Source organism: Rhodamnia argentea, chromosome 1 (assembly GCF_020921035.1).
Source record: "Rhodamnia argentea isolate NSW1041297 chromosome 1, ASM2092103v1, whole genome shotgun sequence".
Classification (NCBI taxonomy): Eukaryota; Viridiplantae; Streptophyta; class Magnoliopsida; order Myrtales; family Myrtaceae; genus Rhodamnia; species Rhodamnia argentea.
The window spans coordinates 8,131,610-8,189,149 of NC_063150.1; the positions used below are offsets into that span (position 1 = coordinate 8,131,610).

General features: G+C 42.2%; 7 protein-coding genes across 15 annotated transcripts in view; 3 read left to right on the plus strand and 4 right to left on the minus strand.

The window, feature by feature from the left end:
• Positions 1-1,337, minus strand: part of LOC115756945 (protein FANTASTIC FOUR 1-like) — a 1,373-nt gene extending 36 nt beyond the window's left edge. The window contains exons 1-2 of one of the 2 annotated variants that reach the window (XM_030696938.1): positions 409-1,337; positions 1-363 (exon numbers count right to left, since the gene is read on the minus strand). The exon at positions 1-363 is cut by the window's left edge and continues 36 nt beyond it. In XM_030696938.1, coding sequence (XP_030552798.1) covers positions 220-363; positions 409-1,116 — 852 coding nt within the window. In that variant the 5' untranslated portion in view covers positions 1,117-1,337 and the 3' untranslated portion in view covers positions 1-219. The other variant, XM_048281654.1, reaches the window with a different exon arrangement.
• A 7,121-nt stretch (positions 1,338-8,458) lies between these two features.
• Positions 8,459-16,969, minus strand: LOC115756943 (probable transmembrane GTPase FZO-like, chloroplastic). Of its 4 annotated transcripts, none has more exons than XM_030696934.2 (11): positions 16,383-16,969; positions 15,362-15,918; positions 15,147-15,215; positions 13,521-13,718; positions 12,377-12,508; positions 11,624-11,710; positions 11,059-11,499; positions 10,811-10,978; positions 10,294-10,524; positions 9,536-9,651; positions 8,459-8,799 (listed from the first exon to the last, which is right to left on the minus strand). In XM_030696934.2, exons 1-11 carry the CDS (start codon positions 16,897-16,899, stop codon positions 8,517-8,519), a joined length of 2,799 nt encoding a protein of 932 aa, XP_030552794.1. In that variant the 5' UTR covers positions 16,900-16,969; the 3' UTR covers positions 8,459-8,516. The 4 variants fall into 4 exon arrangements, with proteins under 4 accessions (XP_030552794.1, XP_030552796.1, XP_030552795.1 ...); XM_030696936.2 differs by having other exon boundaries at positions 15,362-15,896; positions 16,383-16,521; XM_030696935.2 differs by lacking the exon at positions 9,536-9,651 and having other exon boundaries at positions 8,615-8,799.
• Positions 16,970-21,921: 4,952 nt separating this feature from the next.
• Positions 21,922-25,163, plus strand: LOC115756934. The gene is made up of 5 exons (XM_030696916.2): positions 21,922-22,074; positions 23,107-23,571; positions 23,680-23,763; positions 23,865-23,936; positions 24,736-25,163. The coding sequence occupies exons 1-5, from the start codon at positions 22,027-22,029 to the stop codon at positions 24,994-24,996; spliced, it is 930 nt and encodes a 309-aa protein (XP_030552776.1). The 5' UTR covers positions 21,922-22,026; the 3' UTR covers positions 24,997-25,163.
• Positions 25,164-25,296: 133 nt separating this feature from the next.
• LOC115756933 lies at positions 25,297-27,427 on the minus strand. The gene is made up of 5 exons (XM_030696915.1): positions 27,298-27,427; positions 26,932-27,192; positions 26,519-26,761; positions 26,242-26,406; positions 25,297-25,805 (listed from the first exon to the last, which is right to left on the minus strand). The coding sequence occupies exons 1-5, from the start codon at positions 27,337-27,339 to the stop codon at positions 25,500-25,502; spliced, it is 1,017 nt and encodes a 338-aa protein (XP_030552775.1). The 5' UTR covers positions 27,340-27,427; the 3' UTR covers positions 25,297-25,499.
• Positions 27,428-29,842: 2,415 nt separating this feature from the next.
• Positions 29,843-32,652, plus strand: LOC115756932 (chloroplast stem-loop binding protein of 41 kDa a, chloroplastic). 2 transcript variants are annotated; one of them, XM_048281953.1, is made up of 7 exons: positions 29,843-30,247; positions 30,463-30,584; positions 31,003-31,105; positions 31,193-31,331; positions 31,791-32,068; positions 32,290-32,490; positions 32,533-32,652. In XM_048281953.1, exons 1-6 carry the CDS (start codon positions 29,858-29,860, stop codon positions 32,470-32,472), a joined length of 1,215 nt encoding a protein of 404 aa, XP_048137910.1. In that variant the 5' UTR covers positions 29,843-29,857; the 3' UTR covers positions 32,473-32,490; positions 32,533-32,652. The 2 variants fall into 2 exon arrangements, with proteins under 2 accessions (XP_048137910.1, XP_030552773.1); XM_030696913.2 differs by having other exon boundaries at positions 32,290-32,652.
• Positions 32,653-33,022: 370 nt separating this feature from the next.
• Positions 33,023-36,390, minus strand: LOC115756931 (RAN GTPase-activating protein 1). The gene is made up of 2 exons (XM_030696912.2): positions 36,093-36,390; positions 33,023-34,870 (listed from the first exon to the last, which is right to left on the minus strand). The coding sequence occupies exon 2, from the start codon at positions 34,857-34,859 to the stop codon at positions 33,234-33,236; it is 1,626 nt and encodes a 541-aa protein (XP_030552772.1). The 5' UTR covers positions 34,860-34,870; positions 36,093-36,390; the 3' UTR covers positions 33,023-33,233.
• A 5,202-nt stretch (positions 36,391-41,592) lies between these two features.
• Positions 41,593-44,967, plus strand: LOC115756935 (cyclin-P3-1). 4 transcript variants are annotated; one of them, XM_048284513.1, is made up of 4 exons: positions 41,832-41,961; positions 42,976-43,084; positions 43,973-44,375; positions 44,535-44,967. In XM_048284513.1, the coding sequence occupies exons 2-4, from the start codon at positions 43,066-43,068 to the stop codon at positions 44,785-44,787; spliced, it is 675 nt and encodes a 224-aa protein (XP_048140470.1). In that variant the 5' UTR covers positions 41,832-41,961; positions 42,976-43,065; the 3' UTR covers positions 44,788-44,967. The 4 variants fall into 4 exon arrangements, with proteins under 4 accessions (XP_030552779.1, XP_030552780.1, XP_030552777.1 ...); XM_030696919.2 differs by lacking the exon at positions 42,976-43,084 and having other exon boundaries at positions 41,593-41,961; XM_030696920.2 differs by lacking the exon at positions 42,976-43,084 and having other exon boundaries at positions 41,823-41,961; positions 43,951-44,375.
• The last annotated feature ends 12,573 nt before the right edge of the window (positions 44,968-57,540 follow it).

Consider the following 57,540-nt stretch of genomic DNA (forward strand, 5'->3'; position numbering starts at 1 on the left):
ATATCGCCCCGCCGAGCCGGTTCACGAGTACATCCCTAATCATGAATAAATCGTCGTAGCCAATAACAACCCCGGCCGGATCTCACATTAAATTAACAAGAGTATGTCAACTCCCATGCTGCTTCCTTCACCCAACATCAATGATCAGTTCAGAGAGAAGAGAGAGAGAGAGAGAGAGAGAGAGAGTATATGAGTTTAGTTAAGATAGTGATTGGTGTTTTAAGTAGCCACCCAACATGGCTTGGGCTTCCAATTTATGGCTACACCTTCATTGCACCACACCATGCTTGGCCTCGAGCACTGTCCGTTTCCGATTTCGCCCCCCACAAACCCTCTATTTCCCTCCATGCCCTCTCCTTCTTCCTCGTCAAACTCTTCATGATCAATGTCTTCTCCTTCCATCCTCACATTCTCCTCCTCCTCCTCGTCTTCTTCTTCTTCTTCTTCTTCTAGCTCCTTGCTCTCTGCCTCCACCTCCTTGTCTTCCTCCTCTTCCTCTTCCCCTTCAGCTTTGCTCCCCTCCGAGAAGCGAACCCTGAGACGGCCGTGGCTCCGCTCCACATGGAAGACGCTGCAGCCGGACGACACCGCCACCGCCTCCACCACCAGCCTCCCCCCCTCCCGGCGGGACCGCACCTGGAACCCCGTGGAGCCGCCCACCGACGTCAGCGGCGGCGGGAACGAGCCGCTCCGGCTCAGCTTCTTCCTCTCTGGCCGAATCGCCGGGCGGCGGTCGGCGCCTCCGCCTCTGCCTCCTCCGGGTGAGAGGAGCGGGGCCTCACTGTCGCCCACGTCGCTGCCAGTCTCGCTTCCTAGTGACTCGGTGCACATCTCGAGGCTCCGGTCGCTGAGGAACGAGGCGGAGCACTTCAGGAGCGGGTGGACGTAGACGGCGCCATGCTCGCCCTCGCTCTTCTCCTCCCTGGGGGCGAAAGCCTGGAGGAAGCTCCAGTCCGCAGGGTCGGCGCCCAGCTGGGCCGCCACGGTCTTCATCTTGGCCACTCCGTCGGAATCAACAAAGGGTCTGCGCAGGGAGAGCTTGAGCCTGAGAACGCGTGGCTCGACGCGCCTCGGCTCGAGGCACGACTGCAGCCCCTGGCACACGCTTGAAGACATTTGTTCTATTTCCTTTTTTTCCCCTTTGTTTACTCCTTATCCACAAAATTAGGCAGTTTGGTTAGCCGATGGAAATTTTAGAACGTGGGAGAAACAGGGGAGAGGCAGAGCAAGCCTTGTGGTTCGGAATTGGGTTTAAAAAAAACAAAAGGGATTGTTTGGACTTATGTGATGGAAATTGAAGTAAGATCGGAGAGCATTCCTCTAGAGAGAGAGAGAGAGAGAAGCAAGAGGAGGGTTGGGGGAAAGAGGGGAAGGAGTGAACATGAGAGAGTAGTGAGAGCGGGTCGAGGCTGAATTTATAGGTGAAAGACAGGGGAGGCGGAAGTGGTGCACTCCTTATTTTGGCCTGTAAGCCTTTCTAAGGCTCTCTTTGCCATGGTGAATGGTGGCGGAGAAAAAATAAAAATAAATCTTCGTAATTTATTTTTCCCTTTGTTTTTTTTTTCTTCCCTTCCTTCTTCCTCCAACCAGACATCGAGATCCAGCAATCGACTAGATGCAAGGCCGACGAGGTTGACCTCACCAGTCTCTAGCAAAGCTCGCCCCCTTTGGCCACCAGTGAGAGTGAGGCTCACCCATAGATGCCCAGCAACATCGAAGCTCAACCTCACCAGATTTGGGCGAGGCTCGACCTCATCGTCACTGGGTGAGGCCGAACTCGCCCTTGCTAGTGGCCAGTGGAGGTAACCTTCGCCAGAGGCCAATGAGGTTGAGCTTAGCGACTGGCTAGAGGAAGAAGGAAGAAAAAAATAAAGAAAAATAAAATACAAAATATACATGAAAATATTGTTAAAAACTATCCTCGTCAAGACTGGTCACGTCACATCAGCAATTTCCAGGCAAAATTGACCGGATAGACCGAATTGGCATAAATGTAAAAGGTTTAAGACTCAATTGGAAAAAAAAAAGAAAGATATAGGATTAAATCGACACGGTTGCAAAATATTTATGATTTTTATGGTAATTTTCTCCTGGTCAACAGGATCGCCTCTTATGAAACAATTTCAAGGATTCTATATCTATTTATCAATCAAACCCAAATAGTTACCATGAGAAAATTTCAACGGTGGCGAAAATGTCTATTTTTTATTATTCTGAAGATGGCAGAAAAACACACGGATTATTTATTGTTATGGATCAAAATCACGAAGATAAATGTCTTTTACTCGGATGGAAGATGATCGGTTGAAACCATAAATGTTGTTATATTGCTGAGAATTCGTTTCAAAGGACTCTTTGGATTCCCACGGCTCGATCACATATTTCATAATGCCTCAAGAAAAATGTTTTATGCATCAGATTACTTTGTGGTAAATCGAATGAACCAGAAGAAGAGCATGATCTGAATTTATATTTTGCGAGTTCTGCTTTGATTTACCTTTTCTGTCACTGTTAACGAGGGCTCTCGAAGGCATTCGCGAAGCACACATTACAAAGGGAAAACACTTCCAAACCCTAATTGGTATACGCATCACTGAACACTCGTTTGAAATAATTGTCAATCCTTACACGATCTCGCAAAGATCTATTGAGAGATCTGGGGCCATGTTGCATGTTTACTCCTCTGTCACTGCATGATGAAATCCAAAAACCATGCATTTTCACTGACCCAAAGGCAGAAACTCTTCCCCCCATTCTATCAATGATGTACCAAACTCTTGCCCATGAAGCCCTAACTCTCTCTCTCTCTCTCTCTCTCTCTCTCTCTCTCTCTTGCATAAAATGAGAACCTCAACTCAAAATCTATGTCCCACTTTCACTGTCTGGTGCATTGAGAGCTAATGCACTGTTGACTGACTGGCTTATCTTTTTGCCCCACAGAACCTCAACTCAAGTAGCAAAAAGCTGCTCCCGGACAGATTTCTGAGCGTAGGAAAGTGACTGATCGAATCGAGTCGGTGAGCTCTTTAATTTCCTTCTTCAGATGTCTCCGAAAACAGGTCAGGTTACTACCACCACCGCTGGATTACGTATCGAATCGAGTCGAATCTCGGGTGCTGATCGCTAGCGCGTGAAATTTAAAAACCGTGATCCGACGGTGATAAATTGTAAAAAAAAACACAATGTCATCAGGCTATGATTGACCGATCGCCAATTGAAAACACCCACCATAAAACTTCAAAAGCACCGACCACAGGCAAAGCGAGCCATTGATGCACTCCAATGCCGACGAATATCTCTTGCTTTATGAAATGAGCCAGTGCATGAAATTTTGCCACTTTCTTTAAATAATCATGGGTCTCGCGAGGGCATAATGTAACTTAATTTCCAAAAAGATTGCACAGCATTCTATTAAGAGCAAAAGTTTCTTCTTTAGCTTTATTGATCTCTTTCTCAAAAAGAGAATTCTGTTGGCTGACGCAGAATGGCTAACTAAATGCCAAAAGTGTACGGAACGGCTCATTGGCTTGAAATCTAATTTATGGACGTCAATGGTTATTAAAGAAGACATCGTCTTCCCACTAACGAGGGCAGCTTTTTCCCAGTGTCGGGCACATGGATAGTGCCATTTGTCCCCACTTTCAACCTGCTCTGCAGCTTCGTAGATATGCCCAATTTTTTCAAAACACAAAAAGGATCAAGAAATGCTCGGACAATTCACGTGCCGGCGTCGTAAAATAGCCCCGATCTTGTTTGGTCGTGAACATGATTTGGGCCATGGTACACCCGGCACTATTTCGCCGTCTAAATTATCGAGATATATGTAATCTATAGTTGGGATTGCCCAAATGATAAAAGTGTTCTCACACTTTTGACTGACTAATCGATGACCGTCGATTCAATTCCGGCCTTATGGAACTCAAATTAAAATAGAGAGTAATGATGATAGATTGTTGTATTAGTTAATTATTATACTGCCAACTGATTAAAATTACACCTCATTTATATAATAAAAAAAGTACACATACATTTGTTTTTTCATAACTGTTGGATCATGCGAACCTTCTGTTGTAGCCATGTGATAAGACTATTAGGGCGAACAGAATGCGTATGCAACCGATTCATCTAAGACGAGGACTGTCGGAGAATTGTAGAATTACTAGAATACCCCATTGCCGAAACAAAGAAGAAGGAGGAGGAGGAGGAGGAGGAGGAGGTCAACTGAGTTTTGTTTTCTCTCACACTTGCTCTCGGTGATCAACTACCACGAAAGAGTGTGTCTGCCAAATCTTTTGGCGATGAGACTTTGCATCTAGGCAAAGTTCCTTTGACTGAAGGTGTTTTCAACTCAAGCAAATAGTATTTGATAATTGGTACTTAGAACATTTGAAAAAGAAACAATTATAGAGAAGGGGAAGCAGAGGTGATGAAGGCATCCTCGCAGAAACCACTGAACCGTAGCTGCAGTGTCGCGGGGGCTACTGGACCCCAAGCAAGGCGCTGCCGGGGTCGCACGACCTTGGCAAGGCATGGTCGAGGCCGTGCCACCCAAGCCAAGTGTCTGCCAGTGGCTGCGCAACCCCGGGCAAGGCGGCATTAGAGCCGCGTGACCCAGCGATTGTTCAGCCTTCGATGCTGGCATCGCATGACCCCGCCTTTGACAACTAGCCGCCACCACCTCTCTATTTCTGGTTTACCTTTCAAATGCAAATACAATGCTAGAAGAGGAAACACGTTCAGTCGATAGGGCTAAAAATAAAAATACTCATTAAAGGGTAAAGTTGCTTGCTGAAATTGCTGAAAAGCCAATGCAGAAGAGAGTCGCTTTGGGTTTTGAGCATATTCAAGGCTGCTTTCACACCAGAATTTTCTGAGAAAACATTTGTCAAGCACCCAAACTTTTGTTCAAGAAACCTTTGGGTACTCAAAGCCACTTTGAAAGTCATTTCCAAACGCATTTTAGCTATGCATTGAGAATTTGTACAAAATAACTGGAACAAATGCCATAACTTTTGTATGGCGCTCACTTGAGAACCGTAACTTTTTTTTTCGCTCACTAAGTGTCAAAAATTTGAAATATCGATCATTTAAGTGCCATCAGCGATTTGCCTCACCGGGAATTCGTCGTGGGCGTTGGAAAATCTTGCATGGCACCGCCGGGACAATTTTTTTAGTATTTCATTTTAAATTTTGAAAAATTTAGTTCTTTGATTTTTGGTTTTCTTTTTCTTTTCTTTTTTTGGTACAAGCAAGGGTCACCGGAGACCCCGCCTAGATCCGACGAGGGCCTTCACGCCCTCGCCAATGGCTGGCGAGACCACGATTGCCCTTGGGTTTCGTGGGTGGCAAGGGTCGCTAGTGAACCTCGCCGACTAAGGGGAAAAAACAAAGAAAAAAGCAAAAAATAAATTCAAAATAAAAAATAGAACTATCCACATATGACTGCAAAACTAAATAAAAAATTCACATAAGATGATTTGCCGAAAATGGCATGTACATGATCGATTCTACTTCGTTGTGGCACTTAAATGAGCGAAAAAAAAAATAGAAAAGTTATGGTACTCAAATGAGCATCCTAAAAAAGTTATGGCACCCTGCTGTTCTTCTCCCGAAATGGTAAGTAAGACTAAATCTCAATCCATGGTTATTGGAGCCAAACAAAGGGAATCGAGGGCTTGATCCTCTGATGCCTACTTTTTCTGAAGCAGCCCAAAATGCACTTAAGACCACCAATGGATTGCCCAAAATTATGCCATCTGAATTGAGAATTAGCACACGTCTGTCGGACACGATTTCTAATGTTGGCAATGCAACGCAACAGGTGCCCCTTATCTTGCTTTCGTGATGAGAGTTTTTGACCCATCGCCCACAATGGAGCCAGGTCTAATCGTTTGTGCTCACATTGGTACTTGTGAACAAAAAAAACATATTATCTGGCTTTTTGGATTTTTGAAATAGTTGATAGTGGTTTCAAAAAGCTTATCCCGAGATTGTGCAGGTGGTCGAAACGTTTGAAATTCGTAGCTACTTGGAAAGTTTTAGGTCAGTTTATTCTAAGTCCGATCGACTAACCGCGTGCAAATTGTTTTGAATTGGGGCCAACTACATAGGTCAAAGACCTAAACTTAACTAGCTCCTCGGGTTTGCAGGGTATTTAATGAGCCTCCAAATAACCGGATCAGGTGCCCCTAGCTTCCAAAACACAATCAGAGTCCAATCTCTCCAACCATATAGATGTCACATTTGAATTCCAAAAGCCAAGAGGAAAAAGCTAAAATGCACATGAGAACAAGTGGAAGTTGCAAGTTCAAGCACAATGGTTTTGTTTAATAGAAGAAGAATGAGTTTAGATATATGGGATCGACCTTACACATGTTCAAGCACAATTGTTCTTCAAGTCTTGTACTCTTGGAACTCAAAAGCACAAGTTAGAGATTGAGTTCCGCGCAAACTTAAATTGAAATTTGCACTTTGACAATCCGAATCAAGTCAAGTGGAGTTTTCAGCAGGTTATATATAGTTTAATTGAACTCGACTTTCAAGCTTACGTCGGGTATCCAGCTTTGACCATTCGAGCTGAATCAAGAGTCAAGCAGTGAACGGACCTCACGTCAGCGCGACTCGAGCCGAGTCGCGCCCACTGGTGGGACTAAAGATGAATGCATGTAGTAGTGTTGAAGAAAGTGAAAGGAGATTGGGTGCCTTTGGAGGGTGAAAAAAGCACAGACAGGAATATGTGCCTCTCTCTCTCTCTCTCTCTCTCTCAGCCCAGCCCTGACCATCAATGGTGCTTTCACAGACCAACTTTTGCTTCTTTGCTTTTGTCATGGACTGGCCAACAATGGAAAAGGGCCACACTTATAGACTAAGGCAAAGGGACCTTTTTCCACTTCTCTTATCACCGTCTCCCTCTCATTGGTCCAAGATAATGTAACTAAAGTTGGAGTCTGATTACTCATTTCCATCCTCCTTTTCTTTTTCTGTCATTCTTTTTTCTTTTCTCGCCTTACAGTCCATTTATGAAGAAAAGAAAGTTATTTACAAAGGCCTGCATCTACGCCTAATTGCATGCAGACCCCATTTGGATTTCTGTTCATAGAACCCGCAAAGTTGCACAAACTAAGTGCACTGTTGATCCCAGTCTTCTGGCTTGAGAGGGTCCATTTGACAAGAGAAATGGATTGACAAGGAGCACCTGTCGCCGAAAGTCATAATTGTCTGCTGTTGTGATTAAATCGCCACCGTCGTCGTTTTAATTATTATCGCCGAGTATCTATGTGAAGTGGTCAAAGTGCATGCATGAAGTTCTCTGCCTTTGTCTTTCCCATAATTTTAGTGTCTTTGCCACTGTTTTTTTTTGGGGGGGGTGGGTGAAGGTGGTGGCATCAAATTCATGGCCTACACAGACTACAGGATAAAGTCGAGAAATGCAGCATTTCTCTGTTTAAGTTTTCACCGCCATTGCTCTTAGCTCCACCCTTTTTCTTTCGTTTTCTGCTGATATAATATGAAGGGATTCCATTGAGAGCTCCAGGTTAGTACGCAGACGCAGACATGTCATGACGTCGGTGGTTGCTCCCTTGTTAATTGCAAAAGGTAAAGGAGGACACAAAGAGACCGAGCACAATGCGACCTTTACGGACGACGGTACATTAAAAAAGTAAAATTTAAAAATCGCAACCTCCGCTTGTCGAATGGTGTCCAGACGTGGAGAAGAGAATCTCTCTATCATGTCTCTGTTTGTTTAGGAAATAGATTAGCTAAATGATATGATAGACTCTTATTGATGTTTCGACATTGAGAGGAGATTGTCTCTCTCTTTGTCTCTCTCTGTGACTACAAATTTTGGGAGGACCTCCATGTTCTCTCCTTTTTCGCATGCTGATTGTTTTGGTTTATGACCTGAGAGGGACATGGATCTTTAGGAAGCAAGAATTGGGTGTAAACAATTTTTTTTTTTTTTTTTTGGAGGGTCAAAGGGTGTAAACAATTCGAGTCAAGCTTATGCTTTTACGTCCAAAACAAAAACATAAAAAAGCCGACTAAGGGCCGAGCAGTAGCTTGATTAGACAAAGATACTGGAGTAGCTCGAGCTCAAGGTCAACTTAAAATCAGGCAAGTGAATCTCGAGTAATCATCAAGTCGAAGCTGGGCTGCTAGTGAGTGGGTTTCGACCCTACGCATGAGCTACTCGACTAGCACAAAAAACCTGATGCAGCTTCAGGTTTGATGCGTCGAGGAAAGGCTCGTGTAGAAAGGGAGATCCCCTGTGAATTTGTGTCCGCCAATCACTACAATGATTCAAACTTCCCATGCTGGTTGACAACTCCCTCTCACTACTAATGATGACGTCATAAAAACAAATGTGCTGATATTCATACATTCACAATACACCCAAAAAAAAAAAAATCACACGGCGGAGTTGTTACTGAACGCTCAAAGACACTGGCCTAACTCCGTTGCAAATTTCGCTCCTCTCGTGCCTCGAAACGTGGCAAACAAAACCCAGAAAAATCTCATAATGTGTGAAGATTTTGAATTTCTATTTGCAGCATGCGAAGTCTACCCTGAACAGCTGATAGTTCATCCTGCATTTTTAATATCTTATCCAGTCTACTTTGTGCTGCCTCTTGATAAGGCTTGCTGATAATGTTTATGAAGTTTTCCATATTCGTGACGGTATCAAGGAGATCCTTCTGCATGGCCTCTTCAAGATCACGTGCCAAAGCATCGACAGTCTTGTTCACCTTATTCACCACCACTTGCCTACGGGCCGGGAAGTTTGAAATTGCCAATAGCCTGTCATTGAAGAAATAAGACAAGATAGAAGATAAAAAATAAAAAAAGGACTGCTATAGTTTCAGAACTTCTGTTTCATCCAAAAAAAGGTGAGTTGCGGATACACGACACCCAGATGATACAGAATTCAAAGGCAGGGACATCATTTTCATGCTATCCAATTCAACATCACCTCTCTTTATCAGTCCATTAGGAACTAACCCCAACTCATTGATACTATAATAGCAAAGTCCCGCATTACCACTTTACTGAAGAAGGCATCGAGTTTTCAAGTAACATCGCAATCATACATACTTTGTTGTTGTAGAGCTTTATGAGCTGGGCATGAGTCAGTAGGAATACCTCGCATTGAGTAAAGGTTACTTCATCTCAAATGTGAAAGAAAACATAAAAGAAAAATATACCTAACATATGTGTATCCGCAATGGAAAGTCCTAATAGACCACATAAAATTTCTAAATGAGGGAGTGACAAGGAACTTGATCTACCTATGCCTTTCTGAGATAGGTGGAAAGGAACTTCCAAAGCCAGACACACAAAACATGAGGTCCAAGTGACATTTTAATTTTCGTGGCTGAGAATATAAGAGAGACAAGAGTGGAACATGAACTGTCAATCGCGACAAGGTGCTGCCAGCATTGAGAAGAGTGTCAAACAGAACTTTCAAAAAGAGAGACACTAAAATAACGGAGACCATCTATAGACGATACGGTTCAATAGGAAGGAGATCCATTACCCGCCAGCTGAGCAAAGGCCGAGTGCCAGAAGATCTTCCAGAGTTGTAGGTAACACAGATGTCAACAGGGAAGCAGACAACCCTGCTGCTCCTAGCCCACCAAAAGTCCCCAGGAACTGATTCAAAGGCATATCCCACATCAGCTTAAGTGTATGGCAATGTCAAATAAAATGAAGCAAATGTTTACATCGCTAATTTTGTGACATATCCAGTCAATTAAGAGGTACTCAATGTTAAAAAGTTATTAAGAGAGGAAAGGAATCTCAGTTTAATTAGAGGGTATTCGCATCTGAATCAGGGAGGTTCTCCACTAGGAGAAAGAAAGGCTCAGCAAACTGATTATGGTGAAACTCCTAAAACAAACTGATTACTAGGGAAACTTTGAGATATGCTTCCCTGACTCTGCATATCCGAGAATAGTACACACTTATGCAGAAATACTATTTACATGGATTCTGAACAGTCAGAGGATTAGATATGATTCAATTGAGTACCAATTACACCGCATTATTTCAGGTTATTCATAAGAACACATAGCACTTGAACAAAAGGAATTGTCCAACAAATCTAGCAGTCAAGTGGAAAAAAGATCCTCGAACAAGGCATGCATAGATGAATAGCACAAGTTAACACATCTACATATTGATGTTATCCAAGCTAAATTTCCATTTGCTTGGCAAGAGAATGTAATATAAGTAGTCACAACAACCCATCCATGCTGGTGTTAAGCTCAAGAATAGTGGGAAAACAGAACTCACCACTTCTCTAATCTCTTGGTCGAACGTCTTAGAAGCAGAACTGGCACTGAAATTTTCTATGACTTTCAGACATTGTTCATCTAACTTCCTCAGCAAGTCAAACCTCTCCAATGTCATCTGAGTGTTCAAATATACTAGCGATGGCCATCTTTTTTCAAAAGATTCCCTGTAAAGCCTGCCTTGACTGTCATTGCTTGAGTGTAACCAACTCACATAGTCTATTAGAAGTTTCTACACAGTAAAACATCCAAAACACACCAATAAATGCTAATTTGAGCCAGCTAGTCCTACATAAATAAGCAGAAACAACGGCAGGATATATGAATGCCTTACTTCATCATTAAAATAGTAAATCACTTAAAATCCAGGAAATCGTGCTGAAAAGCCGGCACCTAGATCTTCTCCGACTAAAGAATCTTTTAGAATAATTAAAAAACTACAAGATAGATGATCCTAACAAAGAGGTGAAGTGCATTCTGTGATCTAAAGGGATCATCAGAGAGGAGATTTTACTTACATTTGCATCCAGTAGAGCAGGGCCGAGTATGTCATTTTGCACCCTAGAAGTTGCTGGCATTGTAGCTGACTTTTCCCCCTTAAAAACATATGCTGCAACAAGATCTAAATTTGATAGCTGTAGGCTAGATTCAGTCAGCTCCACAACACGTGATTTAGTTGTGTCAACCTGCAATGTGACATATGGTACTTATAACAGAAGGAATAACATGAGAGGGTAATAAGAGAGACAGACTTCTGTTGGGGTACCAGTGATAAGATCTTTCTTCTCCAAGAGATGCCATCTCCTTCCATTTTCATCGCATACTCTTTAACACTACTAACTATGCCAAGTACGGTGTTCAAATCCTGGTTGGCATCTTCACAGTCTTGTCTCAGAGCAGTTTCGCATGAAGAAACTAACCGCTCAGCAATTCCAATTGGCGTTTCTAGTTTAAGCTTTACTCTTTCCATTCCCATGCTTGTTGACCCATCTAAGAAACTGTACAAGAACTTCTCAAGTTTGTAAAAGCTACCAACTCTCCATCGAGAATCAGAGACCAACAAATTTGTATACTCTTTTGCACTCTCATAGGAAGCCGAAAGCTTTGATTCAAGAGCAGATCGTGCAGATATAGGATATAATGCCACATTCTCTGCATTAAGAAACTTCTGCACATTTTCACTGATGAAAGACGTAGCTTCCTGAAGCTGTGCCAGTAGCATAGAAAAAATAGTCCTCAATTAGAGAAGCATAGATTCCACTTAATTGTCGCTCAAATTAAAATGAATAAATGCATAACCAAAAGGCAAGGCATTGAATGAACATTTATACCTCAAGATCATTCTGATAAATGTCAGATTTATTCAGAACAAAGACGACTTTCTTCCTCCATTGCTGAGTGTACCGGAGGAAAGCTACCTAAAAAACATGAACAAAAGCATCAAGATTGTTGCAGACTAACATCACAAATTAGTATCTAGCTGTCAAAGTCGATAAGAAAGCTATTACAAAAGACTCGTGACAAAATGGAAGTGCATAATACAAAGAATGACAATGACTAGAGAAATGATTATCAAAAGCTGAAATGGCTAACATTAGGATCCAACAACCGACCAGAAAATTAAATCTATAGAAAATAATTGGGCGCCTTAGTGCGATAAAGCTTGGTCTGTTGTTGTTTCGTTGTTATTTAGACAATAAAAGATCAAGTAGTAAGCTAAGGATGCTGTGAACACCACATGCAGTACAGGAAACTAATTTTCTTAGTAAATAGTAAAGATCTATCCCAACACTCTCATTAACTTCACCCCCGAAAAGCTAACAGATCCAAATGTCATATGCTATTTACCACACTGCAAGGTGAAGGAGGTCTAGTTGAGCCTTCAAAGAACCTGTTGCTTTCATAAGATGCTAAAATACCATGATCAGAATTTAGAGTGAGTTTCGTCTCCTACATGACTCATAGACATATCAGAAAATTAATTCCAGAACCAATGCAACATGCAAACTCATCATAGACAATCATGGAATCTCTTTTCAATGCAATGAAACTATACGAAGATAATTACTTGATCTCGAACTTACCTCACTTTCAGTCAGTGGGCGATCAGCAGAGATTACGAAAATTAGCAAATCTGCACGAGGTATAAATTCCTCAGTCAAGCGTTGCTGTCTTTGGAGAATCACATTTGTTCCAGGAGTATCAACAATAATCATCTGCACCCAAAACGCATGAATAACTTTGTTTAATGAGGCAAATAATAACAATTGTGAATTACTTTGATGAGATAAATAAATCAGAATCGTGAACTTACAACTAAATGACATGTCTGGCATGGTAATGAGAAAAAATACACCGGAAAATTGTGGACTTTTGGTGGGTGGAGGGGGCTTAGGGTTGCACTGGTGCCCCCTGCCACCAAACTTTCTTTAATTATCAAGAAGAAATTTCAACTGTATACTTGAAATTTCAGTTGAGATTTTTCATCACCCCAAAAACCTAAACTCCCAGTCCCCCATTCCACAGGATCTGAGATAGCTGCAACATTAAGCGTTTCTTTCTCAGACAATCAAACCAGCAGTTTTTCCTATTGATTAACCCTGCTTTATTTCCCGATCATTGACATCTGATATCAGAAAATAGATCTTGATTTCTCTCTGATTTCTTGAGAAAGAATATTTATTTTATATGTTCGATTTTGAAACAATGGCCCAGGGCACTTCGTAACTGTCCAAATGAGGAAATATTACAGTTTTTGAAACTGTAACTTTTCTTGTGAAGTGCATATAATTAGTAAAGATGCTTATTACTTTATTCATTTGGCTGCCATGAAGATGACGCTAGCAACCAACGCACTGAACATCAACCCAGCTACCATATTTTTAATAAAATGTAATACCAAATAAATTTAATTGGCATAATACATGTCATTAATTGACAACTTTATGGAGTGTCATTGGGGAAGAAATTGAATTTTGACTTTGACATTCAGGTCTAAAGTTTTACAGCAAAAGATTAGTTACGACCAGCATAAGCACTTAAAACTTAAGTGGGAGAAAATTAATAAACAACAGAAATCATTTCTCACCATTCGGAGCCACCCAGCAGAAGAATTCTTTGATGAATAATACGTTTACACTCTTATCTACGAGACTATTATAAAAGAAGATGTAATGTCCACATAATGCACAGCACTAAGCATATGCTTGACAGATTAGATTTGCATACTTCTTTAAGGATGGGAGCAGGAATATAACATATGTACTGGCCATCTGGATGCCTCTCACATCTCTGCTTCTCATCTGAATCAGATTCGGAATACCGTAAAAAGGTGATCTCATTTGTGGTGGGAACAACTCCCTCTTTCAGATATCTCTTCCCAAGAAGTGCATTGATAAAAGTTGATTTACCAGTGCTAAATTCACCCTGGTGATAAAACACGGAAGGGAAGAAATCAGAACCAAAACCTCAAGAAAGAAAGACTCTCACATAGTCCACAGCATAATGGCCAAGCCAACATGTACTATGAGGCCTCTGACTTGGAATATAATGTTATTAGTTTTTTAAGGTAAGATTTCATACTGCCAAAAGATCAAGCTTTACAATCACCTTCCTCATCAGGTTTTCTTTTTAAATAGTTGTAAATTCTTGTCGTCTTATGTTTGGAGCCTCCATTGCATGCCACCTGTCTGCTTGCATTCAACCTTATTTACGATGCTTACAGAATTTCTCATTCGCCAAGGAAACAAAAATACAAACTTGAACATCATTAAAACATATTAAATGTGAGTGCTTTTGGTTGGCACGTTTGCCACCGAAAAAAAAGTAATACTTGGGAAAGACAGAAATGTGGGAGATAAGGGAGCAACACAACCACTGGTACTGAAGATTTTCTTGTTAAAAAGGATTTTCTTGTTAAAATGGAAGTACATTGTCTGCTCCAAGTAAAACCATTCTCAAGATCATGCGATCCAGACAAAAACATCAAATGGAACATGCGTAAGACTCTTGGAATAAAATAGCACATTGGTCCTACAGAAAAATATTATGATATGAGCTACCTAATTAAATTATAATTGATTGCATAGATATATTATATCTTACCATTCCCTTTATTTTGCAATTCGCACTACTATTTGCTAAGATAACATTGAATACATTTGGATACAGCGACAGAAAATTACCAAACTCCAACAGATAACAGTGACTTAACTTGGAGTTTAGTATGCTCCGATTTAAAATCAGGGTGTCCTTTAAAATGTTGTTATCTTTGTTCATAAGCAAACATTTGTGCCTTTATCACTCTTATTCTCTTCCAAACTGCAAATTCTTTAGCTAAAAAAAAATGCTCAGGCCCCCCAAACTGCAACTGAAAAACAGTTCCCCCCGTCGGCACCATATAAATCTACTTAAACTTTAACTTCAACACATCCTATCACTAGCTCAATGCAAAATTAAGGCCAAAAGTAATCTCACAAAGAGTTCATAGCTAGCCAGACGTGTTCACCTCTGTCATATAATATCATTTATAACTCTACCCACAAAGAAAAGGCCAATAAAATTTCTCAACCAACCCTGCTAATCAGGACAACTTCAGTTGACTTGGTTTGCCTGCATTTTATTCATCAAGCAGTTTTGTCATGCAAACTAAAACCTAAACCTGTAGGACAATCCAAGAAACCCACTTACGTACTTTTATTTGAGTTTAAAAACTTCTAGAACTAATTGTGGGAAAAACTAAAAAGGTATTAAGCAAAAAGTCTTTCAAATAATAAAAGAACTTGTTTGAAATTAAGAGCTAATACCAATGTATACCGTGGAACCAGAATTTGTCGAAGTTCAGCACACAATTACCACTATAACGAGCAAAAATGGCTCATCAATTTGAGAAGTGGCATCAAGAAGTAGCGAAACCTCCTCCATCTGTCATTGACAACCAGCAGCATTTGCTTTAGGCAGATACTGGAAAACTGTAAGAACTGATTATGGCTGTGATTATTTAAAGAGTAATCTCAATGGCTTTGTTCCTTTTCTTTTATAAGCTTCCTTGTACTTATCAAGAACCTCACCTGCGGAGCAGCTTTCCGGATGACATTTACTGCTTCCAGCAACACTACTCTCTCAGTTTCTATTAGCTGCTTTTCTTTGTCCTCCAACTTCAAGAAGCCAGCAACTCTCTCATTTCTGAAAAAATCATTCCCCATCTTCTCCAATGTGACTTTATTGGGGATGCCTCGTTCAACCTTTGTGTCCTTCGTCGATGCACTTAGAGTGCTGAATAATTGGTTCAGCAAACCATCAGTAAACAAGTCCAAATCTTTCAATCCTATCACCAAACCACTGGCACCATATTTGATCCACCTCGATGCGTCATCCAATGTTAAGCCATTACCACTTAAATGAAGCTTAACGAATATCGGTATCTTTACGTCTTCAAACATGGATGACGCAAGGTTATCCATGTGCTTCTCTTCACCAATGTCACATATAATAAAATCAGCACCTTCAGAAGTAGATGCACTTGATGCAGCACTTGCAGTCTTCACATTCCTAGCCACCAATGGGAGAACCACTGATTCAGACTTAGTATCTGCCATCATGCTTCTGGCCACAATAGCAGGAAGTCCTGTAAATAACGACGTAAACAAAATGGACCTTGTTCTATGATGATATCCATTAGTATCCGTATGTCAAACACTTTAAAAGAGAGTAGTCTACATAAGGAGATGCAGTTAAGGCATAGGTCATGGAAGCACCAGAGTCAATACACGTGGAGAAAGATGACCATTGCAACTAGCTAACTGCTCTAACTCGCAGATTAAGCATTTCTCACAACACTTCCACGCTATTAAAATCCACTTCGTGAGGATCTCCGAGTGGTAGTACTTCTACAGCATTGCTACCCAAAACTCATTGTCCAAGTCCTAAAACCACACTCTAGGACTAGAAATTTCAAACAACGAAGCCATGTCGACCACTTCTACCTAGACCAATTGCTAGACCAGATCAAATTCAAATGCACAACTCTTTTTCCCTCGAAGTCACACCTCTTCAGCAACAATTAAAATGGCCTCGTCAGCCATCACCAACCTTGATCAGACAGCAGAACACCACTGGCATTGATCGCAGAGACAATGTCGACCCGCTCGGCGACCAGCAAGTAAGCCCGGTCCCTCACGACCGACTTCAATAGGCAAGCCGCCTCGTAGAGCCTCTTCCCCGTGCCCTCGCCGCCGCCGAGGACGACGATGCCGACCCTGCCAGACACCGCCTCGTCGATCGAGTCGAGCGCCGCGGCAGAGGAGGAGGAGCCATCGAGGACGTCTTCGGGGTCGAGCTGGAGGACAAGAGTGGGGACCTTGATCTCCGGGCGCTTGTAGCCGCCGGGGAAGAGCGTCCGTGGCTGCGGGACCTGGGACCGAGCGTCGTTAGACCGGAACCGGAACCGGTCGCTCGAGAGCGAGTTGGTCAGGAGGAGACGGCGGGCCCTGCGATGCGCGGAGAGGTAGCGAGAGAGGCGAGAGGAGAGAGATGGGGATTTGGTGAAGAAGAGAGGCGCGGAGGCGGAGGAGGCGGCGGCGGCGTGGAGAGAGAGGAGAGGTACCATGGGAGGTGAGGAGGACGAGTCGCAGAGAGAGAGAGGGAGAGAGAGGGGGGTGATTTCTGCTTTGAGTGTGTGGTTTTCGCTGTTTTATCTTCTTATCAAGTGGAGAACGAAGGAGATGCGAGTAAACTGACCGTCGCTATAAAAGCACAAATCTGAGTCGGACGACGGGACCACCCGCCGTCGCCGGCGCTTCGTTTCCGGCGGCTGCAGGCGGTAAATCACAACACGAGGCAGTAACCATCAGGTAATTACAAAGTTACCAATTTATAGAATTTACGAACAAAACCTATAAAATTGAACTTCGTAACTAGCCAGCTCGCATCTTTAATTCAATTGTGAGTATCATAACATAGGCAATACTTAAAATATATGCTGTTGACACGTCGTAAATATTTAAGATTTGTTTTACAGGTCGTTATTACAGTTCTCGTGATTATTAAATGAAAAATTTTAACATCCTAAATGCGGCGATAGTTTTAAATCTATCTTCAACTATGCCATGACCTTAAATCTTAATAAAACTTTTCTTCAACGCCGTCTTTGAAATTTCACCGCCATTTTCTCATTATTTGAACACTCCTCGCTCCGCTCTTCACATCTCCCTCCACCGCTCCATGTCAATCGATCGCTCGCTGCTTCCCCAACACTTTTCTCGTCTCGCTCCTCCCCTGTAAGTCTCGACTCTCGTATTCAAAACTGTAGTTAGGCTTCGTAAGGCTTTTGACCTTCTCCTTCTAAATTTCTATTCAACTCCGGCAACGTTCGAATCCCTTCCGGTTGCTAGATCATTTCTTTCTTTTCTGGGTGTTCATAGTCGATTCGATGGGTGCTGATAACTGGGACCAAAAGAATCGAGTCCCGGTCTGCGTCTGCCGTCGTCGCTGGGCAGCGAGTAACCATCGGTTTCCATTTTGTGTTATGTCTTTTTGTTCATGTCTCTCGGGTTTAGTCTCTTTCAGGAGAGGTTCTTGGCAATGCCACTTTCTTGATGCTGGGTGAGGAAACGTCGTGGGTGCCTTTCTGCTCCTTAATCTGCTCAAATTTTCATCTCTTTTCAACCTCAAGTAAGTTGTGCTATCTTGATCTGATTCTTATAGGTTTATCAAAGGGGGTCAAAATTTTATTTCGTTGATGACTGCATCAAGAGGGGCTTACTGTAGGTTCTTGTTGCTGCGAATGCACTGAAGATGCTGTTGAAAAACTGCGCTTGGCAACGTTAACGTCGTAGGCGAATGATAGACTTGTTCTTCGCAATTCGCCATTCTCATGTGAGAACTTGCTTGGAATTCTTTTGCGTGTTATGGGTTTCTCCGGATATTATCGATCTAGGCTGGGGAAGCGTGGAAGATCGCCGGTTATACGACATAAAGAGATATTTCGTCTACGCGCCTTTTGAGTCCTGCAATTCTCGCTTGGTGAAGCACCCCGAAATCATGTACAAGGCTCTGCAGGTAGAATCTTCTCTCGCATCTTATTCTTTACTGACGACTATTATCATTGCTTGCGTACATAGCACCACCGATTGTTGATTATTCTCTAGAAATGCTCTTGAAAAACGAATTGATTTGTCACAAGGTGCTTCGATCGGCATGTAGATGAATGTTTGGAGCGAACACTAGCGTGATGATTTCCGAATAGTTGTTGTCAAATCATGCGAGACAAGCGCGTTATGGGCCTGCATGATAACACTTCTACTTACGGATTTCTCTGCGTCAAGTCAATCTGGCAGAGAAATCCGTTTGGTAAAAACCTTGCCGAAGTAGAAATCCGTTTGGTAAAAAAATTGACTTCCGGTAGGATTTTCAACTTCCGGTGGAATTTTTAACTTCCGGCAAGATTTTTTGCCAACTTTGAGAAGTAATTTTTTTTTACTTCTCCACCTTAGAATCACTTCTTCGATCACATTGACCTCCACCGACCGCCCATCACCGGCCGGGCGGCCGGCCGCATTGCCGGTCGCCGCCCGCCCGCCACCGGTCGCCGCCCGCCCGCCGCCGCCGCCGCCCGCCCGCCGGCCGCCGGCCGCCGCCCGCCGCCGGCCGCCGCCCGCCGCCGGCCGCCGCCCGCCGCCGGCCGCCGCCCGCCGCCGGCCGCCGGCCGGCCGCCGGTCGCGCGGCCGCCCGCCACCGGCCACCGGTCGCCCGTCACCCGCCGCCGGTCGCCGCCGAACCGCCGCCGAAGATTTTGTTAATAATGTTCTAGAAGTAGAAATTTTCAACCATAATCAAACGAATTTTTCTGATCAAAAGTTGATCTGAAATAAAAGTAGAAAAATCAGCTTCTGTTTTGAAGGAGAAGTTGAGAAATCAACTTTTGGTCAGAAGTTGAGAAGTTGATCAGAAGTGTTACCATGCGCACCCTATACTGCTGTTTTAGACTGTTGATAGGACCATATAAGGCATTCCTTATTCTGCAAGCTCTACCGGAAGTCGAGGCAGCTCGAGCTATTCGAGAGGCGTAGTGAACCACTGAACCAGACAGGCAACTAGAGAGGTATCCGGTACCCGACTCATTCGACGTATAAGGAGGCTACATAGGCCCACCAAGAAGTGGTTCCAGATAGCAATGCTATTGTGAAGTACCGGCGATGAAGAACCGGAACGACTTGAGCTGAAGTCAATCCTGGGTTTATGAAGGAGATCAGATCGAGTCATGACCAGAGGCCTCGTGATATTGGAGCGGTCATTCGAACCAGGCAGGCCGCAGAAAGAAAAATTTGCCTAGTCACCGGATCCCTCAGCCCTGTTAGACGGATCCTGTTTCGAGTAAACTCGATATGGAAGCTGCCTGCAATGGCTAGCTTTTGCTTAAGATTATTTCCCAGCACAGTTTAGGTCTCTCTTGAGTTTCTTTACGTGGGAAATACACTAGTGTTTTGTTGGAGATCGCCGAAACGGGCGTGCAAATGACTTGTGCTAGTTATGAATTCTAAGTTGTGATGGGATATTTGGCTCCTCATTAACCATACTGTAAATCTTTTGGAGATGTTGGATTCAAATTCCCGGCCGGAGCCGCACGCGGTGCGGCTCGAGGAGTGGACGTAGGCGCCGAGTTTCGACTGAACCACTATAAGTCGATTGAGCATATTCTCTATGCCTAGTTCCTATATTGGATTTGCTTCCCCTTGCCAGTATACTTCTACTACGCATGCAAAAGGGAAGAACGGTCCAATCTTCATGAAACTAAAGAGTCCCACAGATTGAAATTTTACAACATTAAAAGAGAGGAGAAACTTTGGATCCAAAGATAGCACCCAGTGATTTGCAGCCAACTCAAGAAAGAACTCGTCAGAAACATTATGCCCGGCTCTTATGTCGTTTACAAAAGTTAGCTAAAATCGAACTGTCCAAAAAAGCCTTGAATCTATCATACGACGATCAATACAGTTCTAAACTTTTCAATTATGCAATTTTTTTATTTTAAACATTTTGATGATTTTTCACTTTATTCCTAAACCTTTTAATTGGGTCGGTTCAGTCCTAAGTTTTGCCAATTTATCCAAATAATAGGTTGAGGACTAAATTGGCAAATTGTCAAAATGTTTAAGATTAAATAAGCACAAAATTTAAAAAAAAAATTACCAAATCATCAAAAGTTGTAGGACTAAATCGACATAATTAAAATGTTTAGAATTGACCACCATACAATATGATTGTGAATTTTTGGACAATTTTCCCCTCCGGCTAAACTCGCTAAATCCAAATTATGAATCGGTCTGTATTCATCGAGAGAACAAGGGACCACCCCACAACAGAGTAAATGAGGTTAGCTAGAATTTCCCACCCAATGAGAGCAAAATGCTCAATTATTCAGGAAACAACATCACATTTCACAGAACGCCGTTACAACCAAGCTCGCCGGATCAAAGTGGGAAAAAAAAAAACGAGCGATAGAACCGCGAATTGAATAGAGGAGCATACTGATACAGAAGCTAGGGCGCACCTTGAGAATGAGGTGATGATAGAACCGGACCTGATCGACGGAATTGGGAAGCGAACCGACCACGCCGGGCCTCAAGTAAGCCGGCGTGCCAGCGGCGAGGAGGGCGGGAGTGGCCGGATGATTCCTCTCGAGCCTGTAGTGCTCGCTCGTAGCATGGTCGCAAAAATGGAATGTGGGATTTTCCACCGTAAATCCTCTTTATCTTTATTTGAAAATTTTCCCTGTTTAAATATATGAAAGGGCTTTCCATGAAACGATTTTGGTAAAAGTGTAAAGTCGATTTGTTGATATAAACTAATAGCGCACGTATCCGCCTAACGTTTTTCTAATCCCACAATGAGCCTTTTCATTTCACTTAAAAAAATTAGGATAAAAGAGTATTGAAATATTTGTGCAAAGGTCTCTACTAACAAGGGTCTCTACTAACAAAGGTCTCTACTAACCAGGGTCGCCAAAATACAAGTTAATCATGTTTTTTTTAATCGAAATTAACCATATTTAATGACGAAACATTTGTGTTTATAATATACGAGTCATAACTAACACAATAAAGATTGCATTGGATACAACAACTTTTAATGAAGCAGTTGTTAGTAAATTTTTTTTTTAAGGGTCTGTTTATCTTCCGAAAAAATGAACAACCTTTAAAATATTTTTTTTTTAAAAACAGTCATTCACATCCCTTACAAAATTAAATGAATGGAAATACTTTTATCGTCTATAATAATATTTAGGCATAAATTACTATTGATATTCGAATTTTTTTTATTAATTTAAGATTTTCACGATTTAAAAAAAAAAATCGCAATCCATGGTTTTGTTTAGAGCCAAATTATGACATTGATTTTATTTGGAGGAAGCCCGGATTGTCTGGCAGACGCTCAAAGCCCGACGGGAGAGGGCGGGAAATAGCCGAGCCAACCCAGCTTCCGAAACTAACCAACGGCTGAGATCATCCCTCGGAACCGGGGAGCCACAACCGCACCGTCCGATCAGAAATCGCGTACGGAAAACAAGCAAAGAGCTGGATAAATGTCATATCTGTCGGGGATTGTTCGAGTAGCGCTCCAATACGTGGAGGGCTGCGATCGCCGTCGTCGCCGTCGTCGCAGTCCCCGAAGCTCAGCGAATTCCATAAAGGCCTTCTGGTTTTCCACAGAACGAGAAAGAGGGAGAGAGAGCGCCATGGGAAGGAAGCCGAAGGTCGCGAAGGTCGAAGAGAAGCCTCAACTGGTAGAAACGCGCTCCTTTTAGCTCCGCTACTATGTCTTTCCGCGCCTCTGCTCTTCGATTCCCTGCCGTCTTCGTCGTCGACGAACGCTCGCTCTTTTCATTATGGTTTCGGCTTTTCCAGTTTTCGCCTTTGAATCGGCCGAATGCTCGTCTTCCTGAGTAGGGTTTTCGACTTACGTGCCGTTCGTTGATCTTTCATTTTGTTTCGTGCATCGCTCGCGGTTCGAGCGTTGCGTCTCTCCGTCAGCGCCTGATTTTGATCCGTTCGAGATGCTCGATTGCTCTGGCGCTAAGCGATGGCGACAAATGTAGGTCTTGTGAGCCTTGGAAATAGAAAGTGGAGGTGTGAAGTTACTGAAGGATGGTTCTGTAGAGTGGTTTGTTTGTCTGCTTGTAGTTGAAAGTGTTTGTCACGCGATGCTCGGATGGCTTATGCCTCCAAAGTCCTGTTTTCGTGTACTCTTCCTCACCGTTACAGTGCTAAGTAAGTGTTTGTTCGGATGTGGAATGGTGTTAGGGGCTGCCTCCAGAAATGCCCACTCTTCAAGACATGCTAACGGCTGTTGAGCTTGTAGTTACAGTAAAATGAGAAAAATGTGGGCATTCCAAGAGGTCTCTTGGGAATTCTATTGTCATCCGCGCATGGGGAAACACAAATCTTTGAGGATTTTGTGAACAAGTGCCTTATTGTAACTGAACTCCCAAGCTCATGGGTTTTCTCGCGATATGTGCAATTAGTGCTTTGAAAAATAGATTTCCTTCTTTATCTGATATGCTTGACAAGTGCCCTGCAGTAATGAACTTCAAAAGTAGCCAACTAGTTTAAGTTTTGCAAATGTTGATTTGCTATAGTATCTGATATTTTTCAGTCATGGAAATCTGGGGCTGGTCAAGTTAATGTTATTAATTTATGCCAATTCAACCTCCCAGCTGTTTATCATGACTTATGAACACTTCTTTTTGCATGCATCACGTAAATTTCAACACAAATAATATGTTAAGTAGCTTGACATTGTGTGGCTTTATCAAAAGCTTGGAAGCAGAATTGTCCCCGAGAGGAAGGAAGAGTTGCCGCCTGAAGGTGCAAAGTCACCACCAAATGGACTACAAATGCAGCCTGCAAATCCAAATCCTTCACTTGAAAAAGTGGAACCAATGGCACAGAGTGCAGACCCTTCTTTGGAAAAAACAACAAAGCCTAAAAGGAAAGCATCTGCCAGCTTGTCCACCAATAAGAAGTCGAGAGAGGAGTACGGTTCGGTCCGCCGATCTGGACGTCTGCAAAATGCTGTGGTTCCTGCTAGGATTAAGGACATAGGACCTGTTTTCCAAGATATAACTGCCAATGACAGTGAGAATGAAGATGAGCCACCTTTACCTGAAGAAGGTCCATTGCAAAAGCTAAGCTTGAGTGAAATGAGCTTGGAGACAAAAGTCAATTACCTGTTTAAACAGCTGGAACTACCAGCAAGATTCATGGAACCTTCCAATTCTAAGGTCCAATATACCTTCGTTTGCTTGTTCTAGCAGAAAACTCTTTATAATCTATCTTGTGGAATGATTTTGATGATATTTGTGAACATCATGTTTATGAGAATGGTACAGGTGGCTGGGGAATTTTTGCCAAGTGGAAGTGCTTCCAATGCAGATCTTAAATACAAAATTTTGCATATGGATTGTGATAAGAAGGTTGTTGTGATTGCCGCATTGCCAATTCTCCTGTTTCTGGCAAAAGTGGTTCTATTACACTTTTGCTTCCTGCTTATTTATTTCTTTGACTATGAATGCAGATTGAAGCCCTACAACATGAGAATCATGTCCTTACCGTGAAGCTAGAAAATGCTGTCGGCAAACTTGAAATGGTATGCTTTGTGAGTGTCCAAAATGATTGGATCTTGTCTTGTGACTTGTTTGAATTTCCAAAGCCTTGCTGCATATGATAAAATTGCTGTTTCAATTAATAGCTTTTTGAACTTCTACTTTTACTGAAGCATGAGCCTTCCCAAGACTCTAGCCTGTTTCACTGAAAGAGTTGGGTTTGTTTTTGTTTGCATTTCAGAGAAAAACATGAATTTGCATTATGTCATGACCATTTCAAGGTGACCTTAGTTTATATTTGCATATAAATAAATACTGCGTTCGTATGCTTAATATCACTCGGTGTTTTCATAGTTGAGTAGCATAGAATCTCATACTGGCTTCTGGATTTTTGTTGCAAAGGCTAGGGTTTTCTTGATTTATACACGCTTTTATAAAGTCTAGGAGCATTTGCTGACAAGTCAGTATGCTTCAGTAAGAACTCTATGACCTTGAACTTTCAATCTGTTTAGATCTGAAAGGTTTTACGGTTTCAACTAGCTACTTGAATTAATATGCATCTGTCATCTGCAAATGGCATTGTTCTAATCGATCTCACTTATGGAGTCGCTCTTTTTGTTTTAGCGCGCAGTTGTTAACTCTTGTATCTTTATATGCTGCATGACTCGTGCTCCAACAAAATTGGAGTAATGGAGCATTATGTTGGAAACTTGTTGTCCAGTAATTGATTTTTCTGTTAATTTAATTCAAATTTTGGAATCACCTGGAAACATGGTTCTCTCTGCCCTAAACTGATTGTGCTTCGTCTTACTTGGTACTTAACTTTTGTTCTTCTACGTGCAGTATGAGCAAGGGAACCACATATTCAGTGAAGTATTGGATAAACTGAAACAAATGGTCGTGTTATTCAATTGGACTAAACCCGCTGAAACGGCTGCTCACGGAAAGCAAACGGCGCGGGATGGTTCTTTTTCTCCAGGTGCAGTTGGGAATGCTTCATCTCCCAAGAGGAAGGCGTGTGATGGTTCCTTTTCTCCAGACGCAGTTGGAAATGCTGCTTATCCCAAGAGGAAGAGACCAGTAGACGAAGCCCAGAAGAACTGAGTTTCTCAATGGCATTAGGTTATTCCTAGTATAGCATATCAGTTCACTGACTATAGTAAGTCACACTAGATCTCTTTCGCTTTTTGGCTGGTTTTGTCTATGATATGTGCATCAAGTCTAGCCACTTCAGTTGGCTGGTTTTGTTTCTCACTCAGTTTGTAGTTTGAGATCTCTTGAATTTGAATGACGGACAAAATTTGCCACTAAAAAATCTGTGCTCAATTTGCTACATTACACGCATGTTTCCGGCATTTGGATTTAGCTGGCAAAACTGGAGTCCGCAATGCAACTGCAAATGTCGATCCATCAAAATGTGAAGTGCATATACTTCTCATTCAAATTCAAGAACAACCTTATTGACATTGCCTAGTACAAAATTCTAACTTTATCACATGAGGAAAGGGCGATCTGCCAAATTCCCATTTCAAAATCAAAATTAGGCAACAAAGCCATTGTTGCTGCAGTTCTGGGACTTCTGATACGATGAACCCTTACTCCACTTCCTAATGCTCATCCTGTTGGAAACTCTCGTCAAGACAAGTGGAAAAACTAAAAACTCCGTCCAAGGGAGTTGCAGGAGCTCCGTCATCGACATCTTCTGTCTCATCTTCGGCTATGGGAGGCGGCGGAGACGAGAAGTCTAAACACATGCCCCGCATGACTTGCTCATACGACTCCGACAGGTCTTGCGAGGTGAGCTGGTGATACGCGACCAGCTGGCTGAGGCACTGGTTCTCTCGAATCAGATTTGCGTTCTCGTTCGCCAATCTCGATTTCTCAGCCAGTAGGGTTTCCAGCTGAAGCCTCACCTGCAGAAAGCATGATTCCGCCATGTTCATTCTATCAGCAATATCTATGCTTGCAAAATTCTGCTCTTTTTCAGCTTTTTCTTTGTATCACTCAACGTTCATTGCAGCCACAAGTGCTTAAACTGGGAAGCATGAGAATTGGGAGACGGCATTTTCTAACTCAACTTTCAGTTTACAGTTCAAACTTCTAACCAAGTTGGCGATTTCCTCTTCTTATATGAGCGAAAGAATCGGAAGTGAGCAAAGACCAAATCAAAAAACATCTCTGTAATTCGAACTTCCATAAACAGCCGCAGAGTCTTCGGTTTTTCGGTCCCAAGATAGAGACTCTAGTGGTGTTCAAAGACCGATTGTGTTCAGAACCGACAGACAAAATTCAAGCACCGTGAGACAACTCGCACAATTCAAATCAAGATATGTAATGAAAGCCAAGTACCAGATCATCTTCCTCGGGCCTAATCCCCTTGGAAAACCCGTCTCTAAGCCTTCTGTTCTCCTCCTCAAGCAGAGCACATCGCTCTTGCGTGAAACACAGATCTGACTTCATCGACTTCAGCTCTCTCGCAAGCGAAGCCGCTTTCGTTGCCATAGACACTGCAAGCTGAAGAAAAATCCCAAATCACAAACAGCTTAAGAGTCAGCTCAAAGCGTACCAACAGATCAGACGGTCAATTCAAGATAAAAAGAGAGTGCAAAAATTGACATTTACCGACATTTTTGGCTTTCTTCAGCTTCGCGAGTTTTGGGCTTGGAGCATTTTCTTCCTTCGAATCGCCTTCTTCTGAGCAATTGCTCGAATCGAACTTTCTTTTTAATGCTTTCTTCTTTTCTTCTTCTTCTTCTTCCTCGTGTTCTCCTGAATGTTGCTTTATATCGCTACATTCATCTGAACTCTTCTTCAGATTGCTGTGGAAGATGGCCGTCAGAGTAGGTGGCTTTGCCAGATCTCTAGCTCCCTGAGAAAAACAGAGCAAAAAACAGAGGGAAGAATCAGCTGCGAAAGCCCCAGAATTTATACAACTGCCATTGTCGAACGCTCTAAAACTCTTCAGATTCAACATTGTCACGGATCAAGAACGAAGACGGTCCCAAGAGGGAAAACCCGGGAAGAAAAATCCCATTTCACCTGAAGGGCGTTGTCGATGTTGTCGGAGAGCTGAGACAGCGTGTGGGCGACGGAGTCAAACCCTCTGAGCAAGAGCATCGAGTCTGCCTTCATCCTCTCGCTTCGCTCCGTCTCGCCAGCAGCCCCACGGTCTCGATTCTCGAGGAGAGCGTCGACGCGGCACCGCAGGCTGCTCCAGAAGCGCCTGTCCGAGGAGGGGCTGAACAGTGGCGAAGCGGCGAGGGAAGGAGGAGAAGCAGAGCCCATGAAGCCCGCGCCCTCCTGCAATCAAACCGACGTGCCGAATCCAGTAAGAGCTCGTATAAGACAAGATGGGGGACGATTGCGCTTGAAAAATCACGTCAAAAAAAGATGAGGAGGAGATACGTTGATGTGGGAAGGTGGAGGCGAGTCCACTGAAGCGGCCATGGGAGGGTTAGAGAGAGCAACGGCTAGTTTCAGCGTGCTTGACTTGAGAGACACAGAGACAGATTGAAGAAGAAGAAGAAGATGAAGTGGATTTAAATGGGGGGTGCGCAGATTTGGGTAACGTTCTGAAATCTGAAAATCTGGAAATAAAAAAATTTATGTTTTATTCTCTAAATTAAATTCATCTAACTGAAAAGCCCCCCCGTGAATTTTGTTAAGACATCTCACGAGTCTAGAAAGATAAATGAAGTCAAGATTTACTTTTGTGCAGCGCCACTCGAGCGGGCCCTGTTGATCCAACGGCCGTGATCTTCTCGGGGTCGTAACTTCGTGGGTTTTCTTCCGAATGAGCATCACAGAAAATCTCGAACCGGGTTACATGTCTCGAACCGGTTCGTGCGTGCCACATTTACTCCTAAACTATCTATTATGTAGCAAAAAATAAAAAAAAGACAAAAGTGAACATGGTACAGATGTATAGGTTTGGGATAAATGTGACACACATGTACTAATTTAAGATTTTTTTGGTCAATTTTACTCTTTTGTTTTCCTTCATTTTTTTTTTATTTAGACGCATCATTTTTCTATTTTGGAGTCGGGATACTAGTCTCGGATAGCATTGGACCGACAAACTTGCCCCGAATGCTCATAGCGGCATAATTGCAATTTTTTATATAAAAAAAAAATTCAAGTGCACAATTCATTTGTTAGAGAATCGAAGTTCGTGTCTGAATTAGCCGGAGAGTAAATTATTTTCTTCACTTTTCGGCATAATCTAATAATAGATATTGAGCGCAAAGACATCTAACATGGCTATTGACTGGTCCAAATTTGTAAACCAATTTTAATGTATGTAGCTTTTTCCTTATAGATAAAACATAGTTTGATCCGAACTTAACTTGATCTGGACCTGATCTCGTGACTAAAGATGTAACTTTTTTTTCTTACGACAGGCGGGGCGTGAGTGATGAAACTAGGGCCACCGACAAGCCCGACCCGACCCGACCCGACCCGACCCGACCCGCATGTGTGAGCAGGGTCTAATTTGCATTTCTCAGTGGAACATGGAATTACTAGTCTCGTAAATTTTTCGACACCGTTCGGACATAGCAGAGTTACGTGGCTCCCACTTTGTCCTCCAACTCCTCTAAAATTGCTCAAGAGGGCCTCGCAATATTCAATTTAAGGAAGCTGCAACTACTAGTCAAAAGTCGTGAGTACAAGGATTTTGAATTGAGTCTCGCGAGCCTTTCTTTTCTTTCCTAGTTTCATTGAACTTTTTTTAACCACATTTTTCTTAAAATTGCTTAAAATGCAAGCCTATTCAATTATCGCAGATTCGAGTAATTACACCAACTTTTTTTTTTCCTTGAGTACCTGTAACTAGTAGCTACCGCATGCGCGACTGTGTAAGATGTGGAGATCCTCACGTTCGGCGTAAGATTAACTTATACTAGCAAACATCGAACGCCTCAAATATATAAATATAATATGAATGCACACACTTATATATCGGTTTATTGTGCCGTTTGTTTCTCGAAAAATAACTTTCAGGAAAAATATTTTTTTTAGATTTTTCGACGTTTGGTTCGCGGAAAATAAACTAGTCTAGGAAAACATTTTCCACCCATGAAAAAATCCCATTCAAAAGTGGAGAAAATGCTTTCCTCTTTTTGAGAAGAGGAAAACATTTTCAGCGCCTTTCCTTTCTCCTCTCTTTCACACTTCCATTCTTTATATTTATCTTTTTACTTTTTTTGTCATGTTTTATTTATTTTTTAAAAAATTAGAAAATTTTATGCTTTAGTTTTTTCTCTTTTTATTTTTTTTTCTTTTCTCCTTCTTCCTCCTTCCTCCATCTGCCACTCCTTCCTTCACCGATTGCGGACCTCCATGACGATCGGCAGACGGGCGATCGGCCATGACACAGGCCGACAAGCTCGAGGCTCAATTGAGACCAACGAGCTCGAGCCTCGCCATAGGGCCGACCGAGCCTCGAGCTCGCCTGTGGGCGATTGTCGATCATTGCCGTGGCCGACGATAGACCGAAACCAAAAGGAAAAAATAAAAAAGAAAAGATAAAAAAGACACGTAATTTAAAAATTCGATTATCTTAAAGAAAATAAAAAATGAAGAGAAAAAAATTATTAAAAAAAGTCCGCGGAGGAAAATCAAATCTGATTTTCCATACCAAATGACGAAAAATATTTTCTAGGTCTTTTTCATAGTTTAACCAAATATCGGAAAAAATTATCATTTTTCTGAAAAATAATTTTCTGTACTCGCATTTTTTGCTAAATAAACAGAGCCTTAATTCAAACTAAAAAAAAAAAAAAAGCGAAAGAGGAAAATGAGAGGGCGACAAACTGTATTAACTGAACCGGACAGGCAGTTAGTTAAGGCTCCGGTCCGGTTCGCCAACCGATCCTCCCTATCCGGATTCCGGAACAAACAAGAAGGAACTGCTGGCTCTCAATTCTCCTTAGCAGAAGCAGAAGAAGGATCATCGAAGGGATCAATGGCTGCTCTCGCTTCCTCATCCTCCTCCCTCCTCTTCTCTCCCCCTTCTCTCTCCTCCTCTCCTCATCCTCCGCGCCTCTCTCTCTTCCTCTCTCTTCCTCACTCCTCTCCATCTCTCTCCTTCTCTCTCTCCATCTCCTCCTCCTCCCCTTCTTTCCTCGTCAAGCCTCACTCCACTCCACACTCTGCCTCCTCCTTCTCCATCAATGCCGCCACCGCCGCCGAGAAGAAGAAGGTGCTCATCGTCAACACCAACAGCGGGGGCCACGCCATCATCGGCTTCTACTTCGCCAAGGAGCTCCTCGCCTCCGGCCACTCCGTCACCGTCCTCACCATCGGCGAGGAGGGCTCTGACAAGATGAAGAAGCCCCCTTTCACCCGATTCTCGGTCCGGTTCAATATTCGCAAACTCCAACGCTTTGCTCGAGCACGAGTCACTCGATAAAAATGCCCACTCGCTGTGGCGTCACTTTAGTATTCTCAGTAGCATTGCATTGCTCTTGCACAATCTTGTGTCGACGTGTGTTGTGCTTCAGTTCTTTGCTTTTTTGGACTTCGTAAACGAGTTATGATCTTTTCGATATCTTTTACTGGAGAATGCAGGAAATTGTGAGTGGAGGGGGCAAAACGGTGTGGGGAGACCCAGGGGGTGTGGGGAAAGTGGTGGGAGGAGAAGCATTTGATGTAGTTCTTGACAACAATGGCAAGGACTTGGATGCTGTCAGGTTTGTTCTTGTTATGGTTACTACCCTCTGATTTTTCTTCTGTTTATATGTGTGAGTTTCATAGTTTTCTTCGACATCGAATTAGCATCGCGCACACCACGCCATCAACTGGCTCGATGTCCAACTACTGACCCATCTCGAACATTGATCAAATAAGTGAAACTGGATGATCGGGAACGACCTCGGAACTTGCTCGCCCAAGCTTGTCATGCTTCATTTCCCCTTTTGCTTATCACAATATCGTCGATGAAGTTTGGTGCTTTGAATGCTGCTATTTCGGTTTTAGTGCATTGCTCTGCAAGCATTTGGAAAAAGAAGTCGAAGAGAGACAAATTTCGATATAGCCAGACGCTCTTGCAGGCTCTGTAGGACCCAAAGCGGTATTTTCTAAACAGCTCTTCTCGCGTGCACAATCCAGGCCGGTTGCAGATTGGGCAAAGAGCACCGGAGTGAAGCAATTCCTCTTCATCAGCAGCGCCGGAATCTATAAGCCAACTGATGAACCGCCTCACGTCGAAGGGGTATGATTAAACTGGGGATAAGGACATAGATTCACATATGAAACATGGGATATCCCACTGAACTGGTTCAAATTGGACCAATTACAGGATGCTGTGAAAGCCGACGCTGGTCATGTTGGAGTAGAGAAGTACATTTCAGAGATCTTCGACAACTGGACATCGTTCCGTCCACAGTACATGATTGGATCAGGCAACAACAAAGATTGCGAGGAGTGGTTCTTCGATCGTAAGTATTGATCTCGAGTCTTTGCTCAGAAATCTATAAATGACGACATTCCTGTCGAATTTGGCCTAAAAAGGAGTTGTGTCCATGTGTGAAGCATCCGGTAGAATTATGCAGAGACAATTTTCCTGACCAACCCCGCCCTGGTGACTGTTGGATACTTCATAAAGATACCTTTGTGAAATATTTATAATCTAGATGAAGCTACAGCAATTCTCTCTGATGTTTTCACGTGTAAACGCCATCGAGACTGGCTAAATATTGATAAGACCAATCCTGTTCCAAATGATAGCTGTACTCATAGGTTTCAAACATGTGCAGAAGAAATCGGAGACGATGCCGACAAAAGTAACCACCTTTTTTGTTGTTCTCTGCGGACTTTGCATTTTGTGAGTGGCCATTCTGCATTGCAGCAAGTCAAATCCTATCACAACAGTCCTAACTTTCATGGTGGTAAAACAGGAATCGTCCGAGACAGGCCCGTACCGATCCCCGGTTCGGGGATGCAGCTGACTAACATCTCCCATGTTAGGGACCTGTCATCTATGCTCACTCAAGCAGTTGAGAACCCAACTGCTGCATCTGGAAACATCTTCAACTGTGTCAGTGACCGCGCCGTGACATTGGACGGAATGGCAAGGCTATGTGCTAAGGCTGCTGGCCGAGAAGTCACTATTATGCACTACGATCCCAAGACAGTTGGAGTGGATGCCAGGAAAGCCTTCCCCTTCCGTAACATGGTATGTTACAATAATTATCTGAGTAGCCACCTATATGTGATGATAGGAATGTGTGCGACGAATTCATAGTAATAAAGCATTTAGTGAGAGAAACCTTGTCCAGTGACAGTTATACTTCACATGAAGTTATTGACAGCCGGACAACGTCCTTAGTGCCGAATCGCAGCCTGTTTGTGTCCTTGATTGTAGAATTATCCGACATTGTCTCTCTGCTTGTGCAGCACTTCTATGCAGAACCAAGAGCAGCGAAAGAGATTTTGGGGTGGAAAGGTACCACAAACCTCCCTGAAGATTTGAAGGAACGGTTTGAGGAGTACGTGAAGATCGGCAGAGACAAGAAGCCAATGGAATTTCCGATAGATGATAAGATACTCGAGTCTATTAAAGTTCCAGTAGCTGTGTAAAAAGCATGTGTCGCGAAACTTTCCCCCTAGATGTCATATTGACTAGCGCAAAGTACTCCTTTTTCGGCTTCTACCCTCCTTGTAATTCTTGTATTGGCTTATTGAAGACGTATGTCACTTGCTAAGGTCGAACAACTTCTTAAATAAAAAGCAAGACTCCAAGTGAGAACTCAAAGAACATACACGCTTGATGGTTCACACTTATTTTTTGCCTAAGGCTCCGGGATGTACACTCTCAGAGGCGACAAGACTGCTAGTATATCTGCAAATACTATCCCATCCAACTCAACTTCCTAGAATTGTAACATGAAACTAAGGTCCATTAGATTGCACATATATAGGAATCTATACATAGAGAAATAAACAGGGATATCCAGTCAATTTAGGCTGCCACAATGCCAGTACCACTATCTTTTCTAACTTCCGACCATTTTCGCCATAGAGAAATGCACAAGGATACACAAGACTTCAAAACATGCTTGAAAAGTTTCCCGAGTAACCTTATCAAAATTTTGGACCAAAAAAAAAAAAAAAACCTTATCAAATAACCTTCAAATGCAACTTTGCTATGAGATCTGCATAACTTAGCAGCAAGAAAAATCATCATCTTACATGTTTCTTAACTTCACATGAAATGACAGATTCGACAAGAACATCGCCTAACCTACCTACAGTCAAGCAACTAGACATTGCAAATAGAGCTGAACCAGTTAAAAATTACTAGGAACTCTCTCACTGGAACAATCAGAGAATCAACAAAACTATTCCTCATGCTTTATTTCCAGATCCTTGAGCTTGGCTTCCAATTCATCCTCATTACCAGCGCCTTCCTCATCAGCCTCCTCATCAAGATCTTCGCCTTCAGGGTCATTCTCATCAAGTGGACCAAGCATATAAGGAGAACTTTTAAATATATCCTTTACCTCATCAAGCCCTTCCTCAGAAATGAAATTAGCATTTATATTCAGCATTTTAAATCCAGGTTTCTGCACAACAGCCTGGGCTAGGACTCTTGCCCCGACCCTTCTAATCGAGTTTGTGCTCATATCAACTTCAACCAACTGTCCATGGCCCTCTTCCAAAGCCTTACCGACCAATATGGCACCTTCATCCTTCAATTCATTCTCGGACAGATTTAACTTGGTCAAAAACTGCTTTGCTGCAATACAGGCTGCTAAAGCAGCACCAGCTTTTGCAGTAATGTCATTCCCAGCCATTTCCAAAACTTCAAGGGAAGGTGCAGATTCCTTAAGAGCATGGGCAAGAGCTTCTGTGCCCTCATCCTCCAAGTTTAGATAACTAAAATATACCTCAGTTAGGTCAGCAAATGAAGGGATAGCCTTGCTCAACGCAACTCCAGCTTCAACACCAAACATGTTATCCCGAAGATCAAGCTTCTTGATCCGGGAACACGTGCTAAGTGCCTCACACAGAGAAACTCCACCATCAGAGCCTACCCTCGTACAAGAACATCGAAAATCCTCCAACGCAGGAGAATGCTTCACAATCTCAGAAATGGCGAGCGCTCCCTCATCTCCAGTCATGTTATTATGGAAGTGAAGGATTCTAAGCTTCTCAGGAGAAGGAAGTAACTCGCAAACTGCCAGAGCAGCTTCCTCAGAGATACCATCATTCATCAAATAAAGTTCCTCAAGATTATTTTGAGATTTTAGAAGTGCTCCAAATGCCCTGACACCCTTTTCTCCCAATGCATTGTTGGATAGGTCCAGACAACTCAAATTGCAACCTTCAAGGGCTGAAGAGAAAATATTCATCACTTCAAGAGCTTCTGCTTCAGGTCTTCCAGCAACAAAATCGGATAGATCGACTTCTGTCAATTTATCCTTGACAGATACTAAAAAAGGCTCAGCAACTCGAGCAGCATCTAAGCCAAAGCTTCTGTTACTGAAACATATTTTCTTGTAGGAGTTACCTGGTGCCTTCAAGGGCTTAAGAAGCTCCTCAGCCTCTTCAGCCTCAATAAAGGCCCGTCGACCTCCAGAGATGTCAAAGACACTTTCACTTGCAGCAATAGCTTTTTCTGGTAAAACGGCCCCGCCATCCACCTTGGTCCTAGGGCCTCTTTTAATGACTTCCAGCATAAGTTTACTTGATTGTGTAGCATAAACTTGTACTGCAGAACTCCCATCACCATCTGGTTCCTTCTCATAGTGCTGATTGGCAATAGCAAATGCACTCTCTTCAATGCGCTTGGAATCCTCCTCGGCCTCTTCCCTACTCAGAAGGCCATACTTTCTTGACAATACAGATGGAGTTGTTAGATTTTTTGTCATACGCTCCACGAGCATAATCCTGGTACTTTGGCTAGGCGGCCACAGTTTTATCGAGAGCGGCCGACGCTGGAAAGTGTGTGTGGTCAAATCCATCCTAAAGAAACCAGCAAAGTGAGTCACAACAATACTACAATCATGCAAATCTAAGCTTTTCAAGTCAGATGCCGTGGAAGAAGAATCTGATCTGTTTTACCGTACTTATATGAATCAAAGATTGAAATGACTGTAGATGTCACGATTCTATCATTCTTACCAAATCAAGTACAGGCAATTCAACTCAATTGACAATTTCTAATACCATTCAGCAAAACTATTAGTGCATATTAGGGAAGAAATAGTTAACTTTTGCAGTGTACGCAAATGTAATCTTCTTAGATGCCCATGTGCAGTTATCTTTAGAAATCCTCAACCAGCCACCTAACCAAATAAGAATAGCATATCCTGGCTCTCTATGATGCTACAGATCATAATCCAACTATTAATTAGTCAAAAACCAAATGCCTATGACCAGATATCAACAGCAACATATCAAATTATTTCCAATACAATCCCTCTAGCTACATGGGTGGGGACTCTCCTCCAAAGACCAATTTGGCCAAGAATAGGATCAAGTAGTTCGTGATATGAGATATCCTTAATAGGTCTTTCGAATTCCTAAATGCCCATTCAATCGAAAAATGATTTACTCTACTCCGCCCAGGGCGAACCAACCCCAGTAACTCAGAAGGGCAAAAGACATCTCTTTACAAAAAGCATAGACATCAATTTGGAATATTTGGAAAGCAAAGTTACTCTACCCCGAGCCGAATATAATCCAATAGTGAACAACCCCTGCCATTCGTTTCATGCGGAAATGTTCCCAATCTCGAATAACTGTATGTTCCGATTTCTTTAATAAAAAAGACTGCACAAATGCAATGAGTAGTTCTGAAATTCGAAGACAAACGCTAACAAATAGAAGACTCAACACTCATTACAGAGAACAAAAAGAAGGAAAAGTCGCCTAATTGGCCGGTACGAACGACCGGGGACAGAAACCGAGTAACCTCTAGAGCCCCCAAAAGCCCATTAACCAAAATGCCACAAGAACTTCGCACCAGTACCGCGAACACATCAATTGAAACAGCAATAGCACCCCCATAATCACGCCACGACGAAAACTCTACTCGAAAAAAACAAGATTTATTTGCTCATTCCATTTAGCAACCAGTTCCGAAAGCGATCCAACTGCAAACAACCGACAGATCAGACAAGAACAGCCACGACAACCGCCAAACAACGAAGAAATGTAAACCCTAAGACCGAGAGAGAGAGAGAGAGAGAGACCTTGTTGTGTAGAAAACAAAAGCAATCCAAGGATGGCCGATGCGAGAGAGAGGACGCGACCCTGCACTCAGAGCAGTGGGTGTGGGAGAGGGAAATGGAGGGAAGTCGGTGGAAATCAAGCCATTGGATTTGCTTTGCCCCTTTCAACTTCAAAAAAAAATTTCAAAGATTGGGAGCGAAGCAGCGTGCGTTGTCCGTTTCCTCAAGCGGCGACGAAAAGCCCTCGTCTGGGTTTTGTCCATGGGCTCTCTCTCCCTCTCTCTCTCTCTCTTGGGCTCGAGCTCTGGCCCTTCTACTTTTGCTTCCGCCGCTGAGGCTGCGTTTCGTCAGCAGGACATGAATCGGGACATGTTAGAATACGACGAGACGAAGAAAATACGAGCTAATTTGTTATTGGCAATTCGGCATTCGCCCATACCTTGTCGTCGTGGTCTGGTCGCCGACGTCCCTCAACGTCACGCCCGCTAATTTTCTGGTCCGAAGAAGAACGAAGCGCCTCTCCCCGCGTGCTTTTCTTTCGTTCAGGCGACATCCGATTAGTCAAGTGATGAAAAACTATCCAACCTCCTAAACCTAGGAAGAGACATCCGAGCCCCCTTGTCAAAACAACCTATACTAATCGCCATCTCTAAATTTCCAATTCCACAATATTCATTCTCGCTTTTGTGATTCCGCCGCAAGTTGCAAGTACAAATAGTCCCATTTACAAGACAGTCATTTCTCTTCTAGCAAAATTTTTCCATTCCCATGTTATTCCAACCCACAACTCACTCTCCTCTCCTCCCCTGTCTCGGCCTGTGCCAACGCCCACGTTGCCGCCGTCGCTGCCCTGAGGCCGAGTCAACCCCTTGTCATCCGTGATGTTCGTATCTCTCTGCCTTTCCTTAGTTTGTCTGTGTCATGAATCTCTATCTCTACATCCCTCCATCTCTGTCTTCCCTACCGAGCAGCTCGACAGGCCGAGAGCATCGTTGCGGCATTGGGGTCGTCGTGTCGCCGTCGGAGACGGCGGCGGCGTTAGTTGGAGGCTACACTAGTAGTGATTGGAGAGAGAGATGTTTGGAATTTGGTAGTGGTTTAGAGTAGTTTGTTTTTTTTGTTTTTTCCTTCTTGGGGTTCTTTTCTGAAGATGTAAATTATAGGTTTTTGAAAATTGGGCATACGATCCAAGGAAGCTTGAAGTGTGCTAATTTCTTCTTTACACAACAAATGGACCTTAAACATCCATTTTCGGCTCAGGACAAGAAGTGAGTAGCATGTTCACATTCAGAAATTCTAGGACGGTGTACAAATTTTGCACTTTTTCCCATGTTACGTCGAAATTGCCCTTTAAGGTCATCCGTGCACACGCTTGCATTTAGGTTAAACTTGGAATTAATCTTGAATGTCCACTGGGAAAATGTCCGCGTATGTTGGTTGCATTAATTCCAGTAGCTTGTTGTTTGTTAATGTAGTTTTAGACCTTTTGACGGTTTTTCAATATAGTTCATTCGGTCAATTTGAGCCAAAAATTGCTGATGTTGACACAACCGATGATTTGACGTGTCCAACGGGCTCAAAACGACGTTATTTTGAGAATTTTATCTAATTAATTTTTTTTTCATTTCTTTGATTTTCATTTTCTTCCTTCGTCTTCCCTAATCACTGGTTGTCGGCCATCGCCGAAAAACGGCATCGTTTTGAGCTCGTTGGACATGGCAAATCGCTTGCCATTTCACGTAGGATAGCCGCCACCGACTAGACCGTTACTTCAGTAATTTTCGGACTAAATTAACCGGAATGACCATATTAACAAAATCATCAAAATATTTAGAATTACATTGGTCAAATTAAATAATTTCAAATAGAATTAATGAACCGTACAAATTTTTCGTTTTTTTTAAACAATTCTCCCAATCGGAAGAAGCTCTTTGTGCAAGAGACTCGTACTATAGCTTGAAAAATACAGCAACCTTGCTAGAATCCTCAGATGATGTGCGCGTGGAAGCAACAATTACCACACACTTCATGAGGTTCCCAACCATACCCTTGAATAGGGGTAAGCGGTTTCAGGTTCCGCATTAATTTCATCCGGAATTTACCCATCGTCATATGTTTCTTATTTTTTGAAACCTGAAACTTACCCACATAACCTAAAATCTACCTTGTTACATATTCCAAAGTCGGTTTCGGGGTCTACTCGGGTTTCACCTTTATTCTTAATCGAATGATTGTAGTAAATCATCACTTTTAATTACCACCATTTGTTATTACAATTCACTAACTGCAGCTCATATTTAGACATGAATAAATACAAAACATTCACAAAGTAAAAGTCTTAGTCATAAATATCGCCGAAAATGGAAGTTCATACTAGTAGTTCCAAATTACCCACTTATCATCGAACGTTAGGGGTGTCAACGGGCCCGGTCTCGGCCCAGACTGAGCTCGAATTACATGTGCCCCAAATCTTCGGGCCGGGTAGGATTATTTTTTTATTTTTATTTTTTCTTATTTTTTGAAATCAAAATCACTTCACAAACTCATCAAATGAAAGAATATAAAAATAAATAAATTAAATTAAAAACAAAACATGGGTATTAAAAAAAGCCGAAGCCGCCCGGCTTGGCTCGAGTACCAAGCCCGACTCGAAAAGGCACGAAAATTAGGTTAATTTTCGGGCCGGGCCGACGAGGCCTTTTTTAACACCCCTATCGAACACATGGAATATTGCAAGATCGTGCAAAAACACATAGCAAGAAAAACGCAAAAACTTGTTACCAATTCCGAGTTCCACATACCTAGAGCCCGAAACCTACTCGTCAGAGCAAGTTCTTCAATTTTTGAAATCTGAAACCTATTATACATACCTTGGAACCCGAAAACATGCTCACTCCTACTTTTGGATTAGAATAAAAATGAATATCCACTTTACGAGCGGAAAAAGGGAAGACAAAGAGGATGGCCACCCCTTCTTTCGAAAGATTTCGATAAAATTACTCGACATTTTATTTGCTATCCTCTAGATAGTTTTATCATCTAAATAGAAGTATATACGCGACCCTACATTTGTTGATGGACAAAACGACATAACTTAGGGTTGAGTCTTCCCAAGCTCTGCCAAGCATAAATTAGATTCAAAATTATGACAAAAAAAAAAATAGATTCAAAATGATCGGTGGCCCGTTCTCGTGTTAGCGGTTGAATTTGGACAATGTAAGGATGCTATGTCCCACCTACCATATGCTCGGGAGATAGTTCTATGCAATTAAATGTGTGTTCATCTATGTATTTCTTCTAAAAAAATTGAATTGATGTGATGTATTGACAGGCCACCGCCAGGAGAAAAGGACAGAAAATGGGTGTCCACCTCGTCATGCATACCAAACACACGTCCATCCTCTTATGTTTGGTGGAACAAAGCTTTCATTTGGGTGGCAAATGATTGGGTTCATGGCGGATTTCCATAATTTCTCTCTAAAAATCGTTCGCCGTGGCTCATGACGTTTAGATCTCCGAGTAACTCTGAATTTTTTTAAAATTACGATGAACTGTCTGTTAGTGCAACAAGTTAAGATTTGAGAATCGATTTCTTAAATGATCGAGAAAATCTCCTAAATTCTTAATTTCATTGCTATGAAGTATGTTTATCTGTTTCATAGTTATGGATCGACCATCTTCCCCGAAAGATGGGACAATTTCGGATTTGCCGTTAATTAGTGAAGTCGCGTGGAGGTGCTTCAGGATCACGTGGAAGTAGCATTGCATATCTACTCTCTTCGCTAAATTATGATATTTAAAGATGGACGCATAAATACCACTTAGATTGTAATTTTCAAGGAAAAAGCTCAGAACCCCGTCGTGTCAATCAACTTCATGATCTACCATGTATATATCAGACACGGTTCACTTTGGCATCTTTGGCTCGAGCCAACTGGAGCTCCCATGCTCTAGAGTCACAAGCTTCGATGAGAGACCGGAGGGGGGCTGGCGGCGGCGACGGCAGCGAGGAGAAAGAGAGTGTGTGGGGAAGAAGGTAAGGAGGGTGGGGGAAGAGTGGTAAGAGGAAAATATGGAGAAAATTATCGAAAAAATTTTAAATTTATTGTAATTATATCAATTAAATTCTAAACTTTTTTGTATTTATGTCAGTTTAATCTATTTGGCCGGCAGATGATGGTGTAGACAATTTCCCTCACCGCCCACAGGAGGGAAGGAAAAAAAAAAGACGGAGAAAGAAACCAAAAAATGAAAATAAAATAAAAAAATAAGTAAATATTATTAAGAAGCGTCCACGTTAGTGCCGATTGGCCAAACGGATTGAATTGGCACAGATATAAAATATTTATGACTTAATTGGCAAAAGAAGAAGAAGCTTGTGACTGAATTGATACAATTACAATATGTTTAAGAATTTTTTGATAATTATTTAGGGAATATGCATGGGATTCGGGCGAAAGGGGTAAATGGGTCTTTTTAGATCGGTCAATGTGCAGCTTGTAGGCTTTCGAAAGTAAGAACGGTGTCCGAACCGGACATGCAGGTCTGGAAGTCATGTTGCTTTCCCCGTTGCGTTTTTCGTAATAATAAAAGCATGATGTCGTGAGGACATTAGTCGCCTAACCCTACACTATCTCAGACCTTGAAAGGATTATCTTGTTCATTTTAACCAAGAGATTCTCGCAAGGGCGCGAGTTTTCGAGTTGGCAAAAGCTTCTCAAGAAATGTGATTTAGTACTTGTACTGATTTTGTTAAAATTTGTCAAAATTAGTGCACGGGTGTTTATATATCTATATATATAGTGCACATCTAGCTTGTTAGTATTTACTAATGGCCAATTCACGTGAAAGACCAAAATTTTCATCAAGTCGAAAGCTTTTCACGTGATAATTTACGTGGCATTTAACCGCACATTGCCAAATTGATAATCCCTATTTCGGATAATGCTCTCTCTCTCTCTCTCTTTTTTCGGGCCCCTATTTGGTTACATGTTATCATAAATTAGAACGTTCCGAATATTCTAAATGGACCGCAAGCCATTTTTCCGTACTCTTCGAGTATATGAGCTCGGTTGATCTTGAACGATGGATTTTATGTGTTCTATATGAGATCTGTGTCATCTAACCATTAAAATTCGGTGGACTCTCGCGATTGTCGAGAACAGTTTGTTCTTCGCGGTGAACTTTTCGATTCGCATCATCTGACATAGGGTGGTGCGTCTCTAGTAAATTGAAATGTCTCCCGGAATGCTGCGCCTGTGATTCTTGTAAAATCTCAAAAAAGAAGGTAATAAGAATAGATCAACGCAAAGTCAATTGTTTTATTGACCTTAAACTTAAACTTAAACTTAAAGGAGAAAATAAGGGGGACCCTCCCTTTTTTTTTTTTTTTTTGCGGACAGTGATAAGGACCGCAATTCCAGCGAGGGTGTTCGGCGGGCCCCTTTGTTGAACCACCAAGAAAGCCAAGAATCCAAAAATTCATCCCCACCGAGAATTGCAAGCGATTGTTTGTTGCCTCCACTGCCGACACTGTCTTCTGCAAAAAGTTAATAGAGGTACAGAGGGGGAGAGAGAGGGGGAGAGAGGAGGAAATATGCAAAAGTAAAATAGCAAAACAGGAGGAGTTTCCATGTGAAGGGAGAGTGTGAGACACTTGTGAATGGATAGCTAAAAGAGAAAGCAATCTCTCTCTCTCTCTCTCTCTCTCTCTGCGTGGGTCGCAAACTAGTCCAGAAGAGACATGGCCGAGAAGAATGGGGGCAAAAATGTGGGAGTCTGATGAAATGCGAAGGATCTGTCCAAGTGCTCTGTATCTTGCTGTGGTTCGCCTCCATATATGCTTGTGCAGGTAGGATGAAGCAACGAGATACAGAGCTCTCGAGAACGAGTAAGACCCTCAAACTTCCTTTTCTTCTTTTTCGATCTCAGCCCTCTTTTTATGTGGTTTAGATGGATTATATTAGCCTTCTGGGTTAGGTTGGATCTAGCCGAACCTGGTGTTTGCTCGGCTGCAGTCTCAGAATTTGATCTCTTGGCGATGAAAGAATCGATCTTGGTTAGCTGAGTTTCTGGCATGAAGTAGGGCGACACGTCTTTTGCTTTCCGCTCTTGTTGTCGAGTGGCAATTTTTCGGCTGTGGGCGTTCTTTTGACAGATCTAGTCCATTTCGTTTTCTTTCATTGGGGATTTTGGATTTCTTGATGTCCTGTTTCGATGTCCTTTGAGAATTTTTCTTGTTTCGGCTGTTAAGGCTGTGGTCAACTACATTTTTGGACGAACTTGTAATCGAGCTTGTTGGGTGAAAAGCCCATTTCTTTTGTGGAGCATTTTAGTACCTTTTGAAGTACACCGGAGAATGAGCGATGTGTGTATGAAATCTATGCATAGCGAGGTAGCACACTTGAATTTTCGAAATGATGGTGGTAAGTCTTGTTTTTGCGTAAGTTTCCAAGTTTTTCGTGCAGAACTCCGTGGAGAATCTTGGGCATTTATCAGGAAAAGCATGGCGATATGATTTAGACTTAAAGTAATGTCAAGTGTGCTTCATCTTGTCTAGAGCAGAGAACCTTCATCTTTGCCATGTCAAGGGACGGAAAATTCTGCTTAAGATTTAGTGAAGTTATGTGAAGCCAGGTTAGATTCTGCTGCTAGAGTGCCGGCTAGGTGGATTCTCCAGTCACATAATGGTGAAATACACTCTTCTTCAGTATTGTTGACCAAAAAAGAAATTAATTAGGTCATAAGCAGCTCCATTCCTTCCTATATATTTTGAATCCTGAGATAGTTTTTCTGTGGTTTTTCCGAATCATTGTACCCCAAGTAAATTCGGATACCGACATTAGTTAATGTAAGCATGTGTTTGTGTATGTTAGTGCTTATGACTGCATGTGTATCTTGTCAGCATCTTTCTACGGATGTCATTCTTTCCCTTTATGCGGAACTAAGTCTGAGATTGATCCTTTGAAAAGTCGTTTGAGCAACAATCCTGAGCATGTCTATCAAACAAGATGGTAATGTGAATTTGTCATGCGTATTTGACTGTACTACAACAGCAGTACACAAATCGGGGAGCATTAATGCATAATTATGGCTGAATCAGTGGTTAAGATCCTAAGAGTTTGAGAGGATTGAGATAAATGAGGTTCTCTCTATGGACATTCAGAAGAATATATCCTTTTGGAATATCGGCTAGTCTTGGTTAATGTTTCGCACTGATCGTAACTGACAGGGTGCACTGTAATTTTGCGGCACAGTCTTTCTAGTTTTGACAGTTGAATTTGCACCTGGGGGGCAACTTAGTATCATCGCTCTCTTGTTTGCTTGTTCAAAAATTCAAGTTGTTGTCTTGAATCGCAGTCTGTGAATGCAATTAGAAGGATTGCATCTAAACGTATTATGGTTTCCTATTTTTTTGTTATTAGTGTTGGGAAAGTTGTTTTGCAAACCCTACATTTCATCTGAACATTAGGTAGGAGGCCCCCTTTGACTGGAATGGGAGCACGTGTGCATGTGTAGATTCAGTCTAGTGAACTAACTTTCTGCAAGCATGAATTGGTATGAGGAACATCTTACATAGGTGGCGAAGTTCAGAATTTTCCTACAAAAGGACTTATGTTTGATTGAAACAAATAGGGGGGGTGCCTTCTATAGAAGACTGATAAAATGAGTTAATTAGATATAGTCTAAAAGGGAGGGGGGGGTTGTTGTCGGGGTTGTGGATTTGTGGGTGTGGTTTTACCAGTCATGGTCAAAAGTGAAAGAAGGACATTCTAAGATTCTGAAAAGTGCCTTTCGTAATGGTTATCAATTCCTTCAGATGCTTAACTTTTTGAGTGTTTTCCGGATTATATTCTTGGAAATAGTTCATTCATAACAGTTATTATTTGCAGGAACCCCAGACATGGAAACCTCGTCGCCCGATACTGAGATTTTCAGCGCGGACATGTACCTTTCTCTTGGTCTCAGAGAACAGGGCAAAAAAATATTGGGCTTTCCTCGGGTTTTGACGCTCCTTTCTTCAGCGCTTGATAGATCTGTCCAGAAGAACGAGAGGCTTCTGGAGACATCACAATCTAAAGATGTAGTCACCATTTTCCACGGCGTAAGACCGCCTGCTCTGACCATTCGCCAGTACATCGAACGCATCTTCAAGTATTCGAGCTGCAGTCCGTCCTGTTTCGTCGTCGCTCAGATTTACATGGATAGATTCATCCAGAACATGGACGTTCGCTTGACTTCACTAAATGTTCATCGCCTTCTGATAACAAGTCTCACCATAGCAGCGAAATTCGTCGATGATGCGTGAGTACTTGCCTCGCGGATCAAATTCCTAATGCGTTGGGTGCAGCTTTGGTTGTCATGAATTGTGAATTCTTGTCCCCACCTCTTAGCTCGCAGTGAGAATCCTTCATTGCATGCTTTGCTGGTTTCTGAGGTGGTTATATCACGTGCTCCCTGCAGGTTCTTTAACAATGCGTACTACGCCAAGGTCGGCGGAGTAAGCACGTCGGAGCTCAACCGGCTGGAGATGAAATTCCTGTTCAGCATAGATTTCCGACTACACGTGAGCATCGACACGTTCCAGCGACAGTGCTTGCTGTTGGAGAAGGAAGCGTCCGAAGGGCTGCAAATCGAGCGGTCGATTCAGTCCTGCAGGATCACAGAAAGCTGGTCTAACAAAGATGATTCCGCTTGGTACTCCCACAGTTGCTAGAAGATGATGTTGAAGAAGGTAGGAAGAAAGTGTATTTGTCAGGTGAAAGAAGAGAGAGGAAGTTGTTAAATTGAATTGGATGTTGAAACTGAAACCTGAATTGGAATGATGATTTGTGTGGTGAAAGCATACTTTGCTTTCCCTATGTTAGTGTAGCGTGGATTCATTTCCTTCTTTTGGAGTTTGTCATAGTTTCTTTCTTTTATTCTTTACCAAAACTTCAAATTTTATTTGACTATAAAGAAAAAAAAAAAAGGGTTCGCGCTATTTTTACTCTATTGACTTTTAGTCCTTTGGAAATTAAATGACTACTCGCATTAAGTGAATTGACAAACTCGCAACTATCTCCTTCGGTTTGATTGACGTTGTGATTTTTCGCTTAATCTAAATGTTGCGATCCGTGCGTTTTGATTTCGTTTTACTCCGAACATACTGAAACAATCACGGCACTCAAATATCGATAGGTAAAATTCACATACCATTTTTTCTTAATTTTGAAAATTAAAAACTTCGATGAAAAAGTTTAAGGAAAAAATTACATGCTTTCTTGCAAGTAATTGTTAACAGGAAAAAAAACTATATGTTTTCTTTCATGTCACATTTGGGCCACTATTTTGAGAGTGCAATGCTTTCCCATTTAGTTATTTTGACTATGATTTCATCATACTTAAATGTTGGGAAAATGCTAGGGACTCTTTAGTTCTTGACTTTTTTAAAATCTACAAGTATACCATCTTGGTTTTGGCTATGAAATACCAAATTGCATCTACTTGCAAGATAGCAATCTCCTTACCCAATCAATATACACTTGTCCATAAGAAAAAAAGATTCATCTCCACCAACCTTAGCACCGTCTCCGACCTCTACCTCTGCTGCGGATTACGATGGTCACTAGCGGTGTCGTAAACGTCCCAAGGCGCCGGATGCGAGAGGAGACAATATTGAGTGATTCATAAATAAATTTAGTTTTTTATATTGACACCGCTTTGTGGGGGTTAGGATAGTACTCATTTTGGGGCTTGGCTCACATGGCATGGGCCGGGCCAAGATGGACCCGTAACCCATGAGTACTAGCATCCTAGTTCGGTTGCTATTCTAACTTATGCGAGTCAAGTTATTTGGGAAGATAGTATAAAAAGTCTTAAACTTATTACACGGTGACCAATTCAATCCTAAACATTTCAATTATTCTAATTTAATTCTATTTTTTTTTTTACAACTTGTCAATTTAGTCCTGAAACTTTCAATTATGTCAAAATAGCTCTAAAACTTTTAATGATTTGTCAATTTAGTCATAAACCTTTTAACAATTTGTCGATTTATTCCTTTTGGCCAATTTTGATTGAAAGTCACAAACATGAACGATATTTTATTTTTTTCCCTTTTTTTTTTTAATTCTTTTTCTTCTTTCTTTTACCCTTGTTCCTTCTGCCGGCCATCATCTGGCCTCATTGGTGGCCGCCAGCCTTAAGGCACGGGCCGCCCTTGCCGGCCTCTGCAATGCCATCAAAAGAAGACAACCATGACAATGGGTTTGAGATCCAGGGCTCGATTTTTCTTATTTCCTTTGGGGCTTGTTTGTGACTTGCGAATCGAACCGCTTGACAGGACCCTTGGGCCTTGGATTGGACTACTACTCCAATCATGAATCGGGGAAACAAAGGTTCGACCCAACATCAAACCGGACCGGTTGGACCGAACTAACTTGAAAGATCGCTTTTCCAATTGGACTCCAATACTAACGTGCCCCCGCCGCGTGTACACGTTCGGATACGGTGGAGGTTGAGATGCGTGCGTAAACAGGATTTTATTTTGGTCGTTACCCAATTAACGATTCGATGATGTCTTTTCTCTTGTTCCGGACGAGGAATAGGACCCGAACGAGGAGCCATATGAGATGTTTCTTTACTTCAACAGAGGAAAAGGTGTTCGAGTGTTAGGGATTGGTTTCTATTTTGACCGAGAATCCTGTTGTTGAATTGAATTCTTCCCTTCCATCATTCTTTAAGTCCCATAAGTTTGATCCCGTAGAATTTGACCCAGGCCAATCACTATCTTTGCTTCATATTCCTTCTATCACTTGAAATTGAGTATCCATTTTCCTCCCTTTCTTGTTAAGATTGGAAATCTTTCTTTGTCATCAATCGAATCACTGTTCGCAATCCAGGATTCGATTTTATCATCAATCCAATCACCGTTCATATTGAAAATAAAAAGAGAAATCCTTTATTCCGAAATGTTTTGATAAACGAGGAGATGAATCTGTTCGGTTTTGAATTAGAGATATTAAAAATGATGAGTCGACATCGACGATAACCCCTAGCCTTCCAAGCTAACGATGCGGGATTGGCCCCACGCCCCTTAAATTCCAGGAACTCGTCGCTTTGTCCCTTCCATGTGATTGCATAGTATATGCCTTATTTGTCAATTTTTATCTTGATTTGTTTACTCGAGTGCAAAGGCAGAAGGGAGCTTGACTGCAAAATCCACCCGGGCCAACAAACATCCATCTCGTTTGTATTTTGGATACCCGTAAAAAAATACATCGAAAAGTTTAGAAAACCAATCCTTATCTAAAAAATTTCAAATTACTCGAATTACTTCAGTTTTTTTATTAGTTGGTCAAGCTCAAAAGAAAAAGAAAAGAGATGAAAGAGTCCCATTAATATGCCTAAAGTACTTGCTACAATATAATGAGAGGCTATTCCTCCCGCCCATCCCAAGCTGAGTGCTCTCCGATTCTAACTTTCCCGAAGCCTCTGGTAGCACAGCCAAGACAGCGATGGGTTGTGTGATCAATTGAAGGGCCGTGAGAGAGTTTCGAAAAGCCTCGATCCTTAGTCTCCGTCTCGCCGTCGGTGAAATTCAGACATCGGAAATCATCCGACCTGACTCCCACGTCACATAGCTTCGGCCATTTGTCTTGTTTGATTTTGGGCTCCGGAATTCCGACGAAGGATCAGATTAGATGTATAAACCTCGATACTACGAAATACGCTACGGTATCCGTCCATGGTTTTTACAAGTTTGACTTTGCCAACTAAGGACGACATTGTCGGCGGAGGGCTGGTGGCGGAATCTTTTTTAACACCAAGGCCACGGCCGTTAGTAAACAAATAACGTCGGGAGAAGCTTCCCGTCGTCTTTCCTGTCGGCACATGCTCATCCTCAGATTCTCCCCAAAACCCGTCTTTTCTTTTAATCTGCACAGCGTGCGATTCCTTTTTCCTTTTCGTGCGAGACTATTCTTCTTCTTTTTTGTCCGGTCTAAGATTTGTGTAAAGACTATTCGGGGTGCCCATACTTATGCGTGGCCATCGACGGCATTTTGACCGCATGCCGATCCGTGAAACACCCAGCAAACCCGCCAGCCATTCGACTTCGGGGCCTCCGATCTATGCAAGGCGATCCCGACTCGAGACGGTTTGCATGCGGTTGGTGAGAATCGAAATGGATGATCTCCGGTTTTCGAGTTAAAAGTCCTTTGACCGACGGCCAACCGATCGAGAGTCATAAAGATAAATTTTATGGTAAATTAGATCCGTTGGCTCAGGGCGCGCATGGCAATACTTCCGCTTTAGAAATCAACTTCCGATCGGAAGTTGATTTTTCTACTTCTAAAGAGAAGTAAATTTTCGTTTATTTCTTTACTTCTGTAGCAAAATAATAATAATAATAATACTCTAAAAATAGACAAAATGAAGTTACGTAATCAAACGGATTTCTGCTCTAGCAGAAAAATGGCTTAGTTTATGATACGATTTTCTTTATCATATTGATTTCTAAATTGAGAGTGGGGGAGAATAGTACAGTAGTATTCGACAAAACAAAAAACAAAAACAAAAGAATAGTCCTTTCAAAACAGGATTCTCTCTCTCCCTCCCTCCGAATCCAACATGCCAAACGAGCAAACCGCATCCTATGTGTGGTATGTACATGTCCACTCCTTTGTCTCGAAACAATCAAAGGCCACCACCCCCACACGGCCACAAAAAAAAGTGTTAATTGTCCGCACCCGATTCACGTGAGCTCGGTTAATCAATGCTGAAGAACGAGGTGAGATCTCCCCGCGAGACCCGTCTGATCCGACGATGGGGCACGATCTGAGCTCACATGAATCGGGTGCGCCCTCGGAACTTCCTCCGAGAACACGGGGCACGGCCTTTCCGGAGCTTATCCCACTCCCTTTTTTCACCCCATCGCGAGCTCTAGCGGGCCACGTGGTCACGTACTAAGGTACTCCCACCACGAGCACCGTAATAGGTCAGCCGACGGTCCCTCCTTGCAATCGTATTGTTAATGTCTCACCCTATTTAATTAGCCTTTGTGGTGATGGTCCAACAACTATACTAGTCACGGTCGGTTTTAGCCTTCCTAAGAACAGTGCGCCGTGTGTCGGTGTCCTCCCAAGGACTAGCTCTGGATCTCAGGTTATCAAGCGCGCTTCAAACGGCTCGAATCGCCGAGATCCGACGTTCGATCCCTGAAGCATCCGCTCGATCAAACAGGGTGGTCCGGGGATGATTACTAACACCGACGTGGGTTTTAGTACATTCTGACTTTCTCTCTTTGTCACAAAACCCATTTCCCGGAAGGCCGCGCGACGGTGTACCGGCGGCGTTGGAAATGAAATCGAGATACACGGAGACAAAAAATGTCCCATGGGGGGGTGGTGCCCCATTTGATGCGTCCAAAGCCAGCAAAAATCATGGCGTGGAGAGGCGCAGGCATGGATCCAAAGGGCAGGATCCTCTCCAATTAATTTAATGTAATGCAGTCGCTGCGATTTCTGCCATTGCATGGTCGCATAGCAAATAAATGTCGACAGTACATTAATGTGAAAAACGTACATTGCATATAGAGGTCGAAGAAGACAGCTGGTGACTCCTCCGAGAGCATCTGTAGTTTTGAGTTCTCTTCACGGGAGAGATACGACGGTGAAATATTGTCTCTTTTGACCCCATTCGTGGGTTGTCTTGTCCCTTATCTAATAAGCTCATTCATCACCTGGATCTTTCCGCCTGTTTGCCGTCTGGTCCTCCTCTTTTTTTCTGGCATTGATGCTCATGTGTTGTTACTGTCGTTGTTAAATGGGCTTCAGAATAATTCGTGTGCTTTTAATTTTGGTTAAAATGTTTAAAAGTCCCTAGATTAGATATCTGGCCGCCGGAGGAACTACAGCACTGGCCCCCACCGCCTCCGCCTCTATTAAGCTCTTCCTTCGCGACGGAAGCAGGATAGGGTGACACGGCCATCTCCGGCCGTAAGTTCAATGCGATGAACTTTTCCCCGTGTTCGGTTTAATTTGTGACCCGGGCTTCTTGTCGGATTGTTATTAAGCTTGACGCGATTAACTCCACTCCCTTTTAGCAAATTCAGACATATCATTCCGAAAACCCTCGGCATTAAGTCTCTTCCGTAATCGAAACAATCCCAGCCTTCGAAGTTTCGTTTATGTCAGAAACGCAGCATGAAATGTGCAATACGAAGGTGCGCTCTGACTCTCTGTCGATCAAGTCGAACTCGGAGTTTGACTCTGTATCGCTGGCTCGCTCGGCCATCCATCCATCCATCCATCGTCCCCCTGGCCTCGAGCCAGATGCATATGGAGATGGTGAATTCTGGTCATGGGAATCAGAGACTGTCGGGGCCGCGAAGGAACCCCCCAGGAACAGAAAAATCAATGGGTGGCGCACGAGGCCCGTGGGATCGAGGGCCAACGCACGCACCCGCATGTTTCCCACGTGTGTCGCGCGGACACGCACCCGCGCAGCATCCCACAGCATCGATGGATCTCAATAATATCCCAAGGGAGAACACAAAACCAATCCCGCCTTCGATCTCGGGTTCCTGTATTGGAACAATTTGGAACTTAAGACTCTTTCAAGTTCGAGAATCTTTACTATAGGCATCTTGAAGTTATTTAGTTAAGCTAATGCATGTATTAAAGGGATCTGACGGCCGTGTAGCTAACCCAACAGCATATCTTTCGGCGAAATAGTATTATTATAAAAATGGGTTATCGCGAACAAGCGCTATCGTGATATCTCTAACCAATTTATGGAGAAAGTTTCAACCTTTACAATGTTTATCGCACATTTTATGAAATGAATTTCATTAGTGCATGGACACCCGTGTCGTCAATTTATTTAGTTATGCGCTTATCCGTGACAACCCCCTAACAAAATTCCGTCATTACGCATTTGCAATTTTACTATATGGAGTTAAGATTCGCGCGTTGAATTGATTAGAGTACGGCAATTCCGTGGTTTCCTTTTCTGCAATTTTTTTTTCTGTCCCTTCACCTTAAAAAAAAAAAAAAACTGCAGGATCCTCCGAATCTCTTGCATTGCAACTGGGGGGACAGGACACTCGCACCAACCTGTACACCGTACTGATTGACTTCGATTCGTGAATGAAAGAAGTTTGTCCTCCACACACGCATGACTCGTGCGCCACTCGGTCGACGCGGAGATCGTGCGGATCCTCGAGATATTTTTCTCCCGCCCGTGGGAATTCATTCATCATCTTGAACTGGAACAGCGGGAAAGAATCGCATGAGTTCGTTTGGATGAACGAACGCCGCGGGTCGTGAGAATGTACAGGTCGCCCCCCGCTCCGATCACGTGAGACTAACGGAGATCATCACCGCCGTTGTTGAATAAAAACCCTCGATCAGTTCGTGAGAGGAGGAAAGATTTATGGATGTTGTGTAAAGACGAGTCATTAGATTCGGAGAAGAACAGAACCCCCGCCCCGAGCAAGTCCTTTAACTTGGATATTTAGAATGTCAGACATCATCAATGGAAATCAAACCTTAAGCAACGAAAGTTTCTTTCAATCCCGATGGAACATCACCCACAGAGCTCCTGGAGTGGCGGGCACCATGCAAAAAGTACGCTGATAATGCTGCACGAGCGATGTAAACATCAATCATTCTGTTGCAGGCGACTGATTGATCTGACGAAAAGAAGAAAGTGAAAAAGAAGAAAGAAAAGCTTCGGCTCATTGATTGGAGTCGAGCTGCATGTCGGTGGGCTGGGACGGGAAACATGAAAACCGCGGCTCTGATCACGTCCCCGTCGATTTTTTTTTTTTTTTTTGTCTCTCTCTGTCGGCATTCGTCTGTCAAAATATTATCTTCATCTTCCGTTCCGACCTCAACTTCAAGTCGTAATAATAAGTCCCACTATGCCTGGAAGGGACGCCGAACAGAGCGATGAGATGGATGGGACGGTCGCGTTTTCTCTCCTGTGTGAAGGAGGAGGAGAAGAAGAAGAAGAAGACAAGAGGAGATGTGGGGGCGGGAAAGCTTTACGCGAGTTCCCCTGCAACCCAGGAGACAGGATCTTATCGCGATCGGACGCGCACACTCACGGACAAAGCTTGTTGACCTGGATAGACCAGGCGTCCACGAGTCCGCTCAATCTGGACCCTCCAACCCTGCGGGCCCCGCCCGTCTGACCGGCTGAGATTGAGTAGGCTCATCAGCGTCTGGGGCAAGATTTGATACCTCCATACTCGAAGAGAGAGAGAGAGAGTGTGTGTTAGAGAGAGAGAGAAGCCACACGTGTGCATTGCATGGTAGTAATGACATGGGACATGGAGTGATGGGTGGTCCGGGCGAGAGTGAACTGGTGTTTGGGTTTTTCCCTTAAATGGGTGGATTCCTCATTTATTGTATTTTTATTTTTTCTGGTGATGAGAGGATGTGCAAGTAGACGATGGTACACTCTTGTTTTTATGGCGTTATTACTTGTGGAGCGAAGCACACTCGTGTGTAGACCCGTCGAATCAATGGACCGGGGCGAGTTTGGATCAGATCATTAATGATCCGATCAAGATAAACCCACTTTGTAACAAAATGAACGAAATGAGTGAGTCTCTGCAAATTATACCAAGTCAATTTATCTTTCAAATGTACTAGTTTTGTTTTATGTTCATTTTTATCTTAAAGCAATGTATCTCTTTTTCAAGTGAAATGAAAATATTGCTTCTGATTAAAAAATAAAATAAAATAAAGATAAATCCACTTTTTGCAATGTAAATCTAGTAACGTATATTCGACCCAATGCATATTCTTAAAATACTTCAATATATAGTCAAATCTAGAAAAAAAAAAATATATCCAAATTGAGGTGAGAGTTCGGGGTGTAAATGAGCGCAAGATCAAGAGAGAAAAAAGATAGAATCATATAAGCGTATTGGATCTAAGTAAGTTATAAACCTGTTTGTGACTCGTTAACGACTCATTTGTGACTCATTTAACATTAATAGTATATTTAAACCAAGTTATGACCTACGAAATCGCTATATGTGAGTTAAGAAATGAATTTTTGACCCATTTAAGAGATCTATCATGGCAAGAATTGCAAAAGTGTACATTGTGATTGAGATTAATGAAGTCTCATTCGTGTCTTGACCTGTCTTGTATGAATGGAGTTGCTCATAACAAGGATTAAGTCGTGCTCGAGTCGGTATTCGCGTGACATCGATCGATCCATTGCCTTGGCAATCTTGACGGCGCGTTTTCCACATCGGCTTGGTGCATTCAAGATTTTATTTCTGGAACACTCCCAACAAAACTTAAATCGAAGGCCACGAGGAGAGGAGAGGATGGAATTCTCTTGCCACCCGAGTCAACACCTTGTTGGTGAAGTTTCTAACTGAGTTGTGTTTTTTTTTTTTTTTACCACCTCGTAAGGCAAATCACCTAGATTTCACCTCGACATCTTTAGAAATAGGGTTTTTTTTTATATTTGTTTTATTTATTATTTTCCACCAGGCTTTTCTAAGGCAGCTTTAACCATCTGTTGACGAAGTCTGTCAAGAACGTGTCGTTGACTGTAGTCCACACCGATCGAGCGGTCGAGTGAAAGTGAAAGACCGATCGTGAAGCTGATTCTCTGACCAAACAAAAAACACACGTGGAAAAGAAAATATGGCGTATCTTTAGATTATGGAAGCCATGCTTTTGCGGCGTCGGATGTCCGATTTTATCCAAAAAAAAAGTTGTTTATCTCACCATAATCAAGCATAATATAAATTTTCAATGAAAGTTAGTGTAATCATATTAGACCAGTCAAACGAATAAGTCGGATTGGATCAAATCGGCTCACAAATGAGTCCGCCTAAGTAAATTCATTTATGATTCATTTACTACAATGCAAATTTAGAAACTCGTGCTTGACCGACTCGACTCGACTCGACTCGATCCTTATTCATAAATTACTTTAAAAATTCAATTTACGAAAACTCATAGCAAAACTAAGACGAAATTGTGAAATGAGTAAGCATGGGAAATAATGAAAAGAAAGTCATGAGTTTGGTTTAAATAAGTTATCAATCTATTTTAACTCATTTACGATCCATTTAACACTCATATTGTGTTTGAACTTATTTATGATTCTTTTCTTGAATATAATTAACCCATTAACAACTCAGTCCATTATACGAGAGTCAAGAAATGGGTTTAGAACCCATTTTGATAGGTCTAAATCATATATCTTAACAGGCTCAAATTTAGACAGTCAACATTTGCGTTTAGCGATTTACGGCTAAAATTGGTCGGATGGACTTAATTGGCAATAAGTAAAAATGGTTTAAGGCTTAATTGGCAAACATAAAAGGTTTAGGAATGAATCAGCAAAAATGCGATAGAATTATGACTTTTTAGAGAATTTTCCCGTACTAAATTTATAATTTGGACTATGGTAATGTGTAACTCTCGTACTAGACACGTTCCATTTTGCTAATCGCTGGTTTCTATAATTGCTTTAAGCGATGGATGGAATGAGTTAGACGTGTGTCATCGGTCTCAGGAAATTTCTGCAACTATAACAAATTTGTGAGCATTTTTCTTCTTTTAAAATTTCTTGGAAGAATGAATTCTATCACATTATTGTTGCACACAGTCTACATACATGAAAAATATAATTATTCTTAGATTGAGATAGGAAGAGATCTTTCTTTGCATTTTTCACTTTTCGTGGGAAGAATCTTGAAGTTTTGCACGGGAAAGAAAAGAATCTTTTCAATAAATTGAAAGCATCTAATGTTCAAAAGTTCATTTTATTGTGATACATGATTATGGTGTACTATATTAAGGGGAAATACAATGATAGTCAGTCAGTATAATACTTGTTCTACTACCCGACCGTTGCACGGGCTTTGTAAATATCCGCAAATAAATAAGAGCAAATATATCTTTGATAGCATAATTACCAACTTTTGTATCATAATTGGGGGGGGATTTCAAATAAGGGTATTAAGTGTTATTATTTTCTTAAACAAGGGCTTGAAAGTGGATCTTATTTCAATTGAGGGTCTCAAGTAGCCAAATCGTTTTAAATAAAAGCTTGAAGCAGCCAAATCATCTCAAATAAGGACTTTTGGCCCGTCGGCAAGTATGCGACTATTCCGGCATTCGAAGTAGGGGTATTTTAGTCAAAAAATTCTTAATATACCTTCTTATAATTAATTGATCTTTTTACTTTTGTTTTCTTTTCCTTTCCTTTCCTTTCTTCTTTCTTTTTCTTTTTCCTCTTCCTTCCTCGAGCCATCGTTGGCCTCAAGTGAGGTGGCCCTCGCCCAAGGCCGATAGAGGGAAGAGGGAAAAAGAAAAGGGAAAATAAAAAAAATAGAAAAAGGAAAAAAAATTCAAAAATGTAAATGACGAGAATTCTATTTGGCCGGCAAGGTCAGGCCTTTCTTTGAAGTTAATATAGCCACTTCAGGCCCTTCTTTGAAAAAAAACATATTTGGCACCCTTTTTTGAGAAGATGATGGCACTATATGCACTTATTTGAAAATTTTCCTTCTTGAATGCTCACTTTATGAATAACATGCTTTCTATTACTATACTAATCTTGACTTGTGCAATATGAAAAACAGGCAATACTTGTAAACTAAGAAAAGAAAAGATACATTTTGCGATATTTTTCCTCTAAAAGAAGATTAGTCGGTGTAATAAAATGAAAGACAGCTTTATTACGCCAATTCGAATCTTCAAAAATTGGGGCAAAAAGTTGAACAAGCTCTAAAAATAGCGAATAGAATCTAATTCAAACATGTTATTAAGCACAACATCATCGATTAAATGTGATATGAATCAACAGGACGTATCATTTTCCCTCATGTATTGACAAAAAATTTTATGTTCATTTTACTAAGGTACATCAATTGCGAGACCCTATCCTAAAGAATAAAAAGTGATTAAAGTAAGAAACGGATAACTACATAGTCCTAACACACGAACTAAATTCTGCCATGGCATTTTCCTTTTCCAATTGTGTTTGATGAAGTCGTGCCATGGACGTGACAGAGGGAGATCGTCAAACGCTTGAAATACAACTGATCAATTTAAAAGCTAATAAATTATTTGAATAAGACTTACAAAGCGAGTTTATATACTTTTACTTTCCAGTAAACTTCCATGAAAATAGAAATAACGAATGATGCTTAGACAAATTGACGAAAAAAATAGTCCAAAAAGACCTAAACATATTGCACTTTTGTCAATTCGGTTCTAAACTTTTTCACGTTTTATCAATTGAGATCGGCCCACCAATTTTGGCTGAAAAATTGCAAACGCGGATGCCAACCATCCGATGTGGCACTGCCGGTCTTGATGTGGATAATTTTTAATAATATTTTCAAAATTTTATGATTTTATGTACTTCTTCTTCTTCTTCTTTCTTTCTTCTTCACTTTTTCTTCGTTGTGGGTGGAGAGGGCTGCGACCCTTGCCAACCATACCAAAAAAAAAAAAAAAGTGACGAAAACTTGAGGAAGAAAATAAAAAATTCAAAAATTTCATATAATATTGCCTCGCATCCAAGTTAGCGATTTTTGGTCAAGATTGGCCGGATAAACTTAATTAACAACATTTGAAAACATTTAGGATTAAATTGAAAAGATTAAAAGGTTTAGGGAAAAATCCAAAAAAAGGCATGAAGTCCTCTTATTTCTTCAAATAAAGGCCCAAAGTGAACTATGTTTCAAATAAGAGCCCACGGTGATATAATACATTTCAATCAAGGGCCCAAAGTGGTCATAATATTTCAAAAAAGGGTCTAGCCTGAATGGTGTTTTCGTCATTTCACATTTTAATTAATTAATTAATTTTTTTCATTTTCCCTTATTAAAAAAAAAGCCCACACACGGGCGGGAGGGCTGCCCTCCCACCTATAGTCGCCGGCCCATCGCCGGTGGGGGGGTCGCAGGGGCGCCGAAGGCCGGTGGGGTTGCGAGAGACCCCGACGATTCGGGCGGCCGGAGACCCCGACGATTCGGCCGGTCAGAGGCGAGCGCCGCCGGCCCTCTCCTAGATCCGGGTGAGGGTGGGCGGTCCCCGCCCAGATTGGGGGCCACCGACCATCACCCGGTCAAGGCAACCCCCCTGACCACACGGGCGACGGCTAGCGGCCCCCGATTTGGGCGGGGACCGCCGGCCCTCACCCGGATCCGGGAGAGGGCTAGAGGCCCTTGCCTGCAGTCGGCGGGGTCGCCGGCCCTCGCCGAGGCTCCGCCGACCCAGTCGCCCTTTGCCGCCCTGGCCTACCGTCGTTCGGCGGTGGCCACTGGTAGGAGGGCTGCCCCTCCCGCTTGTGTACATCCACTTTTTCCCTTTTTTTTTTTTTAGAAAACATATAAAAAAATATAATAAAAAAGAAATAAAATAAAATAAGTAAAAAAGACTAAAATGCCCTCGAAATCATGCCATTTTTTTGTGATTTTATGGTCATTTCAAGC

Bases quoted from the DNA above. Each gene is read 5' to 3' on its own strand.
- LOC115756943 (XM_030696934.2), bottom strand. From the start codon at position 16,899: ATGGTACCTCTCCTCTCTCTCCACGCCGCCGCCGCCTCCTCCGCCTCC. The intron at 10,525-10,810 runs GTAAGTAAAATC...TTTACTGTGTAG, and splicing joins CTGCTCTACTGGATGCAAAT to AAACTTCTAATAGACTATGT. The intron at 9,652-10,293 runs GTGAGTTCTGTT...CCTTTGAATCAG, and splicing joins ACCAAGAGATTAGAGAAGTG to TTCCTGGGGACTTTTGGTGG.
- LOC115756934 (XM_030696916.2), top strand. From the start codon at position 22,027: ATGGGAAGGAAGCCGAAGGTCGCGAAGGTCGAAGAGAAGCCTCAACTG. The intron at 22,075-23,106 runs GTAGAAACGCGC...CTTTATCAAAAG, and splicing joins TCGAAGAGAAGCCTCAACTG to CTTGGAAGCAGAATTGTCCC. The intron at 23,937-24,735 runs GTATGCTTTGTG...TTCTACGTGCAG, and splicing joins CTGTCGGCAAACTTGAAATG to TATGAGCAAGGGAACCACAT.
- LOC115756933 (XM_030696915.1), bottom strand. From the start codon at position 27,339: ATGGCCGCTTCAGTGGACTCGCCTCCACCTTCCCACATCAAC. The intron at 26,762-26,931 runs GTGAAATGGGAT...TGTTTTTCTCAG, and splicing joins ACATCGACAACGCCCTTCAG to GGAGCTAGAGATCTGGCAAA. The intron at 26,407-26,518 runs GTCGGTAAATGT...ATTTTTCTTCAG, and splicing joins AGCTGAAGAAAGCCAAAAAT to CTTGCAGTGTCTATGGCAAC.
- LOC115756932 (XM_030696913.2), top strand. From the start codon at position 29,858: ATGGCTGCTCTCGCTTCCTCATCCTCCTCCCTCCTCTTCTCTCCCCCT. The intron at 30,585-31,002 runs GTTTGTTCTTGT...TGCACAATCCAG, and splicing joins AAGGACTTGGATGCTGTCAG to GCCGGTTGCAGATTGGGCAA. The intron at 31,106-31,192 runs GTATGATTAAAC...GACCAATTACAG, and splicing joins AACCGCCTCACGTCGAAGGG to GATGCTGTGAAAGCCGACGC.
- LOC115756931 (XM_030696912.2), bottom strand. From the start codon at position 34,859: ATGGATTTGACCACACACACTTTCCAGCGTCGGCCGCTCTCGATAAAA.
- LOC115756935 (XM_030696917.2), top strand. From the start codon at position 41,853: ATGAAATGCGAAGGATCTGTCCAAGTGCTCTGTATCTTGCTGTGGTTC. The intron at 41,962-43,963 runs GTAAGACCCTCA...TATTATTTGCAG, and splicing joins TACAGAGCTCTCGAGAACGA to GAACCCCAGACATGGAAACC. The intron at 44,376-44,534 runs GTGAGTACTTGC...TGCTCCCTGCAG, and splicing joins GCGAAATTCGTCGATGATGC to GTTCTTTAACAATGCGTACT.